This window comes from Oncorhynchus masou, chromosome 29, assembly GCF_036934945.1.
Source record: "Oncorhynchus masou masou isolate Uvic2021 chromosome 29, UVic_Omas_1.1, whole genome shotgun sequence".
In the NCBI taxonomy this organism is placed as follows: Eukaryota; Metazoa; Chordata; class Actinopteri; order Salmoniformes; family Salmonidae; genus Oncorhynchus; species Oncorhynchus masou.
In genome coordinates, this window is record NC_088240.1 from 82,774,244 (window position 1) to 82,846,332 (window position 72,089).

At 44.5% G+C, this 72,089-nt stretch overlaps 1 protein-coding gene, 1 long non-coding RNA gene and 1 pseudogene across 2 annotated transcripts in view; 2 read left to right on the plus strand and 1 right to left on the minus strand.

The window, feature by feature from the left end:
• The first annotated feature begins 11,031 nt into the window (after nucleotides 1–11,031).
• LOC135519785 (GTP-binding protein GEM-like) lies at nucleotides 11,032–14,834 on the plus strand (annotated as a pseudogene).
• Nucleotides 14,835–18,145: 3,311 nt separating this feature from the next.
• Nucleotides 18,146–58,089, plus strand: LOC135520783 (cadherin-17-like). Its single transcript, XM_064946567.1, has 19 exons — nucleotides 18,146–18,230; nucleotides 28,063–28,135; nucleotides 28,672–28,761; nucleotides 28,876–29,013; nucleotides 45,103–45,238; nucleotides 45,331–45,489; nucleotides 45,824–45,976; nucleotides 47,465–47,664; nucleotides 48,946–49,077; nucleotides 49,230–49,380; nucleotides 51,619–51,819; nucleotides 51,921–51,997; nucleotides 52,289–52,477; nucleotides 52,944–53,188; nucleotides 53,278–53,414; nucleotides 53,523–53,747; nucleotides 53,849–53,959; nucleotides 54,055–54,171; nucleotides 54,431–58,089. The coding sequence occupies exons 2-19, from the start codon at nucleotides 28,085–28,087 to the stop codon at nucleotides 54,514–54,516; spliced, it is 2,598 nt and encodes an 865-aa protein (XP_064802639.1). The 5' UTR covers nucleotides 18,146–18,230; nucleotides 28,063–28,084; the 3' UTR covers nucleotides 54,517–58,089.
• Nucleotides 58,090–62,971: 4,882 nt separating this feature from the next.
• Nucleotides 62,972–72,089, minus strand: part of LOC135520784 (uncharacterized) — an 11,542-nt gene continuing 2,424 nt past the window's right edge. The window contains exon 3 of the long non-coding RNA XR_010452442.1: nucleotides 62,972–66,835. This is a non-coding gene — a long non-coding RNA (uncharacterized LOC135520784). The remainder of the gene's footprint in view (nucleotides 66,836–72,089) is intronic.

Consider the following 72,089-nt stretch of genomic DNA (forward strand, 5'->3'; position numbering starts at 1 on the left):
AGATGGAGAACCTCAGTACTGTAGTTACTGCCGGTAGAGATGGAGAACCTCAGTACTGTAGTTACTACTGGTAGAGATGGAGACCCTCAGTATTGTAGTTACTACTGGTAGAAATGGAGCCTCAGTACTGTAGTTACTACTGGTAGTGATGGAGAACCTCAGTAGTGTAGTTACTACTGGTAGAGATGGAGAACCTCTGTACTTTAGTTACTAGAACCTCAGTACTTTAGTTACTACTGGTAGAAATGGAGAACCTCAGTACTTTAGTTACTAGAACCTCAGTACTTTAGTTCCTACTGGTAGAGATGGAGAACCTCAGTACTTTAGTTCCTACTGGTAGAGATGGAGAACCTCAGTACTGTAGTTACTACTGGTGGAGATGGAGAACCTCAGTACTGTAGTTACTACTGGTAGAGATGGAGAACCTCAGTCCTTTAGTTACTACTGGTAGAGATGGAGATCCTCAGTAATGTAGTTACTAGAACCTCAGTCCTTTAGTTACTACTGGTAGAGATGGAGAGCCTCAGTACTGTAGTTTCTACTGGTAGTGATGGAGCCTCAGTACCTTAGTTACTACTGGTAGAAATGGAGCCTCAGTATTGTAGTTACTACTGGTAGAGATGGAGAACCTCAGTACTGTAGTTACTGCCGGTAGAGATGGAGAACCTCAGTACTGTAGTTACTACCGGTAGAGATGGAGAACCTCAGTACTGTAGTTACTGCCGGTAGAGATGGAGAACCTCAGTACTGTAGTTACTACTGGTAGAGATGGAGACCCTCAGTATTGTAGTTACTATTGGTAGAGATGGAGAACCCCAGTACTGTAGTTACTACTGGTAGAGATGGAGAACCTCAGTGCTGTAGTTACTACTAGTAGAGATGGAGAGCCTCAGTACTGTAGTTACTAGAACCTCAGTACTGTAGTTACTACTGGTTGAGATGGAGCCTCAGTACTGTAGTTACTACTAGTAGAGTTGGAGAACCTCACTACTTTAGTTTCTCGAACCTCAGTACTGTAGTTACTACCGGTAGAGATGGAGAGCCTCAGTACTGTAGTTACTACCAGTAGAGATGGAGAGCCTCAGTACTGTAGTTACTACTGGTAGAGATGGAGAGCCTCTGTACTGTAGTTACTACTGGTAGAGATGGAGAGCCTCAGTACTGTCGTTACTACTGGTAGAGATGGAGAACCTCAGTACTGGAGTTACTACTGGTAGAGATGGAGAGCCTCAGTACTGTAGTTACTACTGGTAGAAATGGAGCCTCAGTACTGTAGTTACTACTGGTAGTGATGGAGAACCTCAGTACTGTAGTTACTACTGGTAGAGATGGAGAACCTCAGTAGTGTAGTTACTACTGGTAGAGATGGATAACCTCTGTACTTTAGTTACTAGAACCTCAGTACTTTAGTTACTACTGGTAGAAATGGACAACCTCAGTACTTTAGTTACTAGAACCTCAGTACTTTAGTTCCTACTGGTAGAGATGTAGAACCTCAGTACTTTAGTTCCTACTGGTAGAGATGGAGAACCTCAGTACTGTAGTTACTACTGGTGGAGATGGAGAACCTCAGTACTGTAGTTACTACTGGTAGAGATGGAGAACCTCAGTCCTTTAGTTACTACTGGTAGAGATGGAGATCCTCAGTATTGTAGTTACTAGAACCACAGTACTGTAGTTACTACCGGTAGAGATGGAGAACCTCAGTCCTTTAGTTACTACTGGTAGAGATGGAGAGCCTCAGTACTGTAGTTTCTACTGGTAGTGATGGAGCCTCAGTACCTTAGTTACTACTGGTAGAAATGGAGCCTCAGTATTGTAGTTACTACTGGTAGAGATGGAGAACCTCAGTACTTTAGTTACTACTGGTAGAAATGGAGAACCTCAGTACTTTAGTTACTAGAACCTCAGTACTTTAGTTCCTACTGGTAGAGATGGAGAACCTCAGTACTTTAGTTCCTACTGGTAGATATGGAGAACCTCAGTACTGTAGTTACTACTGGTGGAGATGGAGAACCTCAGTACTGTAGTTACTACTGGTAGAGATGGAGAACCTCAGTCCTTTAGTTACTACTGGTAGAGATGGAGATCCTCAGTAATGTAGTTACTAGAACCTCAGTCCTTTAGTTACTACTGGTAGAGATGGAGAGCCTCAGTACTGTAGTTTCTACTGGTAGTGATGGAGCCTCAGTACCTTAGTTACTACTGGTAGAAATGGAGCCTCAGTATTGTAGTTACTACTGGTAGAGATGGAGAACCTCAGTACTGTAGTTACTGCCGGTAGAGATGGAGAACCTCAGTACTGTAGTTACTACCGGTAGAGATGGAGAACCTCAGTACTGTAGTTACTGCCGGTAGAGATGGAGAACCTCAGTACTGTAGTTACTACTGGTAGAGATGGAGACCCTCAGTATTGTAGTTACTATTGGTAGAGATGGAGAACCCCAGTACTGTAGTTACTACTGGTAGAGATGGAGAACCTCAGTGCTGTAGTTACTACTAGTAGAGATGGAGAGCCTCAGTACTGTAGTTACTAGAACCTCAGTACTGTAGTTACTACTGGTTGAGATGGAGCCTCAGTACTGTAGTTACTACTAGTAGAGTTGGAGAACCTCACTACTTTAGTTTCTCGAACCTCAGTACTGTAGTTACTACCGGTAGAGATGGAGAGCCTCAGTACTGTAGTTACTACCAGTAGAGATGGAGAGCCTCAGTACTGTAGTTACTACTGGTAGAGATGGAGAGCCTCTGTACTGTAGTTACTACTGGTAGAGATGGAGAGCCTCAGTACTGTCGTTACTACTGGTAGAGATGGAGAACCTCAGTACTGGAGTTACTACTGGTAGAGATGGAGAACCTCTGTACTGTAGTTCCTACTGGTAGAGATGGAGAACCTCTGTACTGTAGTTACTACTGGTAGAGATGGAGAACCTCTGTACTGTAGTTCCTACTGGTAGAGATGGAGAACCTCAGTACTGGAGTTACTACTGGTAGAGATGGAGAGCCTCAGTACTGTCGTTACTACTGGTAGAGATGGAGAACCTCAGTACTGGAGTTACTACTGGTAGAAATGGAGCCTCAGTACTGTAGTTACTACTGGTAGTGATGGAGAACCTCAGTACTGTAGTTACTACTGGTAGAGATGGAGAACCTCAGTAGTGTAGTTACTACTGGTAGAGATGGATAACCTCTGTACTTTAGTTACTAGAACCTCAGTACTTTAGTTACTACTGGTAGAAATGGAGAACCTCAGTACTTTAGTTACTAGAACCTCAGTACTTTAGTTCCTACTGGTAGAGATGTAGAACCTCAGTACTTTAGTTCCTACTGGTAGAGATGGAGAACCTCAGTACTGTAGTTACTACTGGTGGAGATGGAGAACCTCAGTACTGTAGTTACTACTGGTAGAGATGGAGAACCTCAGTCCTTTAGTTACTACTGGTAGAGATGGAGATCCTCAGTATTGTAGTTACTAGAACCACAGTACTGTAGTTACTACCGGTAGAGATGGAGAACCTCAGTCCTTTAGTTACTACTGGTAGAGATGGAGAGCCTCAGTACTGTAGTTTCTACTGGTAGTGATGGAGCCTCAGTACCTTAGTTACTACTGGTAGAAATGGAGCCTCAGTATTGTAGTTACTACTGGTAGAGATGGAGAACCTCAGTACTTTAGTTACTACTGGTAGAAATGGAGAACCTCAGTACTTTAGTTACTAGAACCTCAGTACTTTAGTTCCTACTGGTAGAGATGGAGAACCTCAGTACTTTAGTTCCTACTGGTAGATATGGAGAACCTCAGTACTGTAGTTACTACTGGTGGAGATGGAGAACCTCAGTACTGTAGTTACTACTGGTAGAGATGGAGAACCTCAGTCCTTTAGTTACTACTGGTAGAGATGGAGATCCTCAGTAATGTAGTTACTAGAACCTCAGTCCTTTAGTTACTACTGGTAGAGATGGAGAGCCTCAGTACTGTAGTTTCTACTGGTAGTGATGGAGCCTCAGTACCTTAGTTACTACTGGTAGAAATGGAGCCTCAGTATTGTAGTTACTACTGGTAGAGATGGAGAACCTCAGTACTGTAGTTACTGCCGGTAGAGATGGAGAACCTCAGTACTGTAGTTACTACCGGTAGAGATGGAGAACCTCAGTACTGTAGTTACTGCCGGTAGAGATGGAGAACCTCAGTACTGTAGTTACTACTGGTAGAGATGGAGACCCTCAGTATTGTAGTTACTATTGGTAGAGATGGAGAACCCCAGTACTGTAGTTACTACTGGTAGAGATGGAGAACCTCAGTGCTGTAGTTACTACTAGTAGAGATGGAGAGCCTCAGTACTGTAGTTACTAGAACCTCAGTACTGTAGTTACTACTGGTTGAGATGGAGCCTCAGTACTGTAGTTACTACTAGTAGAGTTGGAGAACCTCACTACTTTAGTTTCTCGAACCTCAGTACTGTAGTTACTACCGGTAGAGATGGAGAGCCTCAGTACTGTAGTTACTACCAGTAGAGATGGAGAGCCTCAGTACTGTAGTTACTACTGGTAGAGATGGAGAGCCTCTGTACTGTAGTTACTACTGGTAGAGATGGAGAGCCTCAGTACTGTCGTTACTACTGGTAGAGATGGAGAACCTCAGTACTGGAGTTACTACTGGTAGAGATGGAGAGCCTCAGTACTGTAGTTACTACTGGTAGTGATGGAGAACCTCAGTACTGTAGTTACTACTGGTAGAGATGGAGAACCTCAGTAGTGTAGTTACTACTGGTAGAGATGGATAACCTCTGTACTTTAGTTACTAGAACCTCAGTACTTTAGTTACTACCGGTAGAAATGGAGAACCTCAGTACTTTAGTTACTAGAACCTCAGTACTTTAGTTCCTACTGGTAGAGATGTAGAACCTCAGTACTTTAGTTCCTACTGGTAGAGATGGAGAACCTCAGTACTGTAGTTACTACTGGTGGAGATGGAGAACCTCAGTACTGTAGTTACTACTGGTAGAGATGGAGAACCTCAGTCCTTTAGTTACTACTGGTAGAGATGGAGATCCTCAGTATTGTAGTTACTAGAACCACAGTACTGTAGTTACTACCGGTAGAGATGGAGAACCTCAGTCCTTTAGTTACTACTGGTAGAGATGGAGAGCCTCAGTACTGTAGTTTCTACTGGTAGTGATGGAGCCTCAGTACCTTAGTTACTACTGGTAGAAATGGAGCCTCAGTATTGTAGTTACTACTGGTAGAGATGGAGAACCTCAGTACTGTAGTTACTACTGGTAGAGATGGAGAACCTCAGTACTGTAGTTACTAGAAACTCAGTACTGTAGTTCCTACTGGTAGAGATGGAGAACCTCAGTACTGTAGTTACTACTGGTAGAGATGGAGAACCTCAGTACTGTAGTTACTACTGGTAGAGATGGAGAACCTCAGTACTTTAGTTACTACTGGTAGAGATGGAGAACCTCAGTACTGTAGTTACTACTGGTAGAGATGGAGAACCTCAGTACTGTAGTTACTACTGGTAGAGATGGAGAACCTCTGTACTGTAGTTCCTACTGGTAGAGATGGAGAACCTCAGTACTGTAGTTACTACTGGTAGAGATGGAGAACCTCAGTACTGTAGTTCCTACTGGTAGAGATGGAGAACCTCAGTACTGTAGTTACTACTAGTAGAGATGGAGAACCTCAGTACTTTAGTTACTACTGGTAGAGATGGAGAACCTCAGTACTGTAGTTACTACTGGTAGAGATGGAGAACCTCAGTACTGTAGTTACTACTAGTAGAGATGGAGAACCTCAGTACTTTAGTTACTCCTGGTAGAGATGGAGAACCTCAGTACTGTAGTTACTACTGGTAGAGATGGAGAGCCTCCTTACTTTAGTTACTACTGGTAGAGATTGAGAACCTCTTATCTCCCGCTGCTAGAGGTCTGTACATTTGAATTGTGGGTCCTTTGGTGTGTGTGTGTAGTCAGTTGTATTTTATTTAGGACAGTCTCAGGCTGGGTGATTGGCTCGTGTTTTTCTGCATGTGTTTGTCCTTTGTCTGCTGGAGCACCAAGCAGCTTATGGATCAGGGTGTGTCCACTGTCCTGGTTTCAGATGATTTAGTCTGTGTTTGTGTATGTGTGGCACTGTGGGTTTATTTGTATGGCAGATTGAATGGAGTCTGTCTGACATGCCCTGTCCTCAACAGAAACACGATTATTATAATTATTACACAACACAAGTGATCAGGCCCACACCCTGTGTTTGTCAGCTAGGCTGGTTGTGTAATAACACGGTCTGAATGGCATTCAGCTCTCCCTTTTAGTGTAGTGATATTGGGGAAACTGCTGGAGTAGGCCTTGAACCAGTAACCCTTGAACCAGTAACCAGTAACCCTGCACTTAGTAGGCAAGTGCTCTACCTCCTTTGCCATACATGAGGAAGTAGGTGTGACCCACTTAGTATTATTGAACCGCGTTCATCCCCGAGCCTCAAGACCATTAGCCTACAGAGCTAAAGCTTAAATATATTGGCACCTTAACACAATTTATAATTTCTTCTAAAATCAGTTGAAATTTAAAAATGTTCGGTGTTCACACGTGTAATTGTTTGATTAACAATTTCACAGGACCTAAACAATTATAATAATCAAAACTGAAATTGAGATCTTTCACTTCAAAGTAAAAAATAAAATAAAACGTGTATTATTACAAATTCTCATTACTTTGGTTCGAGGCAAGTGATACTCCGCAAGTGTAGTTTATCTCACCTGTGGTAAGTTACAGGTGTGTACTGGATAAAAATAGCCATTCAAGCAGTTTTGAAAGAGAAAACAAAACATTCTGCCCCATTGCACTCCATTGTAAAGTACAAGGTTGCCAATATATTTGACCGTATTTGTATATGCATGAGATTCAAGTCTTCATGGCACAGACAAGATGACTCATCATACAAACGCAGTTTCCCAAACCACTTCCTCTACATCTGCGTCCATACAGAGAGAAGAGACAGTTAAAGTACTACCTAGAGTTCTTTGCGAAATGGCATCACCATAGCAACCATCTCTATGTAACTCATGATTGCATTCAGCCTCGCACTCCCGCTTAGAGTATGTCATGGTGCCATGAGACACATCTCACCTCAGACACAGTGCATTGTGGGTTCTATAGACCATGTTGTTTTTCACGTGTCCAGCAGACAAGAGAGTCAAACAGTCACTGTCTATCCAGACAGTGATCTTTGTTGAGAGGACATGACACACACTAATGGAAAGTTGTTAGAAACGCTCCTGTGTGTCTAACACGCACACACAAGGACACACACACACACTCACAGACAAGTAGACTGTGTGTGAGTCCAGGGTAATTGTTGAAGGAGGTATGAGTAAAGATGTGGTATTAACCTTATAGGTCACTGCAATAGTGTATTAGTGCACATCCATTCACTAGGCTTTAATCCAGGGCCCACAGACTCACCGTTTTACTGTCGTGTCTATTCATCAAAAGTATATTAATAGCAAACAACAAGCATTAGCAGCAGATGATAAATGGGCATGTTTGGGACTGGAATGGCTGCTCTGACTCTGACTGACTGGACCGGCTGCTCTGACTCTGACTGGACCGGCTGCTCTGACTCTGACTGGACTGGACTGGCTGCTCTGACTCTGACTGACTGGACTGGCTGCTCTGACTCTGATTGGACCGGCTGCTCTGACTCTGACTGGACTGGACTGGCTGCTCTGACTCTGACTGGATCGGCTGCTCTGACTCTGACTGACTGGACCGGCTGCTCTGACTGACTGGCTGCTCTGACTCTGACTGGACTGGCTGCTCTGACTCTGACTGACTGGACTGGCTGCTCTGACTCTGATTGGACCGGCTGCTCTGACTCTGACTGGACTGGACTGGCTGCTCTGACTCTGACTGGACCGGCTGCTCTGACTCTGACTGACTGGACTGGCTGCTCTGACTCTGACTGGATCGGCTGCTCTGACTCTGACTGACTGGACTGGCTGCTCTGACTCTGATTGGACCGGCTGCTCTGACTCTGACTGGACTGGACTGGCTGCTCTGACTCTGACTGGATCGGCTGCTCTGACTCTGACTGACTGGACCGGCTGCTCTGACTCTGACTGACTGGACTGGCTGCTCTGACTCTGACTGACTGGACCGGCTGCTCTGACTCTGACTGACTGGACTGGCTGCTCTGACTCTGACTGACTGGACTGGCTGCTCTGACTCTGACTGGACCGGCTGCTTTGACTCTGACTGGACCGGCTGCTCTGACTCTGACTGGACTGGCTGCTCTGACTCTGACTGACTGGACTGGCTGCTCTGACTCTGACTGGACCGGCTGCTTTGACTCTGACTGGACCGGCTGCTCTGACTCTGACTGGACTGGCTGCTCTGACTCTGACTGACTGGACTGGCTGCTCTGACTCTGACTGGACCGGCTGCTCTGACTGACTGGACTGGCTGCTCTGACTCTGACTCTGACTGACTGGACTGGACTGGCTGCTCTGACCCTGACTGACTGGAGTGGCTGCTCTGACTCTGACTGGACTGGCTGCTCTGACTCTGACTGGCTGCTCTGAGACTGGCTGCTCTGACTCTGACTGGAATTACGTTTACTATGTTATGTCTAGTCTATGAGACCAGGCTGTTGTGATATGTCTCTGCTCAGCCTCTACAGTATAAAAAACATTGGCAGGGATACAGTAGCCTACACATGTGGAAACACACATCTCCACTTATCCACTGCTGCCTCTGTGTGTGGGGGGGGGGGGGGGGGGGCAGACCCCTCAACACCACTGGTCCCGAGCCATGAGAACGCACAAGGGTGAGGGAGGAGACACAGACTTGACGTCAAGGAAACCCTTTCTCGCGCTGAACCCTTCTTTATATAAATCTCGCCGCGGAAGAAATCCCATTATAACTTTAGAGAGAGACCAATTTAAGGGATTACACGCGCTCACAGTGTTCAGAGACCTCAACAACCAAACATACTCTTTCTTTCCCATCTCGAGGATTTAACTGTCTACCTGCACTAATGCGTGACTTCCACTGATTTACATTTACATTACATTTACATTTAAGTCATTTAGCAGACGCTCTTATCCAGAGCGACTTACAAATTGGTGAATTCACCTTCTGACATCCAGTGGAACAGCCACTTTACAATAGTGCATCTAAATCATTTAAGGGGGGTGAGAAGGATTACTTTATCCTATCCTAGGTATTCCTTGAAGAGGTGGGGTTTCAGGTGTCTCCGGAAGGTGGTGATTGACTCCGCTGTCCTGGCGTCGTGAGGGAGTTTGTTCCACCATTGGGGGGCCAGAGCAGCGAACAGTTTTGACTGGGCTGAGCGGGAACTGTACTTCCTCAGTGGTAGGGAGGTGAGCAGAACAGAGGTGGATGAACGCAGTGCCCTTGTTTGGGTGTAGGGCCTGATCAGAGCCTGGAGGTACTGCGGTGCCGTTCCCCTCACAGCTCCGTAGGCAAGCACCATGGTCTTGTAGCGGATGCGAGCTTCAACCGGAAGCCAGTGGAGAGAGCGGAGGAGCGGGGTGACGTGAGAGAACTTGGGAAGGTTGAACACCAGACGGGCTGCGGCGTTCTGGATGAGTTGTAGGGGTTTAATGGCACAGGCAGGGAGCCCAGCCAACAGCGAGTTGCAGTAATCCAGACGGGAGATGACAAGTGCCTGGATTAGGACCTGCGCCGCTTCCTGTGTGAGGCAGGGTCGTACTCTGCGGATGTTGTAGAGCATGAACCTACAGGAACGGGCCACCGCCATGATGTTAGTTGAGAACGACAGGGTGTTGTCCAGGATCACGCCAAGGTTCTTAGCGCTCTGGGAGGAGGACACAATGGAGTTGTCAACCGTGATGGCGAGATCATGGAACGGGCAGTCCTTCCCCGGGAGGAAGAGCAGCTCTGTCTTGCCGAGGTTCAGCTTGAGGTGGTGATCCGTCATCCACACTGATATGTCTGCCAGACATGCAGAGATGCAATTCGCCACCTGGTCATCAGAAGGGGGAAAGGAGAAGATTAATTGTGTGTCGTCTGCATAGCAATGATAGGAGAGACCATGTGAGGTTATGACAGAGCCAAGTGACTTGGTGTATAGCGAGAATAGGAGAGGGCCTAGAACAGAGCCCTGGGGGACACCAGTGGTGAGAGCGCGTGGCGAGGAGACAGATTCTCGCCACGCCACCTGGTAGGAGCGACCTGTCAGGTAGGACGCAATCCAAGCGTGGGCCGCGCCGGAGATGCCCAACTCGGAGAGGGTGGAGAGGAGGATCTGATGGTTCACAGTATCGAAGGCAGCCAATAGGTCTAGAAGGATGAGAGCAGAGGAGAGAGAGTTAGCTTTAGCAGTGCGGAGCGCCTCCGTGATACAGAGAAGAGCAGTCTCAGTTGAATGACTAGTCTTGAAACCTGACTGATTTGGATCAAGAAGGTCATTCTGAGAGAGATAGCGGGAGAGCTGGCCAAGGACGGCACGTTCAAGAGTTTTGGAGAGAAAAGAAAGAAGGGATACTGGTCTGTAGTTGTTGACATCGGAGGGGTCGAGTGTAGGTTTTTTCAGAAGGGGTGCAACTCTGGCTCTCTTGAAGACGGAAGGGACGTAGCCAGCGGTCAGGGATGAGTTGATGAGCGAGGTGAGGTAAGGGAGAAGGTCTCCGGAAATGGTCTGGAGAAGAGAGGAGGGGATAGGGTCAAGCGGGCAGGTTGTTGGGCGGCCGGCCGTCACAAGAAGCGAGATTTCATCTGGAGAGAGATGTGGGACAACTTCTGACATTTGCTCGTAGCTCTTGATGAACTCTTATTCCTGAGTTTGGACATTCGGTTGAATCCAGTCTTCATCCATTTCACTCAATTGTGGACTTGTAGGATTTATTTTACTTTCTGAGAATACTTTGGAGATTCTCATCTGTTCCATTATTTGTTTTATAGTCCAGTCCCGGGGTGTTTCTTCAGCGCACCTTCATTTTTAAAGGGCGAGTTTTATTAGTTAGATTTCTTTTCTTTTCTTATCATCATGCTGTTGAGTATGCGACGACACAGTCGGCTGCTGCAGCACCAACTCCGCCGTTGGAGCATCAGTGATACCGGGAGCCACCTATCAGACAGCCTCGCGTCTCCAGCGTGCATGTCCCGCTCCAAATCCTGTACGAACTCCGCCGGGGAATCGGATGGGAGCCGCGACAGCTGGGCCTCTTTAGACTCCACAGACTCCGTCATCTCCACTGGGTCTACGGGGAATACTGGCGGCAGCTCGAGACCGTTTCGCGTGGTGCTGCTGGGCGCCAGGGATCGGTAAATCCGCGATTACCAGCATCTTCGCTGGAGCGGCGGACAGCATGGAGAGTGACGAGTGCGAGCTCTATGGAGGTAAATGAATTACAATGCGCTTGTTAATAAGGAAAATATGCTTTTTAGGGTAGGTCAATAGTATGACTTTGTGATGGATGTATTTAATGCTGTTGTGCGTAATGGGCACATAGGGAAACATCCACTTGGCCTCCTTTTTACGCATCCCTCGTACATAAATATAAAAGTAAGATGCTTGAACTATTCTACTTGTATGAATATAGATGTTGTTTGTGAATGTGGTTCTTAACACAGTGTTTGGTTTGTTCTTCAGATGAGGTGTGTGAGCAGACCATCACAGTGGATGGAGAGAAAGCCACAGTCACTCTAGTGGACAACTGGGACTCAAGAGGTAAGAGAGAAACTTCTAGTGGTTACTTGATGAAACTCTAGTCTGTAGGCCTAGTCACAACTCTGTCTTGCTGTGTGTGTGTTTTAGCCATACTCTAACAGTCATTAACCTCTCTAGGGTAGGGGGCAGCATTTGGAATTTTGGATGAAGATATGATATGCATATAACTGGTAGATTTGAATAGAAAACACTCTAACGTTTCGAAAACTGTTAAAAACTGTTAAAATAGTGTCTGTGAGTATAACAGAACTGATTTGGCAGGCGGAAACCAGTAGTTTTCTATTCAATGCCATTACAGTATCCATTGACTTCGGACTCAATTTGCAGTTCCTATGTCTTCAACAGTCTTTAGAAATTGTTTCAGGCTTGTATTCTTATAAATGAGAGAGTAAGACCAGTCTGAATGAGTGGACCCTACCGTGTCGCAGAGCTTTTTCATGTGCAATCCCGAGAGAGTGCATTTCTTGTTTACCTTTTAGATTGACAACGTTATTGTCAGTTTGAAATATTATAGATAATTTGGGCTAAAAACAACCTGAGGGTTGAATATAAACATTGTTTGACATGTTTCTATGAACTTTACGGATACAATTTGGGTTTTTTGTCTGCCTGTTTTGACTACGTTTGAGCCTGTGGATTACTGAAGAAAACGCGGGAACAAAACGGAGGTATTGAACAAAATGAACATTTATTGAGTAAATGAATGTCTTCTGAGTGCCACCATATGAAGATCATCAAAGGTAAGGGATTAATTGTATCTCTATTTTTGAGTTTTGTAACGCTTCTGCTTGGCTGGTTACTGTTTGTAATAATTTGTCAACTGGGCTATGTTCTGGGCTAGGTATGTTCTGGGCTAGGTATGCTTTCGCTGAAAAGCATTTTATAAATCTGACACTGTGGTTGGATTAACAATAAGTTAATCTTTAAACCTATGTAAAATATGTTTTGTTTTCAGAATTTTTATAATGAGCATTTCTGTATTTGAATTTGGTGCTCTGCAACCTCACTGGATGTTGGCCAGATGGGACGCTAGTGTCCCACATACCCTAGAGAGGTTTTTAAAACTTGTTTTTCAACCACTCCACAAATTTCTTGTTAACAAACTATAATTTTGGCAAGTCGGTTAGGACATCTACTTTGTGCATGACACAAGTAATTTTTCCAACAATTGTTTACAGACATTATTTCACGTATAATTCACCGTATCACAATTTCAGTGGGTCAGAAGGTTACATACACTAAGTTGACTGTGCCTTTAAACAGCTTGGAACATTATGTCATGGCTTTAGATGCTTCTGACAGGCTAATTGACATCATTTGAGTCAATTGGAGGTGTACAGTACCTGTGGATGTATTCAAGGCCTACCTTCAAACTCAGTGCCTCTTTGCTTGACATCATGGGAAAATCAAAAGAAATCAGCCAAGACCTCCACAAGTCTGGCTCATACTTGGGAGCAATTTCCAAATGCCTGAAGGTACCACGTTCATCTGTACAAACAATAGTATGCAAGTATAAACACCATGGGCCCACGCAGCCGGAATACTTCTCAGAAAGGAGACGCGTTCTGTCTCCTAGAGATGAACGTACTTGGGTGTGAAAAGTGCAAATCAATCCCAGAACAACAGCAAATGACCTTGTGAAGATGCTGGAGGAAACAGGTACAAACGTTTCTATATCCACAGTAAAACAAGTCCTATATCAACATAATGTGAAAGGCTGCTCAGCAAGGAAGAAGCCACTGTTGCTGCAAAAAAACTAAAAAGCCAGACTACGGTTTGCAACTGCACATGGGGACAAAGATTGTACTTTTTGGAGAAATGTCCTCTGGTCTGATGAAACAAAAATATAACTATTTTGCCATAATAACCATCGTTATGTTTAAATGAAAAGGGGGGAGGCTTGCACGCAGAAGAACACCATCCCAACAGTGAAGCACGGGGTGGCAGCATCATGTTGTGGAGGTGCTTTGCTGCAGGAGGGACTGGTGCACTTCACAAAATAGATGGCATCATGAGGGAGGAAAATTATGTGGACATATTGAAGCAACATTCCAGACATCAGTTAAAGTTAAAGTTTGGTCGCAAATGGGTCTTCCAAATGGACAATAACCCCAAGCATACTTCCAAAGATGTGGAAAAATGGCTTAAGGACAACAAAGTCAAGGTAGTGGAGTGGCCATCACAAAGCTCTGACTTCAATCCTATAGAAAATGTGTGGGCAGAACTGAAAAAGCGTTTGCAAGCAAGGAGGCCTACAAACCTGACTAAGTTACACCAGCTCTGTCAGGTGGAATGGGCCACAAATTCACCCAACTTATTGTGGGAAGCTTGTGGAAGGCTACCCAAAACGTTTGACCCAAGTTAAACAATTTAAAGGCAATGCTAACAAATACTAATTGAGTGTATGTGAACTTCTGACCCACTGGGAATGTGATGAAAGAAATAAAAGCTGAAATAAATCATTCTCTCTACTATTATTATGACATTTCACATTCTTAAAATAAAAGGATTAAATGTCAGGAATTGTGACGTCCGGGTTGGATGCGCGCTGTGTTAAGAAGCAGTGCGGCTTGGTTGGGTTGTGTATCGGAGGACACATGACTTTCAACCTTCGTCTCTCCCGAGCCCGTAAGGGAGTTGTAGCGATGAGACAAGATAGTGGCTACTAACAATTGGATACCACAAAATTGGGGAGAAAAAAGGGGTAAAATTCAACAACAAAAAATGTAAAATGTAAATGCTAACTTCCGACTTCAACTGTATGTTACAGAGGGCTATGGATGAGCTATGGTGTTTGATAGTGTGTTTATGTGTTTCTCAGCAGCGATCTGACTGTGTGTGACTGTTTTTCTCACCATTTTTCTCATAAATTCATCGAGACGTCAGCAGCAATGCAACACAACGTCTGGCCAGTCTTCCATGGCATTGTACAGCAGCTACGACTACGCAGAGACACCAAGGAGAACAACGACCGCCGCAGACACACACACTCACACACACGCCGCGACAGCATACCCAAGAAGGCCAAACGCTTCCTGGACAAGATGGTGGCCAAGAACAATGCCAACGTCGCATTCCGTCTGAAGTCCAAATCCTGCCATGACCTTTCAGTGCTCTAAGACCCAGGACACACACACAACCACACCCCTACTGCAGTCTACATTAGATTGACCCCTCAAAACTGTCTCCCCATTCACCAGCCTCCGTGACGGTCTGGAGAATCAACCAATGGACATGAGGGTTCTGACGATCTCAGCCGACAGAGAGATTGAAAAAGGAAAAGAGAGAGAGGTGCTAGATAATTAGTGCTCTCTAATCCTTTTAGGGTCATGAGAGAGATGTTAATTCCTGTCCTTTTTTCATCCTTCACTGAGACTCTCTTTTCTCTCTCTATCATCCCTCGTTCTCTCTCCCAAGCGCTTTACCGAGGTTACCCAGACAATTTGAAGCCTGATAACAAGGTGTTTGTATGTCCGTGGTTTTGTACATAGTCCTATCTGTCCGATTGAGATAACTGACAATCTACACTGCTCATCTTGTGTATGTTTTGCTGTGTGTGGATATTTTCTGTTGGTTTTGTTTAGCAGTGGAATAAAATCCACATTTTTTTTAAAATGTCATAATGTTCACTTGTCTTTGTCTTGCTAGACCTCAATAACATCACACACACAAACATGCTATTGGAACATGACTCAGCAGGTGACACAGAGCAGTTATCCTCCCCTCAGAGGTAATGTGTGTTTGTGTGTGTGTGTGTGTGTGTGTGTGTGTGTGTGTGTGTGTGTGTGTGTGTGTGTGTGTGTGTGTGTGTGTGTGTGTGTGTGTGTGTGTGTGTGTGTGAGTGTGTGTGTGTGTGTGTGTGTGTGTTCCCACCAGGATGATTGGCACTGACCCCCAAGAGATGTGGGATTGGGGCCAGGGCAGTAGCGTGTGTGAGAGAGGGATAATTAGGCTACCTTCAGCCAGAGTGGGAATGAGAGAGCCATGTCTGGATTAATGACTGACTGGAGAGGGCTGCCTTTAGAAACACTAATTCAATTCATGAAGGGAAACTGGACACACAGACATGTCTTGTACAGTGGCATCTCAGATTATGTGAAGTGAGTTAGTTGTCAAGGTAACATGCTGGAGGAGGAGTCAAGAACCAGGAAGGCGTTAGATAGAAGCCTGATTAAATTGTATTTGTCTGTCTGTGTGTGTGTCAGGGGCATAGGCATGGGTGGGCTGGGGTGGACACAGGCCCATTCATTGGGGAGACAGGCCCTGCCAGGTCCACCCAATTAGATTGAGCAACAAAAAAAAAAAATGCAGGCCTATCCACAAACACATTTTTGGCTATTCCCCTGGTGTATCTGTATGTGTGCATGTGTGTGTATTTGTGTTCCTTATCTCAGAGGCAAGGTAGATTAGGTTGATGTCCTAATCTTGTTTCAGTACTTAAACACTGATTGATCAAAGTAGACAATTATCGATTATGGATCACCTACTGAACGAGTCAGCAGGGAGATGAATACCTTCATCCTCATTATCATCATCATCATTGAAGGGTTTGCAGGATGGCAGCACGATTACAGACCAACCTTTCATGGAGGAACAGAGAACTACAGAGATTGTAATTAACGCCTATCGTCGGAAGGAGTGGACCAAAGCGCAGCTTGAAAAGTGTCCATGATTCTTTTATTATCAAAAACCACTCAAACAAAGTAACAAAATGAAAGTGAACAGTTCTGTCAGGTAACAGAGACTAAACAGAAAATAACTACCCACTAAACACAGGTGGGAAAAGGGCTGCCTAAGTATGATTCCCAATCAGAGACAACGATAGACAGCTGCCTCTGATTGAGAACCACACGCGGCAAAAAACAAAGAAATAGACAACATAGAATGCCCACCCCAAATCACACCCTGACCTAACCAAATATAGAAACAAAACGTCTCTCTAAGGTCAGGGCGTGACAGAGATATGGGTTTGTGGTTATACATTTTCGTAATTCTCAACTAACCACATGGTACCTTTAGATTAGATTAGACCAATGGTTTTGAACTTTTTTATTTATTTTTAATTTTACCTTTATTTAACTAGGCAAGTCAGTTAAGTACAAATTCTTATTTACAATGACGGCCTACCCCGGCCAAACCCAGACAACGCAGGGCCAATTATGCGCCGCCCTATGGGACTCCCAATCACGGCCGGAGGTGATGCAGCATGGAGTCTTTTGAATCTTTCTTATGATGCTAAGTGCACAACACCAAGTCAGCAACTGTAAATACGACAAGATCACCTGGCAGCTCTGACTATTTGGGACACAGTTCCTTATTCCACCAATCAGCACACTGTATCAGTTCATTATTACAGGGACCTGTAAGAGGTGTGTGTCTGTGTGAGAAGCAGTCATATCTGTGTCTCAGCTAAGCTCCTCTAAACAGCTTACGACTAGACATTCTCAGACAGGAAGCAGTCATATCTGTGTCTCAGCTAAGCTCCTCTAAACAGCTTACGACTAGACATTCTCAGACAGGAAGCAGTCATATCTGTGTCTCAGCTAAGCTCCTCTAAACAGCTTACGACTAGACATTCTCAGACAGGAAGCAGTCATATCTGTGTCTCAGCTAAGCTCCTCTAAACAGCTTACGACTAGACATTCTCAGACAGGAAGCAGTCATATCTGTGTCTCAGCTAAGCTCCTCTAAACAGCTTACTACTAGACATTCTCAGACAGGAAGCAGTCATATCCGTGTCTCAGCTAAGCTCCTCTAAACAGCTTACTACTAGACATTCTCAAACAGGAAGCAGTCATATCTGTGTCTCAGCTAAGCTCCTCTAAACAGCTTACTACTAGACATTCTCAGACAGGAAGCAGTCATATCTGTGTCTCAGCTAAGCTCCTCTAAACAGCTTACTACTAGACATTCTCAGACAGGAAGCAGTCATATCTGTGTCTCAGCTAAGCTCCTCTAAACAGCTTACTACTAGACATTCTCAGACAGGAAGCAGTTCATAAAGTTAAAGGTTAAAGTCCGCTTTGAGTGAGAAACTTTTCCAGTCCTTTGTAATCCCCACCTCCACCCTTACAGATTGTTCAGTCTGCCGGCTGGTTTTGACTGTGCGGTGATGAGTCCAGTAGCCAGTTGTATGGTTCTACAGAGATGAGCCTTTGGCTTGTAGTAACAGTAAGAACTCTAATAGGGGCTTAAGCACTGAATATTCATACATACATTACAACCTACAGTACTTTGGTTCCTGTGTCCTGTTCATGGTTGCCATTCTGTGACGATCATGTTATATTATACTGTAATAATGTTATATTAATTTATTACATCCCTTAGTTACACTCACTTCTCCTGTCCCCCTGTTTCTCTATTGGCTCGGCCTGTTGTAGGGGCGGGGAGATTAGACAATGATTAGGTTCAATAAAGTATTGCTTGTTAATGCTGAGTTAACGTTTGACCAGGCTGGATGGGGCAGGAGTGATCACACTACAGTCGAAGGAGTGAAACGGGAACTCTTAAGCAAGGTATGTCTCTCCCTCTTCCTCTCTGACTCTTTCTCTCCCTATCTCTCTTTCTCTCTCTGTCTTTTTCTGTGTCATCAATGTTGAGTTGAAGCCTGTATCTACGTTGGTTACTTCTGTTTTCTATATGCGTGTTTAATATTGAGCATTTTCCATTAGGGGATTTCTTTTGGGGTGTGTGTTGTGATCTTGACTTGACTTTGCCAGGGCCTGTGTGTATATATGGCATCTTGAAGTCAGTGTTATTGAGCACCACTGTCCTGGGGCCACTGTGGCCTCTGGGCTCTGGTTTCTGGGTCAGACACAGGGGCCTGGGTTTGATCAGTCTGGTCTAGTCTGGTCTGGTCTTGGGGGCAGAAAGACACTAAAGGTCACTCAGTGTCGGCCTTCTAGAGTCAGGCAAACATCAGGCCTCCCACAAAGTTTGAAGAAATGCATTCTACAGGTTGAGATTCATCAGTTTTTATAAGGGAGACATGTCCCAACATGTCAGAGTAGTGTGTTTCCTTTAGTCCTCCATTTGGTGCTTGTCTGGAGGTGCCAGTTTGCTGTGTTCTGATCCCCATGTGTTGAGCATGATTAGTTATGGCGATTCTGGCGTGTGTCAGTCAGCCATTCAGTCAGTCAGCCAGCAGGGACAGAACTCCTGGTGACACAGAGAGTGCAGAGAGCCAGCGGGAGAGAGATGTAACAGGTGACTAACGGAAAACAATTTGTGTTTTAGGAGAAGGTTGTAGAAAAGGTTGTAGCAGTAGGTAGATAGTGAGACAGGTAATGGAAGTTCTATGTAGGCACCGCAGGCGGCTGGTAGAACCTTAGTTGGGGAGGACAGGCTCATAGTAATGGCTGGCCTGGAATAAATGGAATGGTGTCGAACACATCAAACACATGGTTTCTATGTGTTTGATACCATTCACTCCATTCCAGCCATTATTATGAGTCATCCTCCCCTCAGCAGCCATCAGAGGTAGCGGAAATGAAATGGAGTGTGGAGCATATCGTGCTGTGAGCGAAGCAAAGGTCATCTGCAGCGGCAAGCCTCAAAGTCACATTCACACTCTTAATGTCCCCCTATCACCTCTCTCTGCCCTCTGCAAGACTGGTCATACACATGGTCATACACATGTACTGGACACAATATAGACTCACACGTACTGGACACACTATAGACTCACATGTACTGGACACACTGTAGACTCACACGTATTGGACACAATATAGACTCACACGTACTGGACACACTATAGACTCACACGTACTGGACACACTATAGACTCACATGTACTGGACACACTGTAGACTCACATGTACTGGACACACTATAGACTCATACATCCTGGACACATTATAGACTTACATGTAGTGGACACACTACAGACTCACATGTACTGGACACAATATAGACTCACATCTACTGGACACACTATAGACTCACACGTACAGGACACACTATAGACTCACATGTACTGGACACACTATAGACTCACACGTGCTGGACACACTATAGACTCACACGTGCTGGACACACTATAGACTCACTTGTACTGGACACACTATAGACTCACACGTGCTGGACACACTATAGACTCACTTGTACTGGACACACTATAGACTCACATCTACTGGACACACTATAGACTCACATGTACTGGACACACTATAGACTCACACGTACAGGACACACTATAGACTCACATGTACTGGACACACTATAGACTCACATGTACTGGACACAATATAGACTCACACGTACTGGACACACTATAGACTCACATGTACTGGACACACTATAGACTCACATGTACTGGACACACTATAGACTCACATGTACTGGACACACTATAGACTCACACATACTGGACACACTATAGACTCACATGTACTGGACACACTATAGACTCACATGTACTGGACACAATATAGACTCACACGTACTGGACACACTATAGACTCACATGTACTGGACACACTATAGACTCACATGTACTGGACACACTACAGACTCACATGTACTGGACACACTATAGACTCACACATACTGGACACACTATAGACTCACATGTACTGGACACACTATAGACTCACATGTGCTGGACACATTATAGACCCACACGTACTGGACACACTACAGACTCACATGTACTGGACACACTATAGACTCACATGTACTGGACACACTATAGACTCACATGTACTGGACACACTATAGACTCACATGTACTGGACACACTACAGACTCACATGTACTGGACACACTATAGACTCACATGTACTGGACACACTATAGACTGACATGTACTGGACAGACTGTAGACTCACATGTACTGGACACACTATAGACTGACATGTACTGGACACACTACAGACTGACATGTACTGGACACTATAGACTGACATGCACAGGACACACTATAGACTGACATGTACTGGACACACTATAGACTCACATGTACTGGACACACTACAGACTCACATGTACTGGACCCACTATAGACTGACATGCACTGGACACACTATAGACTGACATGTACTGGACACACTATAGACTCACATGTACTGGACACACTACAGACTGACATGTACTGGACACTATAGACTGACATGCACTGGACCCACTATAGACTGACATGTACTGGACACACTATAGACTCACATGTACTGGACCCACTATAGACTGACATGCACTGGACACACTATAGACTCACATGTACTGGACACACTATAGACTCACATGTACTGGACACACTACAGACTCACATGTACTGGACACACTATAGACTGACATGTACTGGACACACTATAGACTCACATGTACTGGACACACTACAGACTCACATGTACTGGACCCACTATAGACTGACATGTACTGGACACACTATAGACTGACATGTACTGGACACATTATAGACTCACATGTAGTGGACACAATATAGACTCACATGTACTGGACACACTATAGACTCACATGTACTGGACAGACTGTAGACTCACATGTACTGGACACACTATAGACTGACATGTAAAACACACTGACACAGATAGAGAATCAGGTAAAACACACTGACACCAATAGAGAAACGGGTAAAACTGTCACGTATACTCCCACTCCGGGCTCTAGGTCTTCAGGCTGCTGATTATCCCACACACCTGTCACCATCGTCTCACACACCAGCGCATCATGACACTCACCTGGACTCCATCACCTCCTTGATTATCTTCCCTATATCTGTCACTCCTCTTGATTCTTTCCTCAGGTGTTATTGACTCTGTTTCATGCCGGTGCGTTGTTTGTGTTTCGTGTTTATTGTTTTGTTTATTTAATAAAACATTCACTCCCTGTACTTGCTTCCCAACTCTCAGCGCACATCGTTACAAAAACACACTGACACAGACAGAGAAACAGGTAAAACACACTGACACAGACAGAGAAACAGGTAAAACACACTGACACAGACAGAGAAACAGGTAAAACACACTGACACAGACAGAGAAACAGGTAAAACACACTGACACAGACAGAGAAACAGGTAAAACACACTGACACAGACAGAGAAACAGGTAAAACACACTGACACAGACAGAGAAACAGGTAAAACACACGGTACAGATGCACATCCTGTTGAGGTGTAATATATCTACTCTGTTGTCGTTGTACATAACAGAATGTCCTGTAGCCTGTCATGGAGACGTGTACATAACAGAATGTCCTGTAGCCTGTCATGGAGACGTGTACATAACAGAATGTCCTGTAGCCTGTCATGGAGACGTGTACATAACAGAATGTCCTGTAGCCTGTCATGAGGATGTGTACATAACAGAATGTCCTGTAGCCTGTCATGAGGACGTGTACATAACACAATGTCCTGTAGCCTGTCATGGAGACGTATACATAACAGAATGTCCTGTAGCCTGTCATGAGGATGTGTACATAACAGAATGTCCTGTAGCCTGTCATGAGGACGTGTACATAACACAATGTCCTGTAGCCTGTCATGGAGACGTGTACATAACAGAATGTCCTGTAGCCTGTCATGGAGACGTGTACATAACAGAATGTCCTGTAGCCTGTCATGGAGATGTGTACATAACAGAATGTCCTGTAGCCTGTCATGGAGACGTGTACATAACAGAATGTCCTGTAGCCTGTCATGGAGACGTGTACATAACAGAATGTCCTGTAGCCTGTCATGAGGATGTGTACATAACAGAATGTCCTGTAGCCTGTCATGGAGACGTGTACATAACAGAATGTCCTGTAGCCTGTCATGGAGACGTGTACATAACAGAATGTCCTGTAGCCTGTCATGGAGACGTGTACATAACAGAATGTCCTGTAGCCTGTCATGGAGACGTGTACATAACAGAATGTCCTGTAGCCTGTCATGGAGACGTGTACATAACAGAATGTCCTGTAGCCTGTCATGAGGATGTGTACATAACAGAATGTCCTGTAGCCTGTCATGGAGACGTGTACATAACAGAATGTCCTGTAGCCTGTCATGGAGACGTGTACATAACAGAATGTCCTGTAGCCTGTCATGAGGATGTGTACATAACAGAATGTCCTGTAGCCTGTCATGAGGATGTGTACATAACAGAATGTCCTGTAGCCTGTCATGGAGACGTGTACATAACAGAATGTCCTGTAGCCTGTCATGGAGACGTGTACATAACAGAATGTCCTGTAGCCTGTCATGGAGACGTGTACATAACAGAATGTCCTGTAGCCTGTCATGAGGACATGTACATAACAGAATGTCCTGTAGCCTGTCATGGAGACGTGTACATAACAGAATGTCCTGTAGCCTGTCATGGAGACGTGTACATAACAGAATGTCCTGTAGCCTGTCATGGAGATGTGTACATAACAGAATGCCCTGTAGCCTGTCATGGAGACGTGTACATAACAGAATGTCCTGTAGCCTGTCATAAGGACGTGTACATAACAGAATGTCCTGTAGCCTGTCATGGAGACGTGTACATAACAGAATGTCCTGTAGCCTGTCTTGGAAACGTGTACATAACAGAATGTCCTGCAGCCTGTCATGGAGACGTGTACATAACAGAATGTCCTGTAGCCTGTCTTGGAAACGTGTACATAACAGAATGTCCTGCAGCCTGTCATGGAGACGTGTACATAACAGAATGTCCTGTAGCCTGTCATGAGGATGTGTACATAACAGAATGTCCTGTAGCCTGTCATGGAGACGTGTACATAACAGAATGTCCTGTAGCCTGTCATGGAGACGTGTACATAACAGAATGTCCTGTAGCCTGTCATGAGGATGTGTACATAACAGAATGTCCTGTAGCCTGTCATGGAGACGTGTACATAACAGAATGTCCTGTAGCCTGTCATGGAGACGTGTACATAACAGAATGTCCTGTAGCCTGTCATGAGGACGTGTACATAACAGAATGTCCTGTAGCCTGTCATGGAGACGTGTACATAACAGAATGTCCTGTAGCCTGTCATGGAGACGTGTACATAACAGAATGTCCTGTAGCCTGTCTTGGAAACGTGTACATAACAGAATGTCCTGCAGCCTGTCATGGAGACGTGTACATAACAGAATGTCCTGTAGCCTGTCATGGAGACGTGTACATAACAGAATGTCCTGTAGCCTGTCTTGGAAACGTGTACATAACAGAATGTCCTGCAGCCTGTCATGGAGACGTGTACATAACAGAATGTCCTGTAGCCTGTCATGGAGACGTGTACATAACAGAATGTCCTGTAGCCTGTCATGAGGACGTGTACATAACAGAATGTCCTGTAGCCTGTCATGGAGACGTGTACATAACAGAATGTCCTGTAGCCTGTCATGGAGACGTGTACATAACAGAATGTCCTGTAGCCTGTCTTGGAAACGTGTACATAACAGAATGTCCTGCAGCCTGTCATGGAGACGTGTACATAACAGAATGTCCTGTAGCCTGTCTTGGAAACGTGTACATAACAGAATGTCCTGCAGCCTGTCATGGAGACGTGTACATAACAGAATGTCCTGTAGCCTGTCATGGAGACGTGTACATAACAGAATGTCCTGTAGCCTGTCATGAGGACGTGTACATAACAGAATGTCCTGTAGCCTGTCATGGAGACGTGTACATAACAGAATGTCCTGTAGCCTGTCATGGAGACGTGTACATAACAGAATGTCCTGTAGCCTGTCTTGGAAACGTGTACATAACAGAATGTCCTGCAGCCTGTCATGGAGACGTGTACATAACAGAATGTCCTGTAGCCTGTCATGGAGACGTGTACATAACAGAATGTCCTGTAGCCTGTCTTGGAAACGTGTACATAACAGAATGTCCTGTAGCCTGTCATGGAGACGTGTACATAACAGAATGTCCTGTACATCAAAAGGCTGACATTTTGATTGTGTGGGTTATGGAGTATATTTACATGTTAGTCATTTAGCAGATGCTATTATTCAGAGTGACTTACAATAAGTGTGTTCATCTTAAGACACTGTAGCTCGGTGAGACAACAACACATCACAATGGTATCAGGTACATTTTCCCTCAACAAAGTATTTATCAGCAAAGTCCGTGCTTGTGGAGAAAGAGAAGTACCTTTTTTGGGGTGGGGTTTCAGATGTTTTCGAAAGATGGACAAGGACTCTTCGGAAAGCATTCAGACCCCTTGACTTTTTCCACATTTTGTTACATTACAGCCTTATTCTAAAATGGATTAACTACATGTTTTTCCTCATCAATCAACATTACAATCCTTATTTACATAAGTATTCAGGCCCTTTGCTATGAGACTCGAAATTGAGCTCAGGCGCATCCTGTTTCCATTGATCATCCTTGATGTCACGTTCTGACCTTAGTTAATTTATTATGTCTTTGTGTTAGTTTGGCCAGGGCGAGAGTTGGGGTGGGTAGTCTATGTTCTTTTTTCTATGTTGTGTTTATGTGTTTGGCCTGGTATGGTTCTCAATCAGAGGCAGGTGTCGTTCGTTGTCTCTGATTGAGAATCATACTTAGGCAGCCTGTTTTCCCCATTTTAGTTGTGGGTGATTGTTTTCTGTCTCTGTGTCTTCACCAGACAGAACTGTTTCGTTTTTCGTTTCTGTCTTTCACTTTGTTATTTTATATTTTCGTGTTCAGTGTCTTTTCATTAAAAATGACAAACACCTACCATGCTGCACATTGGTCCGATCTGTCATACTCCTCGTCAGAGGAAGACAAATTTTGTTACACTTGAGATGTTTCTACAACTTGATTTGAGTACACCTGTAGTATATTTAATTGATTTGACATGATTTGGAAAGGCACACACCTGTCTATAAAAGTTCCCACAATTGACAGTGCATGTCAGAGCCAAAACCAAGCCATGAGGTCGAAAGAATTGTCTGTAGAGCTCAGAGACAGGATTGTGTCAAGGCACAAATCTGGGGAAAGTTACCAAAACATTTCTGCAGTGTTGAAGGTCCCCAAGAACACATTGGCATCCATCATTCTTAAATGGAAGAAGTTTGGAACCACCAAGACTCTTCCTAGAGCTAGCCGCCCGGCCAAACTGAGCAATCGGGGTAGAAGGGCCTTGGTCAGGGAGGAGACCAAGGATCCAATGGTCACTCTGACAGAGCTCTAGAGTTCCTATGTGGAGATGGGAGAAACTTCCAGAAGGACAACCATCTTTGCAGCACTCTACCAATCAGGCCTTTATGGTAGAGTGGCCAGACGGAAGCCATTCCTCAGTAAAAGGCACGACAGCCCGCTTGGAGTTTGCCAAAAGGCACGTAAAGACTCTCAGACCATGAGAAACAGATTCTCTGGTCTGATGAAACCAAGATTGTGGTCCTGTGGTCCTGTGTGGCTCAGTCGGTAGAGCATGGCGCTTGCAACGCCAAGCGTCGTGGGTTCGATTCCCGCTGGGACCACCCATATGTAAAAGTAGTGGCCCCAGCCGACTTGTAAGTCGCTTTGGACAAAAGCGTCTGCTAAATGGGATATATAAGATTGAACTCTTTGGCCTGAATGCCAAGCTTCACGTCTGGAGGAAACCTGGCACCATCCCTACGGTCAAGCATGGTGGTGACAGCATCATGCTGTGGGGATGTTTTCAGAGACAGGGACTGTGCGACTAGTCAAGATCGAGGCAAAGATGAACGGAGCAAAGTACAGAGAGATCCTTGATGAAAACCTGCTCCAGAGTGCTCAGGACCTCAGACTGTGGAGAAAGTTCAGCTTCCACAGGACAATGACCCTAAGAACACAGTCAAGACAACGCAGGAGTGGCTTCGGGACAAGTCTCTGAATGTACTTGAGTGGCCCAGCCAGAGCCTGGACTTGAACTCGATCGAAGATCTCTGGAGAGACCTGAAAATAGCTGTACAGTAACGCTCACCGTCCAACCTGACAGAGCTTGAGAGGATCTGCAGAGATGAATGGGAGAAACTCCCCAAATACAGGTGTACCAAGCTTGTAGCATCATACCCAAGAAGACTCTAGGCGGTAATCACTGCCAGAGGTGCTTCAACAAAGTACTGAGTGAAGTGTCTTAATACTTAATACTTATGTCAATGTGATTTGTAAGGTCAACAGGTGTGTGGGTGTGTGTTGTGAATCCTCATGAGTGTTAATAGTGAAGGAGTGTCAGTAGAGATAAGAATTGGCTCTCAGTAGATGTATTCTGTTCCTCATATCTGTCTCTGTCTCTCTATGACTGTGCTGCTGTTGGGGCAAGGAGGAGCTCACAGACGGACACTATTTCAATCTACAGTAATACACCACCTTTAGGGTGGTCTTACTCTCTCTGTTCACCTGCCCTAAACTGTTATATCAGGCTCTGAGGTCACTGTCAGGTCATGGGGGAGTCCGACACCTGAGTGACCTTTCACTAACGAATGAGTCATGTCTGTAGGGGGAGGGGGGTGGTGGTCATCCAGTCATATTCAAAGGGAATACTTCCTCTAGATAGCCTAGCTACCTGTCCACTCTGCTCCTAGAGCTTAAAACTCCCATGTATGGTCAGTCATGGCTGCCGCTTGCTCAGATTTTCTGTTTCTAACCAGGAGGCGGGGCTTTCTGGTTGAGTGGGAGGAGTCCTACACATGAAGGCCATTGACTTCCCCATCAGCTCAAAGTCTGTCTGATAGCGAGAGAGATAGTGTGGTCCTGGCAGGGGACAGTTGGACTACAGTACACTCCCTTAGTGGATCCCTGTTAGTGATACTAAGATAGAGCCTGTTTGCCCTTGACTCTAGTCCTTCAGGTGAATTAGTAACAGACTCTACTACCAGGGAATGTGCTGAAAAACTAACCACTTCTCACCACTGGTGGACCCCTACACACACACACACACACACACACACACACACACACACACACACACACACACACACACACACACACACACACACACACACACACACACACACACACACACACACACACACACACACACACACACACACACACACACACACACACACACACACACCTGGGTGCAGGTTTTGGTTGTTGACATAGCACTACACAGCTGATTCAAATAACCAACTCATCATCAAGCTTTGATGATGTTTCCCAAAACTCTCATCTTCACATGACAATGTTACACTAACACAAACAAAGGACCAGCCCTATTCAGGAACCAAATCCTAGAGGATGGGTTGATGCACTGTAGTCAGAGTGCCAGGGAGGAAAAACAAAACGTGCACCCAGGGGGGGCCGGGGGGGGGGGGGGCCATGGACGAGTTTGGGAAGCCCTGACCAACACAACCTCTCATTGACAAAGGGTTTATTACAGTCTACCTCTGTGTTTTCTAATCCTCCTCCACCCCATCCTCTCCCTCTCCTCTTCCTCCTCTCCTCTCAGAGTCTCATCCCTGAAGCCCATTATGGCACATCCCACAATGCACCTGCTGCTGCTCAGCCTCCTCATCGCCACCGTGAGTTTGAGTTGTATACTGTATTACTCTACATACATGAACTCTTACGTTGATATTTGACTGTCACTGTTTGAGGAGTGAGACTTCTCTGGGTTCTGTTCCGGTTTGTTTCTGCAAGGTGAGCTTTGGCTCTGGTTGGCTTGGAAACGAGCCACAGGGCGTTGTGCCGCCCTCTGTGACTTATTAGCGTTACTGAAAGATTGAATGAAGGACAGACGCACAGGCTCACGCAGGCCAGACAGTCTCCTTCAGTGGAAATCTGTAGAGTCGGTCAATGAGTAACTGTCCTTCTGCAAGGACAGAGAGAACGTCTAGCCCATGCTGTAGTGTTTTGTCCTTGAGAACACCAAGGGTTTTACATTTTCATTACAGCCTGGCACACCGGATTCAACTCATCAAGGTGTTCATTTATAGTTGAGTGATTGAATCAGGAGTGCAAGTACCGGGCTGGTGCAAAAATGTACAACTCTGGAGCTTTTCAACGACTGGAGTCCAGGAACACTGGTCTACTGTATATTCATCACGTGTTGTGATAGGCTGCTGGGAAAGGCTTGGAGAAGGGACCACTGGAGAACAAGGTTCTAGACGTACCAGAGGGGACACCTGTACCCTACGCCCTCTACCGGGTAACACACACACACACACACACACACACACACACACACACACACACACACCTGTCCCCTTAATTTCTGGTCTATATATATTATATATATAATATATTCTCTCTCCGTCTGCAGTTCCAAGCGTCCCAGCCCGAGGTTGATGGGTTCAGATTGACAGGAGAGACTGAAGGAAAGATCAGCATCTCAGAGGACGGCTGGCTCTACCTGGAACAGACCCTGGACTGGGCCCACACACAGACACATACTCTGGAGGTGACACACACACACACACACACACACACACACACACACACACACACACACACACACACACACACACACACACACACACACACACACACACACACACACACACACACACACACACACACACACTGTAGAAGTTAACACACGCTGTAGAAGTTAACACACGCACACACACTGTAGAAGATAACACACACATACACTGTAGAAGTTAACACACACACTGTAGAATTTAACACACACTGTAGAAGATAACACACTAGAAATTAACACACACTGTAGAAGATAACGCACTAGAAGTTAACACACACACTGTAGAAGATTACACACACACACACACTGTAGAAGTTAACACACACTGTAGAAGTTAACACACACATACACTGTAGAAGTTAACACACACACTGTAGAATTTAACACACACTGTAGAAGATAACACACACACACACACTGTAGAAGTTCACACACACACTGTAGAACACACACACACACACACACACACACACACACACACACACACACACACACACACACACACACACACACTGTAGAGTTAACAGACACACACTGTAGAAGTTAACACACACAGACACACACTGTAGAGGTTCACACACACACACACGCATACACACACACACACGCACACACACACACACACATACACTGTAGAAGATAACACACACACACACACTATAGAAGTTAACACACACTGTAGAAGTTAACACACACTGTAGAAGATAACACACACACACACATTGTAGAAGTTAACACACACTGTAGAAGATAACACACACTGTAGAAGTTAACACACACTGTAGAGGTTAACACACACACTGTAGAAGTTAACACACGCAGACACACTGTAGAAGATAACACTCAGACACACACTGTAGAAGATAACACTCAGACTCACACTGTAGAAGTTAACGCACTAGAAGTTAACACACACACTGTAGAAGATTACACACATACAGACACACACTGTAGAAGTTAACACACACTGTAGAAGATAACACACACACACACACTGTAGAAGTTAACACACACATACACTGTAGAAGTTCACACACACACTGTAGAACACACACACACACACACACACACACACACACACACTGTAGAGTTAACAGACACACACTGTAGAAGTTAACACACAAAGACACACACTGTAGAGGTTCACACACACACACACGCATACACACACACACACACACACACACACACACACACACACACACACACACACACACACATACACTGTAGAAGATAACACACACACACACACTATAGAAGTTAACACACACTGTAGAAGTTAACACACACTGTAGAAGATAACACACACACACACATTGTAGAAGTTAACACACACTGTAGAAGATAACACACACTGTAGAAGTTAACACACACTGTAGAGGTTAACACACACACTGTAGAAGTTAACACACGCAGACACACTGTAGAAGATAACACTCAGACACACACTGTAGAAGATAACACTCAGACTCACACTGTAGAAGTTAACAAACACACACACACTGTAGAAGTTAACACTCACAGACACACTGTAGAAGTTAACACATACAGACACACACTGTAGAAGTTGACACACACTGTAGAAGTTGACACACACAGACACACACTCTAGAAGTTAACACACACACACACACACACAATAGAAGTTAACACTCACAGACACACACTGTAGAAGTTAACACACACAGACACACACTGTAGAAGTTCACACACACACTGTAGAACACACACACACACACACACACACACACACACACACACACACACACACACACACTATAGAGTTAACAGACACACACTGTAGAAGTTAACACACACAGACACACACTGTAGAGGTTCACACACACACACACGCATACACACACACACGCACACACACACACACATACACTGTAGAAGATAACACACACACACACACTATAGAAGTTAACACACACTGTAGAAGTTAACACACACTGTAGAAGATAACACACACACACACATTGTAGAAGTTAACACACACTGTAGAAGATAACACACACTGTAGAAGTTAACACACACTGTAGAGGTTAACACACACACTGTAGAAGTTAACACACGCAGACACACTGTAGAAGATAACACTCAGACACACACTGTAGAAGATAACACTCAGACTCACACTGTAGAAGTTAACGCACTAGAAGTTAACACACACACTGTAGAAGATTACACACATACAGACACACACTGTAGAAGTTAACACACACTGTAGAAGATAACACACACACACACACTGTAGAAGTTAACACACACATACACTGTAGAAGTTAACACACACACTGTAGAATTTAACACACACTGTAGAAGATAACACACACACACACACACACACACACACACACACACACACACACACACACACACACACACACACACACACTGTAGAGTTAACAGACACACACTGTAGAAGTTAACACACAAAGACACACACTGTAGAGGTTCACACACACACACACGCATACACACACACACACACACACATACACTGTAGAAGATAACACACACACACACACTATAGAAGTTAACACACACTGTAGAAGTTAACACACACTGTAGAAGATAACACACACACACACATTGTAGAAGTTAACACACACTGTAGAAGATAACACACACTGTAGAAGTTAACACACACTGTAGAGGTTAACACACACACTGTAGAAGTTAACACACGCAGACACACTGTAGAAGATAACACTCAGACACACACTGTAGAAGATAACACTCAGACTCACACTGTAGAAGTTAACAAACACACACACACTGTAGAAGTTAACACTCACAGACACACTGTAGAAGTTAACACATACAGACACACACTGTAGAAGTTGACACACACTGTAGAAGTTGACACACACAGACACACACTCTAGAAGTTAACACACACACACACACACACACTGTAGAAGTTAACACACACAGACACACACTGTAGAAGTTCACACACACACTGTAGAAGTTCACACACACACACACACACACACACACACACACACACACACACACTGTAGAAGTTAACACACACGTACTGTAGAAGTTAATACACAGACACACACACTGTAGAAGTTAACACACACAATGTTAAAAACTTCTTCAGGATTGGTGGGTCCCCTGCGGGACTGTTGAGCTAACGTAGGCTAATGCGATTAGCATGAGGTTGTAAGTAAGAAGAACATTTCCCAGGACATAGACATATCTGATATTGGCAGAAAGCTCACATTTTGCACTGTCCAAATTACAGTAGCTATTACAGTGAAACCATGCTATTGTTTGAGAGTGCACAGAAAAACAATTGTTCATTGGATCAGTCTAAAACTTTGCACATACACTTCTGTCATCTAGTGGCCAAAATCTAAATTGCAGTTGGAATAAAACACGATGGTCTTTCTCTTGCATTTCAAAGGTGATGGTACAAAAAAAATACAAAAGAACAGTTGTTTTTTTCTTTGTATTATATTTTACCGGATCTATTGTGTTATATTCTCTTACATTCCTTTCACATTTCCACAAACTTCAAAGTGTTTCCTTTCAAATGGAATCAAGAATATGCATATCCTTGCTTCAGGGCCTGAGTTACAGGCAGTTAGATTTGGCTGTCATTTTAGGCAAAAATTTAAAAAATGGGTCCGATCCTGAAGAGGTTTTAAACACACACAGACAAACACTATAGTATTTAACACACACAGACAAACACTATAGTAGTTAACATACACAGACAAACACTATAGTAGTTAACATACACAGACCACACAATGTAGTGGTGTTACAGGAATTAAATTCCTCTGTTTTAATACCCAATTAAAATCAAACACTCTGTCAATTCATAAGGATTTGTATGACCCTTATTTGTATAAAATTGATAGAGCCCAGTCTTAAAGTCAAACAGCAGCCTTTATTCACGAGAGTACTGCTCCTTACACATTTTACCACAGGTTATAAACTGAAAATGACATCATTAGTTTTAGTACCAGCCCGTGTCATCTCCGCTCTAGTACAAAGGCTGTATGGTTCTCACATTGTCTCTCCCTATTAAGATGATATATGACTGAGCCTAGGCCAGCTGGTGTAGATAAGCCTTCTAGCCAGTCTGGCTATAAGTTCATTCATTTCTATCAAGGAACAGACAGTCATTGTTCTAATTCTTGATTCTATTTGCACATATTATATTCAGTACTAAGATTAAAAATAAAATTCATGCATATACAGTAACATAATAGTATTCTGATTAGTACATATACAGTAACTGATTAGTCAGTCCTGATTGAAATGTATACATAATGTTATGAACTTGAGTGAAGACCCAAAAGCGGTTTTAACAGAAAACAGAGTTTTTTAATGAAAAAAACAGGAATGGCATAAATCCTCTTCCAACGCTGTCAGCGGAACAAAAGAACGTTAGTATAGTGCAGGATGCACCTGCCAGGCAGACTCCGACAGGACAGGACAAGGTGGAAGCAAACGAGACGACAGCTTGCTTCTGGCATCAAAAAACACAAACAAGAATCAGACACTGAAAGTAGCAGGAACAGAGAGAGAAATAGAGACCTAATCAGAGGGGGAAGAGAGAACAGGTGGGGAAGAGTGAAAGAGCTAGTTAGGGCAGATGTAGAACAGCTGAGGAATGAGAGACAGAGAAGGTAACCTAAAAAGACCAGCAGAGAGAGACAGAGTGAAGAGAAAGGACAGGAACAGACATAACAAGACATGACAGTACCCCCCCCCACTCACCGAGCGCCTCCTGGCGCACTCGAGGAGGAAACCTGGCGGCAACGGAGGAAATCATCGATCAGCGAACGGTCCAGCACGTCCCGAGAGGGAACCCAACTCCTCTCCTCAGGACCGTACCCCTCCCAATCCACTAGGTACTGATGACCACGGCCCCGAGGGCGCATGTCCAAAATCTTACGAACCCTGTAGATGGGTGCGCCCTCGACAAGGATGGGGGGGGAGGGACGAGCGGGGCGCGAAGAACGGGCTTAACACAGGAGACATGGAAGACCGGGTGAACGCGACGAAGATAGCGCGGGAGAAGAAGTCGCACTGCGACAGGATTAACGACCTGAGAAATACGGAACGGACCAATGAACCGCGGGGCCAACTTGCGAGAAGCTGTCTTAAGGGGAAGGTTCTGAGTGGAGAGCCATACTCTCTGACCGCAACAATATCTAGGACTCTTGGTCCTACGCTTATTAGCGGCCCTCACAGTCTGCGCCCTATTACGGCAAAGTGCCGACCTGACCCCCTTCCAGGTGCGCTCACAACGCTGGACAAAAGCCTGAGCGGAGGGGACGCAGGACTCGGCGAGCTGAGATGAGAACAGCGGAGGCTGGTACCCGAGGCTACTCTGAAAAGGAGATAGACCGGTAGCAGACGAGGGAAGCGAGTTGTGGGCGTACTCTGCCCAGGGGAGCTGTTCTGACCAAGACGCAGGGTTACGAAAAGAAAGACTGCGTAAAATGCGACCAACAGTCTGATTGGCCCGTTCGGCTTGACCGTTAGACTGGGGATGAAAGCCGGACGAGAGACTGACGGAAGCCCCAATCAAACGGCAAAACTCCCTCCAAAATTGAGACGTGAACTGCGGGCCTCTGTCGGAAACGACGTCAGACGGAAGGCCATGAATTCGGAAAACATTCTCAATAATGATCTGAGCCGTCTCCTTAGCAGAAGGGAGCTTATCGAGAGGAATGAAATGAGCCGCCTTAGAGAATCTATCGACAACCGTAAGAATAACTGTCTTCCCCGCTGATGAAGGCAGTCCGGTGATAAAATCTAAAGCGATGTGAGACCACGGTCGAGAGGGAATGGGAAGCGGTCTGAGGCGGCCGGCAGGAGGAGAGTTCCCAGATTTAGTCTGCGCGCAGACCGAACAAGCGGCGACAAATCGACGCGCGTCACGTTCCCGAGTGGGCCACCAGAAACGCTGGCGAATGGAAGCGAGCGTACCCCGAACGCCGGGGTGGCCGGCTAACTTGGCAGAGTGGGCCCACTGAAGAACGGCCGGACGAGAAGGAACGGGAACGAACAGAAGGTTCCTAGGACAAGCTCGCGGCGACGGAGTGTGAGCGAGTGCTTGCTTTACCTGCCTCTCAATTCCCCAGACAGTCAACCCGACAACACGCCCCTCAGGGAGAATCCCATCGGGGTCGGTGGAGACCTCAGAAGAACTGAAGAGACGAGATAAAGCATCAGGTTTGGTGTTTTTGAGCCCGGACGATAAGAAATAACAAACTCGAAACGAGCGAAAAACAGAGCCCAACGAGCCTGACGCGCATTAAGTCGTTTGGCTGAACGGATGTACTCAAGGTTCCTATGGTCAGTCCAAACGACAAAAGGAACGGTCGCCCCCTCCAACCACTGTCGCCATTCGCCTAGGGCTAAGCGGATGGCGAGCAGTTCGCGATTACCAACATCATAGTTACGTTCTGACGGCGATAAGCGATGAGAGAAAAACGCGCAAGGATGGACCTTGCCGTCAGAGAGAGCGCTGAGAAAGAATGGCTCCCACGCCCACCTCTGACGCGTCAACCTCAACAACAAACTGTCTAGAGATGTCAGGTGTAACAAGAATAGGTGCGGATGTAAAACGATTCTTAAGAAGATCAAAAGCTCCCTGGGCGGAAACGGACCACTTAAAGCACGTCTTAACAGAAGTAAGGGCTGTGAGAGGAGCTGCCACCTGACCGAAATTACGGATGAAACGACGATAGAAATTAGCGAAGCCCAGAAAGCGCTGCAGCTCGACGCGTGACTTAGGAACGGGCCAATCAATGACAGCCTGGACCTTAGCGGGATCCATCTTAATGCCCTCAGCGGAAATAACGGAACCGAGAAAAGGGACAGAGGCGGCATGAAAAGTGCACTTCTCAGCCTTCACATAAAGACAGTTCTCCAAAAGGCGCTGGAGGACGCGTCGCACGTGCTGAACATGAATCGAGAGAGACGGTGAAAAAATCAGGATATCGTCCATGTAAACGAAAACAAAAATGTTCAGCATGTCTCTCAGGACGTCGTTAACTAGTGCCTGAAAGACAGCTGGAGCGTTAACGAGGCCGAAAGGAAGAACCCGGTATTCAAAGTGCCCTAACGGAGTGTTAAACGCCGTCTTCCACTCGTCCCCCTCCCTGATGCGCACGAGATGGTAGGCGTTACGAAGGTCCAATTTGGTGAAAAACCTGGCTCCCTGCAGGATCTCGAAGGCTGAAGACATAAGAGGAAGCGGATAACGGTTCTTAACTGTTATGTCATTCAGCCCTCGATAATCCACGCATGGGCGCAGGGACCCGTCCTTCTTCTGAACAAAAAAAAACCCCGCTCCGGCGGGAGAGGAGGAGGAGACTATAGTACCGGCGTCGAGCGAAACCGACAAATAATCCTCGAGAGCCTTACGTTCGGGAGCCGACAGAGAGTATAATCTACCCCGGGGGGGAGTAGTTCCCGGAAGGAGATCAATACTACAGTCATACGACCGGTGTGGAGGGAGAGAAGTGGCCTTGGAACGACTGAACACCGTGCGCAGATCGTGATACTCCTCCGGCACCCCTGTCAAATCGCCAGGCTCCTCCTGTGAAGAAGAGACAGAGGAAACAGGAGGGATAGCAGACATTAAACAGGTTACATGACAAGAAACATTCCAGGATAGGATAGTATTACTAGACCAATTAATAGAAGGGTTATGGCGCACTAGCCAGGGATGACCCAAAACAACAGGTGTAAAAGGTGAACGAAAAATTAAAAAAGAAATGGTTTCGCTATGATTACCAGAGACAGTGAGGGTTAAAGGCAGCGTCTCACGCTGAATCTTGGGGAGAGAACTACCATCTAAAGCGAACAAGGCCGTGGGCTCCCCTAACTGTCTGAGAGGAATGTCATGTTCCCGAGCCCAGGTCTCGTCCATAAAACAGCCCTCCGCCCCAGAGTCTATCAAGGCACTGCAGGAAGCAGATGAACCGGGCCAGCGGAGATGGACCGGAAAGGTAGTGCGTGATCCAGAAGGAGAGGCCTGAGTAGATGCGCTCACCAGTAGCCCTCCTCTTACTGATGAGCTCTGGCTTTTACTGGACATGAGGTGACAAAATGACCAGCGGAGCCGCAGTAGAGACAGAGGCGATTGGTGATTCTCCGTTCCGTCTCCTTGGCCGAGATGCGGATACCCCCCAGCTGCATAGGCTCAGCATCCGAGCCGGCGGAGGAGGGTGGCAGTGATGCGGAGAGGGGAGCAACGGAGAACGCGAGCTCCTTTCCACGAGCTCGGCGACGAAGATCAAACCGTCGCTCTATGCGAATAGCGAGAGCTATTAAGGAGTCCAGACTGGAAGGAACCTCCCGGGAGAGGATCTCATCCTTAACCTCGACGAGGAGACCCTCCAGAAAACGAGCGAGCAAAGCCGGCTCGTTCCAGTCACTAGAGGCAGCGAGAGTGCGAAACTCAATAGAATAATCCGTTATGGATCGATTCCCCTGACATAGGGAAGACAGGGCCCTGGAAGCCTCCTCGCCAAAAACAGAACGGTCAAAAACCCGTATCATCTCCTCCTTAAAGTCCTGATACTGGTTAATACACTCAGCCCTCGCCTCCCAGACTGCCGTGCCCCACTCACGCGCCCGTCCGGTAAGGAGAGAAATGACGTAGGCGATGCGGGCTGCGCTCCTGGAGTAAGTGTTGGGCTGGAGAGAGAACACCACATCACACTGAGTGAGGAATGAGCGGCACTCAGTGGGCTCCCCAGAGTAACACGGCGGGTTGTTGATCCTGGGCTCCGGAGACTCGGAAACCCTGGAAGTGGGCGGTGGATCGAGGTGGAGTTGGTGAACCTGTCTTGTGAGGTCGGAGACTTGGACGGCCAGGGTCTCAACGGCATGTTGAGCAGCAGACAATTCCTCCTCGTGTCTGCCTAGCATCGCTCCCTGGATCTCGACGGCGGAGTGAAAAGGGTCCGGAGCCGCTGGGTCCATTCTTGGTCTGATTCTTCTGTTATGAACTTGAGTGAAGACCCAAAAGCGGTTTTAACAGAAAACAGAGTTCTTTAATGAAAAAAACAGGAATGGCATAAATCCTCTTCCAACGCTGTCAGCGGAACAAAAGAACGTTAGTATAGTGCAGGATGCACCTGCCAGGCAGACTCCGACAGGACAGGACAAGGTGGAAGCAAACGAGACGACAGCTTGCTTCTGGCATCAAAAAACACAAACAAGAATCAGACACTGAAAGTAGCAGGAACAGAGAGAGAAATAGAGACCTAATCAGAGGGGGAAGAGAGAACAGGTGGGGAAGAGTGAAAGAGCTAGTTAGGGCAGATGTAGAACAGCTGAGGAATGAGAGACAGAGAAGGTAACCTAAAAAGACCAGCAGAGAGAGACAGAGTGAAGAGAAAGGACAGGAACAGACATAACAAGACATGACACATAATTAGTCATCATTGATAAAAATTCCCTTAACAAGTAGTTAACATACACAGACAAACACTATAGTAGTTAACATACACAGACAAACACTATAGTAGTTAACATACACAGACCACACAATGTAGTAGTTAACATACACAGACCACACACTATAGTAGTTAACATACACAGACCACACACTATAGTAGTTAACATACACAGACCACACACTGTAGTAGTTAACATGCACAGACCACACACTATAGTAGTTAACATACACAGACCACACACTATAGTAGTTAACATATACAGACCACACACTATAGTAGTTAACATACACAGACCACACACTATAGTAGTTAACATATACAGACCACACACTATAGTAGTTAACATACACAGACCACACACTATAGTAGTTAACATGCACAGACCACACACTATAGTAGTTAACATGCACAGACCACACACTATAGTAGTTAACATACACAGACCACACACTGTAGTAGTTAACATACACAGACCACACACTATAGTAGTTAACATACACAGACCACACACTATAGTAGTTAACATGCACAGACCACACACTATAGTAGTTAACATACACAGACCACACACTATAGTAGTTAACATACACAGACCACACACTGTAGTAGTTAACATACACAGACCACACACTATAGTAGTTAACATACACAGACCACACACTATAGTAGTTAACATACACAGACCACACACTATAGTAGTTAACATACACAGACCACACACTATAGTAGTTAACATACACAGACCACACACTATAGTAGTTAACATACACAGACCACACAATGTAGTAGTTAACATACACAGACCACACAATGTAGTAGTTAACATACACAGACCACACACTATAGTAGTTAACATATACAGACCACACACTATAGTAGTTAACATATACAGACCACACAATTTAGTAGTTATTAACATACACAGACCACACAATGTAGTAGTTAACATACACAGACCACACACTATAGTAGTTAACATACACAGACCACACACTATAGTAGTTAACATATACAGACCACACACTATAGTAGTTAACATACACAGACCACACACTATAGTAGTTAACATACACAGACCACACACTGTAGTAGTTAACATGCACAGACCACACACTATAGTAGTTAACATACACAGACCACACACTATAGTAGTTAACATATACAGACCACACACTATAGTAGTTAACATACACAGACCACACACTATAGTAGTTAACATATACAGACCACACACTATAGTAGTTAACATACACAGACCACACACTGTAGTAGTTAACATACACAGACCACACACTATAGTAGTTAACATACACAGACCACACACTATAGTAGTTAACATGCACAGACCACACACTATAGTAGTTAACATACACAGACCACACACTATAGTAGTTAACATACACAGACCACACACTGTAGTAGTTAACATACACAGACCACACACTATAGTAGTTAACATACACAGACCACACACTATAGTAGTTAACATACACAGACCACACACTATAGTAGTTAACATACACAGACCACACACTATAGTAGTTAACATACACAGACCACACACTATAGTAGTTAACATACACAGACCACACAATGTAGTAGTTAACATACACAGACCACACAATGTAGTAGTTAACATACACAGACCACACACTATAGTAGTTAACATATACAGACCACACACTATAGTAGTTAACATATACAGACCACACAATTTAGTAGTTATTAACATACACAGACCACACAATGTAGTAGTTAACATACACAGACCACACACTATAGTAGTTAACATACACAGACCACACACTATAGTAGTTAACATATACAGACCACACACTATAGTAGTTAACATACACAGACCACACACTATAGTAGTTAACATATACAGACCACACACTATAGTAGTTAACATACACAGACCACACACTATAGTAGTTAACATGCACAGACCACACACTATAGTAGTTAACATACACAGACCACACACTGTAGTAGTTAACATACACAGACCACACACTATAGTAGTTAACATACACAGACCACACACTATAGTAGTTAACATACACAGATCACACACTATAGTAGTTAACATACACAGACCACACACTATAGTAGTTAACATACACAGACCACACACTATAGTAGTTAACATACACAGACCACACACTGTAGTAGTTAACATACACAGACCACACACTATAGTAGTTAACATACACAGACCACACACTATAGTAGTTAACATACACAGACCACACACTATAGTAGTTAACATACACAGACCACACACTATAGTAGTTAACATACACAGACCACACACTATAGTAGTTAACATACACAGACCACACACTATAGTAGTTAACATACACAGACCACACAATGTAGTAGTTAACATACACAGACCACACAATGTAGTAGTTAACATACACAGACCACACACTATAGTAGTTAACATATACAGACCACACACTATAGTAGTTAACATATACAGACCACACAATTTAGTAGTTATTAACATACACAGACCACACAATGTAGTAGTTAACATACACAGACCACACACTATAGTAGTTAACATACACAGACCACACACTATAGTAGTTAACATATACAGACCACACACTATAGTAGTTAACATACACAGACCACACACTATAGTAGTTAACATATACAGACCACACACTATAGTAGTTAACATACACAGACCACACACTATAGTAGTTAACATGCACAGACCACACACTATAGTAGTTAACATACACAGACCACACACTGTAGTAGTTAACATACACAGACCACACACTATAGTAGTTAACATACACAGACCACACACTATAGTAGTTAACATACACAGACCACACACTATAGTAGTTAACATACACAGATCACACACTATAGTAGTTAACATACACAGACCACACACTATAGTAGTTAACATACACAGACCACACACTATAGTAGTTAACATACACAGACCACACAATGTAGTAGTTAACATACACAGACCACACAATGTAGTAGTTAACATACACAGACCACACACTATAGTAGTTAACATATACAGACCACACACTATAGTAGTTAACATATACAGACCACACAATTTAGTAGTTATTAACATACACAGACCACACAATGTAGTAGTTAACATACACAGACCACACACTATAGTAGTTAACATATACAGACCACACAATGTAGTAGTTAACATACACAGAACATAAAATGTAGTAATTAACATACACAGACCACACACTATAGTAGTTAACAAATACAGACCACACACTATAGTAGTTAACATATACAGACCACACAATGTAGTAGTTAACATACACAGAACATAAAATGTAGTAATTAACATACACAGACCACACACTATAGTAGTTAGCATATACAGACCACACACTATAGTAGTTAACATATACAGACCACACAATGTAGTAGTTAACATACACAGAACATACAATGTAGTAGTTAACATACACAGACCACACACTATAGTAGTTAACATACACAGACCACACACTATAGTAGTTAACATATACAGACCACACAATGTAGTAGTTATTAACATACACAGACCACACAATGTAGTAGTTAACATGCACAGACCACACACTATAGTAGTTAACATACACAGAACATAAAATGTAGTAATTAACATACACAGACCACACTATAGTAGTTAACATACACAGACCACACACTATAGTAGTTAACATATACAGACCACACAATGTAGTAGTTATTAACATACACAGACCACACAATGTAGTAGTTAACATACACAGACCACACACTATAGTAGTTAACATACACAGACCACACACTATAGTAGTTAACATACACAGACCACACAATGTAGTAGTTAACATACACAGACCACACACTATAGTAGTTAACATACACAGACCACACACTATAGTAGTTAACATACACAGACCACACAATGTAGTAGTTAACATACACAGAACATACAATGTAGTAGTTAACATACACAGACCACACAGTGTAGTAGTTAACATACACAGACCACACAGTATAGTAGTTAACATACACAGACCACACACTATAGTAGTTAACATACACAGACCACACAATGTAGAAGTTAACATACACAAACCACACAATGTAGTAGTTAACATACACAGAACATACAATGTAGTAGTTAACATACACAGACCACACAATGTAGTAGTTAACATACACAGACCACACACTATAGTAGTTAACATATACAGACCACACACTATAGTAGTTAACATATACAGACCACACAATGTAGTAGTTAACATACACAGACCACACACTACAGTAGTTAACATACACAGACCACACACTATAGTAGTTAACATATACAGACCACACAATGTAGTAATTAACATACACAGACCACACACTATAGTAGTTAACACACACAGACAAACAATATAGTTGTTAACATACAGGTGATACAAGTTAGTATTTGATGTCCATCCATGTCATGGATGTGGACAGACAGGTGGAAACTGCCCACTAGGGGCAACAGTGAGTGCTGTTACCTTCAAGTAGGTTTGGGCATTGTGGACGGGGATAGTGGATGGGCGTAAGCATCTGCCTCTGATTCAAATCAAATCAAAGTGTATTTGTCACACGTGCCGAATACAACAGGTGACCTTACAGTGAAATGCTTACTTACAGGCTCTAACCAATAGTGCAAAAAAAAGTTGTGGGTGTATAGGTAAGTAAAGAAATAAAACAACAGTAAAAAGACATTTGAAAATAAGAGTAGCAAGGCTGTATACAGACACCGGTTAGTCAGGCTGATTGAGGTAGTATGTACATGTAGGTATCGTTAAAGTGACTACACATATATGATGAACAGAGAGTAGCAGTAGCGTAAAAGAAGGGTTGGTGGGTGGTGGGACACAATGCAGTTCTCTTCTCCTCTTAGCCAATGTGTGGGAGCACTGGTTGGTCGGGCCAATTGAGGTAGTATGTACATGAATGTATAGTTAAAGTGACTATGCATGTATGATAAACAGAGTAGCAGCAGAGTAAAAGAGGGGTTGGGGGGGCACACAATGCAAATAGTCCGGGTGACCATTTTGGTTACCTGTTCAGGAGTCTTATGGCTTGGGGGTAAAAACTGTTGAGAAGCCTTTTTGTCCTTGACTTGGCACTCCGGTACTGCTTGCCATACGGTAGTAGAGAGAACAGTCTGTGGCTGGGGTCTTTGACAAATGTTAGGGCCTTCCTCTGACACCGCCTGGTGTAGAGGTCCTGGATGGCAGGCACCTTAGCCCCAGTGATGTACTGGGCCGTACGCACTACCCTCTGTAGTGCCTTGCGGTCGGACGCCGAGCAAATACCGTACCAGGCAGTGATGCAACCGGTCAGGATGCTCTCGATGTTGCAGCTGTAGAACCTTTTGAGGATCTCAGGACCCATGCCAAATAATTTTAGTTTCCCGAGCCACTGGTGGAATAGGCTTTGTCGTGCCCTCTTCACAACTGTCTTGGTGTGTTTGGACCATTCTAGTTTGTTGTTGATGTGGACACCAAGGAATTTGAAGCTCTCAACCTGCTCCACTACAGCCCCGTCGATGAGAATGGGGACGAGCTCGGTGGTCCTTTTCCTGTAGTCCATAATCATCTCCTTAGTCTTGGTTACGTTGAGGGATAGGTTGTTATTCTGGAACCACCCGGCCAGGTCTCTGACCTCCTCCCTATAGGCTTTTTTGTCTATGTCGGTGATCAGGCCTACCACTGTTGTGTTGTCTGCAAACTTAATGATGGTGTTGGAGTTGTGCCTGGCCATGCAGTCGTGGGTTAACAGGGAGTACAGGAGGGGACTGAGCACGCATCCCTGGGGAGCTTCAGTGTTGAGGATCAGCGTGGCAGATGTGTTGCTACCTACCCTTACCACCTCTGGGCGGCCCGTCAGGAAGTCCAGGATCCAGTTGCAGAGGGAGGTGTTTAGTCCCAGGTTCCTTAGCTTAGTGATGAGCTTTGAGTGTACTATGGTGTTGAACGCTGAGCAGTAGTCAATGAATAGCATTCTCATATAGGTGTTCCTTTTGTCCAGGTAGGAAAGGGCAGTGTGGAGTGCAATAGAGATTGCATTATCATTCCAAAGGTTGCATGTTCAAATCCAGCAATAGAAAGTTGTTTCAGATTTTTCTTAAATTAAGCCTATCCCAAACCTTAACCCTTACCTTAACCATTCTGAGTTAATGTCTAACCTTAACCCTTACCTTAACCATTCTGAGTTAATGTCTAACCTTAACCCTTACCTTAACCATTCAGAGTTAATGTCTAACCTTAACCCTTACCTTAACCATTCAGAGTTAATGTCTAACCTTAAGAATTTTGAGTTAATGCCTAAGCTTAACAATTCTGCCTTAATACCTAAACTTAACCTTAAACACATCCAAATGTGACATTTGGAACAACTTGGATGAACGTCTAATTCTGACGTGAGACTGTGAGAGCTGGTAGGACACACAGACATACACACACTGTCGATTCACAGATCTGACAAGTACCTGCATGCACACACATACACAATGTCATTTAGTTTAGACCCACACACACATCCCAGCTTCATGTTGTTGTTGTTGTTGTTGTTGTAGCTGGAGGCCTTAGTGGGTTCAGAACCAGTAGAAGGTCCAGTCATCATCACCATCAACGTGTTGGATGTCAACAACCACGCCCCGTCCTTCAACCAGACTGACTACATCGGCATCGTCAAGGAACGTACCCCCGCAGGTCTGTCTGCCTGTCACTCTGTCTGTCACTCTGTCTGACTGACTGTTTGTCTGTCTGTGTGTGTGTTCATTATGCGTGTGTGTGTGTTGTAGGTGTTCCATTTGCGCGTGTGTTTGCTACTGACCTGGACGACCCAGAGTCTCCCAACGCCCATCTGAGTTACACCCTGGTCTCCCAGATCCCCAACAGAGACAACACCCTGTTCTTCGAGATCAACAGCAACACAGGAGAGATTTCTACTACTGCCGAGGGTAACACACACACACACACTCCCGGAGATCCTCAAAGTGCACACACATAGATCATCCCAGATGTTGTGGTCTCTAATCTCATCCTGTATGAGTGCTAATCTGTGAGTTCTGCATCCTTTAATCTCACCCCAGCCCAGATCACCACAACTCAACTCTCATGCTCCAGATTAACACATCAGATTAACACATGCTTGGTGTCAGATTGACCACGTGATTATGTTACTGATTACAGCTGTGTGTGTGTGTGTGTGTGTGTGTGTGTGTGTGTGTGTGTGTGTGTGTGTGTGTGTGTGTGTGTGTGTGTGTGTGTGTGTGTGTGTGTGTGTTCCTGCAGGAGAGCGTCTGCTGAAGGCCAGAGAAAGTGTTATTCATTCCAGAGGAGGGAACTTCAGTGATTCTCTGAAGAAGAGGTTTGATGACTACTGCACCCCCACAGGGGACATCCCTTATGAACTCAACCCCTTCTACAGCTGTGTGCAGAGAGCAGGTCTGTGTGTACTTCACTATATTTACTTGTAGTTTAAGATGAAACTATAAAATCACTATTGTCAGGTAAACCTGACCAAGATGGTCCAAATAGATAGATGATTGAGCCCATAGCAGACCACAAGGGGGGCAGATAAAGAGAAAAAGGGGAGGGCATTTCAGAGAGGATGCAAATAGAGCAGAGCACATGCAGACACTTGGAAACATGTCAGGCAGAGAGAGAGGTGGGGGATAAAGAGAGAGATAGGGATAGAGAGAGTGAGGCATAGAGAGCGAGGGATAGAGAGCGAGGGATATAGAGATAGGGATAGAGAGCGAGGGATAGAGAGCGAGGGATAGAGATAGTGAGGCATAGAGAGTGAGGGATAGAGAGAGCGAGGGATAGAGAGCGAGGGATAGAGAGAGTGAGGCATAGAGAGTGAGGGATAGAGAGAGCGAGGGATAGAGAGTGAGGGATAGAGAGTGAGGGATAGAGACAGGGATAGAGAGTGAGGGATAGAGACAGGCATAGAGAGTGAGGGATAGAGAGTGAGGGATAGAGAGTGAGGGATAGAGACAGGGATAGAGAGTGAGGGATAGAGACAGGCATAGAGAGTGAGGGATAGAGACAGGGATAGAGAGTGAGGGATAGAGACAGGGATAGAGAGTGAGGGATAGAGACAGGCATAGAGAGTGAGGGATAGAGAGTGAGGGATAGAGACAGGGATAGAGAGTGAGGGATAGAGACAGGGATAGAGAGTGAGGGATAGAGACAGGCATAGAGAGTGAGGGATAGAGACAGGGATAGAGAGCGAGGGATAGAGAGAGTGAGGGATAGAGAGAGCGAGGGATAGAGAAAGGGATAGAGACAGGCATAGAGAGTGAGGGATAGAGACAGGCATAGAGAGCGAGGGATAGAGAGAGCGAGGGATAGAGAGAGCGAGGGATAGAGAGAGTGAGGGATAGAGAGAGCGAGGGATAGAGAGAGCGAGGGATAGAGAGAGCGAGGGATAGAGAGAGTGAGGGATAGAGACAGGCATAGAGAGTGAGGGATAAAGACAGGCATAGAGAGCGAGGGATAGAGAGAGCGAGGGATAGAGAGAGCGAGGGATAGAGAGAGTGAGGGATAGATAGATTAATTCAAGTGATTAAGGCTGATTAAGAGGTTAATGGTGTGATTAAGAGGCTGCTGAACAGAACCTCCTCTACATAATGTTGTTGAGTTCAGCTGTGGCCACTTGCCAGAGCAGCCTGACCTCTCACCTCTGACCCCTGTGTTGTCACACAGAGAGCCCCGAGGTCATGCTCAGATATTCCTGTATAGTACACTACTACTAGTACACTACTTTTGTCCAGGGCCCTACGTTTGGCCAGTTCATCCATAGACATACAGGGCGACAGTCAAACACAGTGTGCTATTTGGGAAATAAGGAATCATTTGGGCCTGTCTTCTTCGGTGGTGCCTGTGTATTGACTGTGAATGGTCCTGTTTCTTCCTCTGTGGTTGTAGAGTCTCGGAGGCTGAACCCTCTGGAGGACCCAGACTTCACACTGATTGTTCGTGTGGAGGACATGGGCGGGGAGTCGGTGAGCGCTCTCAACGGTAACGCGAGGGTTAAAATTGTCGTGCAGGAGAACCTGTGGGTCAATCCTGGACCGATCAACCTCAGAGAACAGTTGAAAAGGATATACCCCATGCCCATCGGCAAGGTACGGCAAGGGTGGAAATCACACTCACACAATCATTATAGGTGCCACAGTACTAAAGAAATGGTTTAGAAAACACTAAGGACCTTAGGAGACTGTTAAGAAAACACAAATGACCTAATTAGGCTGTTTAGAAAACACTAAGGACCTAAAGGAGACTGTTAAGAAAACACTAAGGACCTAAAGGAGACTGTTAAGAAAACACAAAGGACCTAATTAGGCTGTTTAGAAAACACTAAGGACCTAAAGGAGACTGTTAAGAAAACACTAAGGACCTAAAGGAGACTGTTAAGAAAACACTAAGGACATAAAGAGACTGTTTAGAAAACAGTAAGAACCTAAAGAGACTGTTTAGAAAACACTAAGGACCTAAAGGAGACTGTTTAGAAAACACTAGGAACCTAAAGAGACTGTTTAGAAAACAATAAGGACCTAAAGGAGACTGTTTAGAAAACACTAGGAACCTAAAGAGACTGTTTAGAAAACAGTAACAACCTAAAGAGACTGTTTAGAAAACAGTAAGAACCTAAAGAGACTGTTTAGAAAACACTAAGGACCTAAAGGAGACTGTTTAGAAAACACTAGGAACCTAAAGAGACTGTTTAGAAAACACTAAGGACATAAAGAGACTGTTTAGAAAACAGTAAGAACCTAAAGAGACTGTTTAGAAAACACTAAGGACCTAAAGGAGACTGTTTAGAAAACACTAGGAACCTAAAGAGACTGTTTAGAAAACACTAGGAACCTAAAGAGACTGTTTAGAAAACACTAAGGACATAAAGAGACTGTTTAGAAAACAGTAAGAACCTAAAGAGACTGTTTAGAAAACAGTAAGAACCTAAAGAGACTCTCTAGAAAACACTAAGGACATAAAGAGACTGTTTAGAAAACAGTAAGAACCTAAAGAGACTGTTTAGAAAACACTAAGGACCTAAAGGAGACTGTTTAGAAAACACTAGGAACCTAAAGAGACTGTTTAGAAAACACTAGGAACCTAAAGAGACTGTTTAGAAAACACTAGGAACCTAAAGAGACTGTTTAGAAAACACTAAGGACATAAAGAGACTCTCTAGAAAACACACAATCAGCATGCATACCTTACATTTGATCTCCTATTGACATCACTGCATGATTAAAGGAAAATGTTACATATAAAGCAGTTAAGATACAGGACGTATCTATAGCTGTCTGTCTGTCTGTCTGTCTGTCTGTTTGACTGACTGTCTGACACTCTGTCTGACACTGTCTGTCTGTCTGTCTGTCTCCCTCCCTCCCTCCCTGCAGGTCCAGTCTAATGATCCCAGTGCCTTCTACAGGCTGGTACAGAAAGAACGGGAGCTGACGTTCCCCTTCAATGTCACGGAGGAAGGAGACATTCTGCTGACTGAGGAGCTGGACAGAGAGGACAAGGCCATGGTAACCAGCGAGTCCTCCTCATCACAATCACTATCTAACACTCTGGTCCCAAGCAGCATTATTTAATGGAGTACTGTCCAACACTGGATAGTTCACATATAAATAAATGTGAACTAAAAACAAAAAAATACATGTGTGTGTGTGTGTTCCAGTACATCCTGGTGGTGTTTGCTGAGGATAGCTATGGTAACCAGGTAGACCCTCCCCTGGAAGTGCAGGTGGTGGTGGACGATGTGAATGATAACGCTCCAATCTGTGAGGAGGAACTCAGTGTGTTTGAAGTGCAGGAGAACGAACCCACAGGTAACTAACTACTGGATGTGTGTGATAGGTTGGAGATGTGTGATTCACTACACAGCCAGAAGTATATGGACACCCCTTTAAATTAGTGGATTCGGCTATTTAAGCCATAGCAGCAAATGGGGCACCAACTCGATATTAATGCCCATGATTTTGGAATGAGATGTTTGACGAGCAGGTGTCCACAGACTTACTTTTACATTTCATTGACCCTGATGTGCATTCCATAAATGTGTGAAGAGTCTCGTATCTTGTGACTTTGATGTTAGGACTGTGTTGAGGCTGGTGTTAGGACTGTGTTGAGGCTGGTGTTAGGACTGTGTTGAGGCTGGTGTTAGGACTGTGTTGTGACTGATGTCAGGACTGTGTTGTGACTGATGTCAGGACTGTGTTGTGACTGATGTCAGGACTGTGTTGAGGCTGGTGTTAGGACTGTGTTGTGACTGATGTCAGGACTGTGTTGAGGCTGGTGTTAGGACTGTGTTGAGGCTGGTGTTAGGACTGTGTTGAGGCTGGTGTTAGGACTGTGTTGAGACTGGTGTCAGGACTGTGTTGAGACTGGTGTCAGGACTGTGTTGAGGCTGGTGTCAGGACTGTGTTGTGGCTGATGTCAGGACTGTGTTGTGACTGATGTCAGGACTGTGTTGTGACTGATGTCAGGACTGTGTTGTGACTGATGTCAGGACTGTGTTGTGACTGATGTCAGGACTGTGTTGTGACTGATGTCAGGACTGTGTTGTGACTGATGTCAGGACTGTGTTGTGACTGATGTCAGGACTGTGTTGTGACTGATGTCAGGACTGTGTTGTGACTGATGTCAGGACTGTGTTGTGACTGATGTCAGGACTGTGTTGTGACTGATGTCAGGACTGTGTTGTGACTGATGTCAGGACTGTGTTGTGACTGATGTCAGGACTGTGTTGTGACTGATGTCAGGACTGTGTTGTGACTGATGTCAGGACTGTGTTGTGACTGATGTCAGGACTGTGTTGTGACTGATGTCAGGACTGTGTTGTGACTGATGTCAGGACTGTGTTGTGACTGATGTCAGGACTGTGTTGTGACTGATGTCAGGACTGTGTTGTGACTGGTGTTAGGACTGTGTTGAGACTGGTGTCAGGACTGTGTTGAGACTGGTGTTAGGACTGTGTTGAGACTGGTTGTTACGAATCCCTTTTGGCCCGACAGTCTAGGGGGGATGGTAATGAGACTCGTAACATAACTCATGCAAATTATTATTGTGACAAAGGAAAAGTGTGAACGAAATAAGCACGACAACTGAAATCGACCGTCAAACTCTAGGTTTATTTATAAACACACGGTAATGGGGGGAGCAGAAAAAGGGGCTGAGCTGGACCCAAGGAAAGAAACAATAAGTATTCAAAAACACCCCTAAGCTAGACTAGCCTACTTTAACAACAGCTAACTAACTAACCAAAAATACAGTGGGTGGTCCGCCCAGTTCTAACTAGTGTATTTAACAAAGTTCACCTACGGGTAGTGTATGCCCATGGGCGACTTGTCTTGGTTTCCCCCTTTTCCACCAGCAATCAAACACAAACACCATAACCAAAAACAATACTCACAGGTGATGACAAAGTGCTATGAGGTGCTTAAACAAAAGAGAGGTTACGACACAAAGCGAGAGTGAAACAGAGACCTACAGACATGGCATTTTACAGAGAGATTGAGCTGAGCTGAGCTCCAGAACAAACAAATGATGGGGTTTTTAAAACATGGGAAAGGAACTGTGATAGGTCAGGAAATATGAGGAGGTGTGTCTTCTGATTGATGATTGATTGTTGACTGATTGGAGAGTGATGATTTTCACCTGTGAGGGGAGAAGGAGAGAAAAGAAACACACACACAGGATACACACACACACAGGATAACTGTATCCGTAACACTGGTGTTAGGACTGTGTTGAGGCTGGTGTTAGGACTGTGTTGAGACTGGTGTTAGGACTGTGTTGAGGCTGGTGTTAGGACTGTGTTGAAGCTGGTGTTAGGACTGTGTTGAGGCTGATGTTAGGACTGTGTTGAGACTGGTGTTAGGACTGTGTTGAGGCTGGTGTTAGGACTGTGTTGAGGCTGGTGTTAGGACTGTGTTGAGGCTGGTGTTAGGACTGTGTTGAGGCTGGTGTTAGGACTGTGTTGTTATATTAAAGGTATGTGTGTTCAGAGCTGAAACATTCTAATAGTAACTCATATAACTTGTATGATTGGTTCCTCTGGGTTCCAGGCAGCACAGTCGGACATCTGATGGTGCATGATGCTGATGATGACAACACACCCAACGCACTGCTCTCCTATTCGTTGGTGACCCAAACCCCTTCCTCAGTCTTTACCATCGATGGCATCAGCGGCCGCATCCAGGCCAAGCAGATGCTCCAACGCAGAGATGCAACAGAGTACCACCTCACTGTCAGAGTAAACGACCCAGGTACATGCACACACACACTTGACCTTTGTCTAAAAGTTTGAACAGCACAGACACGTGTTTGCTTCAAGGGGCCCTCACATACTGTTGTGTGTCTTCGTCAGTTTTCAGCACAGAATGTAAGGTCCTCATCAAGGTTATCGACATCAACAATGAGCTGCCCATCTTCGAGATGAATGACGTGAGACATACCTGAGACACACACCTGAGTTTCATAGATGCTTTAGTTGGTATGGGTTGTTGACCTGTGACCTTTAATTCTCTCTCTCTCTCTCTCCCCTCTCTCTCTCCCTCCCTCTCTCTCTCTCTGTCCCTCTCTCTGTCTCTCTCTCTCTCTCTCTCTCTCTCTCCCCTGTCTCTCTCTGTCTCTCTGTTTCTCTCTCTGTCTCTCTCTCTTTCTCTCTCGCTCCCTCTCTGTCTCTCTCTCTGTCTCTCTGTGTCTCTCTCTCTGTCTCTATCTGTCTCTCTGTAGTATGGTAGTCACAACCTGTCTGAAGACACAGCTCTAGGCCACACCCTCCTGACAGTGAAAGCCACAGATGCTGACGACCCTGGAACAGGAAGCTCCCACATCGAGTTCCACATAACCGCTGGCAACGAAGATGGAGTTTTCGCCATGGAGACAGACGACAATGGGGAGGGCAGGCTTGTTGTTGCTAAGGTAACTTCATAATGGAAGACACATACGAAAGGTCAGATTTTGATAGGTGATGATAAAGATGATAAGCTGATCCTAGATCTATGGTTGTATTGATTATTAAAAGAAACGTCCACCAGCAGGCTGAAACAAACCCACAAAAACGCTTCCATTTTGCTCCAGAATGCTCACAGACCTCTCTCTCCCTTCCTCCCCATCTGCCTCCCTCCCCCTTCCCCTCCCCCTCTCTTTCCCTTCCTCCACCCTCCCTTCCTCTCCCCACTCTCCCTTCCTTCCTCTCCCCTCTCTCTCACTTCCTCCCCCTCTCTCCCTTCCTCCCCCTCTCGCTGCCTTCATCCCCCCTCTCTCCCTTCCTTCTCCCCCCTCCCTTCATCCCCCTCTCTCTCCCTTCCTCCCCCCTCGATCTCCCTTCGCCCCCCTTCTCTCTTCCTCCCTCCCCTCTCTCCCTCCTTCCCCCCTCTTTCTCCAGCCTCTGAACTATGAGACTGCTTCCTCCTATAAGCTACAGATTGATGCTCGTAACCCAGAGCCGCTGGTGAGCGGTCTCGAGTACGGCGCTGAGTCGTCCGCCGTGGTCTCGGTGGCGATCAGTGACGTTGATGAGGCTCCAGTGTTTGACATGGACATTCTGGATGTCACGGTGCCAGAGGACACCAAGGAGGGAGCTACGCTGCTCAAAATAGACGCCACGGACCCAGAGGGAAAAGAGATACTGTAATCACATTATGAGAGGGACTGATGTTGTGTGTGTGTTATGGCTCTGATAGTGTATATTTTGTGCTCTAACTGTGTGTGTATTATAGGTTCAAGATGGAGGGAGACACTAAGGGTTGGTTGGAGATTGATCCTGCTACTGGAGAGATAAAGATAAAGAATAAAGCTGTGCTGGACAGAGAGACGGTGGAGGCCTTCCACTTTACTGTTGTCGCCTTTGAGAAAGGTGACGAACACACATATGTATATTTCGGATACTTTTTTGACCCACTCACTGCCAGTTTGAGTCCAGGTTAGAGAATATCCATAATGAATAATATCTCTCCACCCCCAGCCAATCCAGAGCTGTCCTCAGAGCGCCAGGTGTCTGTGAGGCTGCTGGATGTGAATGACAATGTCCCCAAGCTGACAGAGAACCAGGCCTTCATCTGTGTGAAGAAGCCCCAGCCTATAGTCCTGTCGGCCCTGGACGCGGACGCAGACCCCTTCGGAGCACCTTTCACATTCAGTCTGGCCCAGGGCAAGAAGTCCCCCAACTGGGACCTAAGCGCTGTGGACGGTACACATTTGTTAGACAAGACTACATCTCCTAGAGATCCTGTCTATTAATGTGATCCCGTGCTGATGTGGGATTGTGTCTCTTCACTTGGTTTCCTGTAGGGACGTCTGCTAAACTGACCCTGAAGAAATCTCCCAGTGAGGACAAAACCTTCCTAATCCCCATCAACATCAAAGACAACGCTGGCATGGGCATCACACAGAAGTTTGAGGGTGAGTGGTTGCAGCCAGCTGTGTATGATAGCACCCATCACACACAAGACTATGTAGCTGTGAGTGGGTGTCTGATGTGTGTGTTCTCCCTACAGTGCGAGTGTGTAACTGCACAGAGTTGGGATACTGTTTCACCGAGCCGGGCGTTCATGCAGGGGTGTTAGGAATGCCCACCACCATCGGAATCCTGGCTGGAACTGTCGGGTTCATCGGTGAGTAACAGGTGTTCACTGCTGTTGTTGCTATGCACTGCACTTTAAGGGAAGAGGGCGGAGTGGTACAATCAAGGAACTAAGACCTAACTGTAGCATAAAACGTTGTATTGTTGTTGATAGTTTTTGTTTTTCTTTTTGACTAATCTCTCATGGACAGACTAATCGAGTATCTAACGCAATTATGCAGGATTTTAGTTCTGGGATTCCGATAATATGTTTTGACTGTTATTGACGGGTGATGTCACTTCCTCCCTAGCCCTGGTCCTGATCATCGCTTTCCATCGTATAAAGAAGGACAACCAGAAGAAAGCCTTGCTGGGAGAAACGGACGCCATTCTCTAGAAACACATGAGATAGCATGTGTTTGTTTAATTGTTATATTTCTGAAGAACAGATCTACTTTGATTGGTTGTATGCACGTTATAAATACTACCTGGTTTCGTCATAATCATGCGCTCATGCAGCTTAATAACTTATTATAGTGAATTTTGTCTGTATTTAGAATTTTGACTGTCCATTCTCAGCTAGTGTGTCATGACTGGCTGTGCACTGTGTGTGATGGTTCAAACACTCCATTTCAAGCTGCTTGCTGTAATTGTGTAGACTGTTGCTCAGAGACTTTAGTTCACCGTTTGCCTCTGACTGTTGTTTGTGGTTGATACTGTCTTTATACTGATACTCCATGATGTTTTTTGATGAGGCCTGATATTAGTGAAGATGCTAGCTAGCTGAGGGTTAAATTAGGACGGTTCCACCACTTTAGAATGGGAGAAAGACTGCCTACAGTAAAGAGTAGAAACAACCATGGAAAAACAACCGATGTTGGAGACAGTTCCAACACCTAAACATCCCTCAGTTTAACACTTAATGTTCACTGTTTGACAAGCCCAGTGTAAATGAGTGCCTGGTGAATGTCGGAGTGTGTACCAAGGTTATTATAGTTTTGTGATTTTCTATTCAATTTTATTTCTATTCATTTTTCAATTAAAAAATAAATTCAGTTTAGTTTCCATTCGGTTTTAGACTTGATTTACTAGTTTTTATTCTGTTTCAGTACGATAAAAAACATATTTTGTTTTTATATTATTCAGTTGTAGTTTCAGTTTCAGTTGTAGTTTCAGTTTTGGTTTCAGTTTTCGTTGTAGTTTCAGTGTCCGTTGTAGTTATAGTTTCAGTTGTATTTTTTGTGTGAAGGGACAGAAAGTAGCCTCAAGTGTCCTTATGCTAGGGGCCATGTATGTGTTGTAGGACTATAGCAGGGTACTCCAGTACTATTTGAGATGGTCCGCTCACACACATTTCCTAGGTGGCAAAAGTCCTGATGGATATTTTCATTTATCGGCGTAGTAACAAAACCCCACATCACAATCCATTCCACACCAAACTGTTCAAACCGATCACACCCTTCTTGTTGGTAGAGAGAATCATTTGTCGTTTTAAAGCTCATTGTCGGCTATTCTACATATTATCCACGTCTTATACGTGTTCACATGATACCGGGAGTCGAATCCTCAGCCAATCACAAAATTAAAACAATAGCTATCTCCCCGTCTTTATCCTGAAATTCTTTGTGGGTGCTGTACAGATGAACTTTGAGGTTGTGGGATGCAGGGTGGTAGTGGGATGCAGCGTGGTAGTGGGATGCAGGGTGGGATGCAGCAGTGGGATGCAGGGTGGTATGCCGCCAGCCAGCATACCACCCTGCATCCCACTGCTGCCAGCCAGCATACCACCCTGCATCCCACGGCTGCCAGCAAGCAGCATACCACCCTGCATCCCACTGCTGCCAGCCAGCATACCACCCTGCATCCCACTGCTGCCAGCCAGCATACCACCCTGCATCCCACTGCTGCCAGCCAGCAGCATACCACCCTGCATCCCACTGCTGCCAGCCAGCATACCACCCTGCATCCCACTGCTGCCAGCAGCATACCACCCTGCATCCCACTGCTGCCAGCCAGCATACCACCCTGCATCCCACGGCTGCCAGCAAGCAGCATACCACCCTGCATCCCACTGCTGCCAGCCAGCATTCCACCCTGCATCCCACTGCTGCCAGCCAGCAGCATACCACCCTGCATCCCACTGCTGCCAGCCAGCATACCACCCTGCATCCCACGGCTGCCAGCAAGCAGCATACCACCCTGCATCCCACTGCTGCCAGCCAGCATACCACCCTGCATCCCACTGCTGCCAGCCAGCAGCATACCACCCTGCATCCCACTGCTGCCAGCCAGCATACCACCCTGCATCCCACTGCTGCCAGCCAGCAGCATACCACCCTGCATCCCACTGCTGCCAGCCAGCAGCATACCACCCTGCATTCCACTGCTGCCAGCCAGCAGCATACCACCCTGCATCCCACTGCTGCCAGCCAGCAGCATACCACCCTGCATTCCACTGCTGCCAGCCAGCATACCACCCTGCATCCCACTGCTGCCAGCCAACAGCATACCACCCTGCATCCCACTGCTGCCAGCCAGCAGCATACCACCCTGCATCCCACTGCTGCCAGCCAGCAGCATACCACCCTGCATCCCACTGCTGCCAGCCAGCAGCATACCACCCTGCATCCCACGGCTGCCAGCCAGCAGCATACCACCCTGCATCCCACTGCTGCCAGCCAGCATACCACCCTGCATCCCACTGCTGCCAGCCAGCATACCACCCTGCATCCCACTGCTGCCAGCCAGCATACCACCCTGCATCCCACTGCTGCCAGCCAGCATACCAACCTGCATCCCACTGCTGCATACCACCCTGCATCCCACTGCTGCATACCACCCTGCATCCCACTGCTGCATACCACCCTGCATCCCACTGCTGCATACCACCCTGCATCCCACTGCTGCATACCACCCTGCATCCCACTGCTGCATACCACCCTGCATCCCACTGCTGCGTACCACCCTGCATCCCACTGCCAGCATACCACCCTGCATCCCACTGCTGCATACCACCCTGCATCCCACTGCTGCGTACCACCCTGCATACCACTGCTGCATACCACCCTGCATCCCACTGCTGCATACCACCCTGCATACCACTGCTGCATCCCACACCCTGCATACTACCCTGCACCCTGATCCCCAGGGTAGTGAAGGGATATTGCCCTGTGTAGAGTGCTGTCTTTTGGATGGGATGTTAATAAACATATGTCCTGACTCTCTGTGGTCATTAAAAGCCCATTACTTATCATAAGAGTAAGGGTGTTAACCCTGATGTCATGACAAAATTCCCAACCTGGTCCCATTCCCATCATGACCACCTAATCACCCCCCCCCCCTCTACAATGTAAAGCCATTGGAGTACCTCAGTTGGTAGAAAAGTGATATATAAATCCAATAAAGGATTATTAGCTTCTGACACAACAATACATTTGCTTTTGTCCTTTCCAGCAATGTACTCCAAATAATCCCATACAGGGCTTTGTGTTTTGCAACCAACCACTGCTGGTGTTGTGTTTGCTGCTGCCATTGTTCTCGCTCATGCTTCCTGCTCGCCCTCAGATTTCTTCCGTTAGCTAGCGATGCAGCAATGCACCAGCTAGGCCTATTTGAAACATCGCCATCTACTGGCAGCATTTACCCTCCAGATTCAGAAGTTCGAAAACCCCATTAGAGAAAAAAGCTTCAAAACCACATTAGATTTTTATCCAAAGTTTAGAAGGAAAAAAACAACAACTGAACACAATTCATGATGGTTTTAATTATATTTTAGTTTGTTTTGCAGTCAAAGATAATAGTTCCAGTATAGTTTTCATTTTTCAGTTTACTCAATTGTTTTTCCAATTTTTGTTTTTATTTAATTTTCATTTCAGTTTTCGTTTACTATTATAACCTTGGTGTGTGCAACACAGTAATGGAGAGAGGAGTTGGGAAAATGTCTGTCTGAATAAAGGCTATCTGGACCTACTGCTTTTGAGTAAAATGGTGTGCTTTGGTCTGAGAGAGGAATGTAATATTATGTGCATGTGTGTTTGCTTTGGTCTGAGAGAGGAATGTAATATTATGTGCATGTGTGTTTGCTTTGGTCTGAGAGAGGAATGTAATACTATGTGCATGTGTGTTTGCTTTGGTCTGAGACAGGATTGTAATATTATGTGTATGTGTGTTTGCTTTGGGCTGAGACAGGAATGTAATATTATGTGCATGTGTGTTTGCTTTGGTCTGAGAGAGGAATGTAATACTATGTGCATGTGTGTTTGCTTTGGGCTGAGACAGGAATGTAATACTATGTGTATGTGTGTTTGCTTTGGGCTGAGACAGGAATGTAATACTATGTGCATGTGTGTTTGCTTTGGTCTGAGAGAGGAATGTAATATTATGTGCATGTGTGTTTGCTTTGGTCTGAGAGAGGAATGTAATACTATGTGCATGTGTGTTTGCTTTGGGCTGAGAGAGGAATGTAATACTATGTGCATGTGTGTGTGCTTTGGGCTGAGAGAGGAATGTAATATTATGTGCATGTGTGTTTGCTTTGGTCTGAGAGAGGAATGTAATACTATGTGCATGTGTGTGTGCTTTGGGCTGAGAGAGGAATGTAATACTATGTGCATGTGTGTTTGCTTTGGTCTGAGAGAGGAATGTAATACTATGTGCATGTGTGTTTGCTTTGGTCTGAGAGAGGAATGTAATACTATGTGCATGTGTGTGTGCTTTGGTCTGAGAGAGGAATGTAGGTGCGTGCTTGTGTATGTTTCTGAAAGGTGAGTGTTACGTTCCCCAGTTTATGTTGAAGTTTGTGTATTTGCATGTGTTTATTTCAGGAAATGGCTTCCTGAAATCCCTCAAGCAGCTGATTGGTCGACTCTATGGCTAATTGGAGAGCTGACCCCGCCCCCTCGTCAAGACTCAGCTGTCTCCAGTTACACATTCATTCTGAAGCTATATAAAAGCCAGTGTTCTGTTCAGGAGGTTAATGGCTGGGAGGTCATTGCAGAGAGATTGAATGTGATAGAGAATCATTGCTGAGAGAGGAGGCTGATGGCTGTGGATAATTTACTATGTCAGTTGTTGGTAGCACTTGGTATGTTCTGTGAGTTTGTTGCTCAGATAGAGCTTATTTGATGTCCTTTGTTTCTTAGTTTGTTTGAGAAATGATTTGTTCTCCTGTTTCATTTGTTCCCAGGGGGGAAGGGGAAGGCACCTAGGGAGTGCTTAGGCAAGAGGCCCGCGGGCATACATATACCCGTAGTATATTCACTGTCTAGGCACACTAGGTAAGACCTGGGCGGACCACCCCCTTGTATTTTGGTTAGGGCACCAGGTGGTGCTAAATTAGGTAAGTAGTGGGTAGGCAGGTAAGATAGGAGAGGGGGGGCTTTGAGATTGACTTTCTTTGCTTTGGTTCCGTCCAGCCCCTTTTCCCCATATTACCGTGTGAAGGAATAAAGTCCTGGTAAACGGTACCACATTCTGCCTGTTGTCATCCTTACTCACGACTACAGTCCATACCTTTTTCACTTCACGGAGAGTTTCGTTGTAGCAGGGTGTTGCGTTCCCTCTTCATAGAGGCGTGCGTAACAGTGAATGATGAGGTAACTGTAATAACCATTAAAACTTCTCTACTCTGGTCATAACTGCAGAGAAGTCCGCCATGTTGATTGTACAGCAGCAGCTTTTTATACCTCTGTGAAAAGGCTTCTGACGAGGAACACTCATTATAGGTGGTATTTAAGTGGTATAACACCTGAGAATGAATACATTAGTTTCTGTAGGTCTTTCTCCTTCTGCCTGTTTTTGTGTCTACCTGTCATTCTGTCCTCAATGCTACTGAGCTGAATGATGATGACTCGTCTCAGGGAGAGAGAGAGAAATAAAGAGAGAAAGAGAGAGGGGGATAGGGAAGAACTGAAGAGTTGTCTTAATGGTACTGGGAGAATGAAAGCAAATTATCTCTGCAAATTATTTCACAGCTATTCTTTCAAAATAATATTTACTTATTGTAAAGACACATACTGATGTAATCAGTTAATGGGGGCACCTGTCAATGATTTTAGAGGTTGAAATAATTCTGATTTAAATGGTTTCTTTGTCCAGATCCTTCTACATAAGATATCACATAAGATATCTAAGATATCCACACAATGTGTGCCTGACTACCTCCGGAGGTGGGCAGGATGATCTGATCACAATCAGATCACAATGTGCCTTTTGACTGTCTAAAAATGTGGGCACAATCAGAATGTGGACAAGATCAGGACAAAAAACGCAAGTTAGAACCATGCAGGTATAAACGGGCCTAGTGTGTGAGTGGAGTTTAGGTTTCAGAGCTCATAAAATGCATCGGGCAACTTTTATTGTTTACCCCTGGGTCCACTCTGCTCTCGTACCCTGGTAACGCATTCCACAACAACAGACCCTAACACACCCGACAGAGAGACGCGAGACAGAAGAGATGAAGTGATAGGATGTTGTTACTGTTACAAAACACAAATGTATACAGGTCAGTGTTTGTGTGTTTGTGTCATCACAGCTTCTCATGACCATCAACTGACCTCTGATCTCTCCGCCCATGCAACACATATCACCAGAACGGCCCTTACAGGGGTGTCCTTTAACTGTGTGGTGCATGTGCATGTGTGTGATTTTGTATGCCAATTTGTGTGTGTTACAAATTCCTATTCAACTTAAAAAATCTAATGTAACACCATCAACACGCTGTTCAGCAAGACACAAAATACTGTTTTGTGAGGAAATGAAGGCCTTTTAACATTGACAATAGTATACATGGTTGTTTTGTATATGTTTCACAAGAGTTTAGTTTTTCAGAACAAAAACACAACACGTAGCTAACAGGGTCCAGACCTGCAAGATGTCCTCATAACAGGAAGAGCCTCCTCCACCCCATCACCATCGCTGTTCCACAGGGAGATTGCAGTGTGTGTGTGCAGAGGGGTGAGCCAGGGGACAAGGACATGACATAACAGGAAGAGCCTCATCCACCCCATCACCATCGCTGTTCCACAGGGAGATTGCAGTGTGTGTGTGCAGAGGGGTGAGCCAGGGGACAAGGATGTGACATAACAGGAAGAGCCTCCTCCACCCCGTCACCATCACTGTTCCACAGAGAGAAAGCAGGATAACGCAGGTCTCATGAGAGAAAGGCTCATGCACACGGAAACAGGATGATGTTTACTATTAGTTACGCACGAAGAAGTGTCATAGCGTGGTGTCTGGGCTGTGTAGACACAAACCTTAAGGTAAACTCTGATCTGTGATCTCCCAGTTGTGCGTTAGTGAGTGATGGTGGAGCGATCTCCTTCAAGTGTTCCCGTAGCAACATCCACTCCTCCACTTCTGACAGGAAGTGGTGATGCGTGAGGAAGTGGTGATGCGTGAGCGTTCCAGAGTGGAGCATCTGTTTCTGTGACTCAGTCCTTCTCACACACTCACACTGCAGGGCCACAATCCAGAATCACATTGGATCCCAACATAAACACATAACACCACAGTCCAATAACACCAACATAAACACGTAACACAGTCCAATAACACCAGCATAAACACGTAACACAGTCCAATAACACCAGCATAAACACGTAACACAGTCCAATAACACCAGCATAAACATGTAACACAATCCAATAACACCATCATAAACATGTAACACCACAGTCCAATAACACCAACATAAACACGTAACACAGTCCAATAACACCAGCATAAACATGTAACAGAGTCCAATAACACCAGCATAAACATGTAACACCACAGTCCAATAACACCAGCATAAACATGTAACACCACAGTCCAATAACACCAACATAAACATGTAACACAGTCCAATAACACCAGCATAAACATGTAACACAGTCCAATAACACCAACATAAACATGTAACACAGTCCAATAACACCAGCATAAACATGTAACACAGTCCAATAACACCAACATAAACACGTAACACAGTCCAATAACACCAGCATAAACATGTAACACCACAGTCCAATAACACCAGCATAAACATGTAACACAGTCCAATAACACTAACATAAACATGTAACACCACAGTCCAATAACACCAGCATAAACATGTAACACCACAGTCCAATAACACCAGCATAAACATGTAACACAGTCCAATAACACCAACATAAACATGTAACACAGTCCAATAACACCAGCATAAACATGTAACACAGTCCAATAACACTAACATAAACATGTAACACCACAGTCCAATAACACCAGCATAAACATGTAACACCACAGTCCAATAACACCAGCATAAACATGTAACACAGTCCAATAACACCAGCATAAACATGTAACACAGTCCAATAACACCAGCATAAACACGTAACACAGTCCAATAACACCAACATAAACATGTAACACCACAGTCCAATAACACCAGCATAAACATGTAACACCACAGTCCAATAACACCAGCATAAACATGTAACACAGTCCAATAACACCAGCATAAACATGTAACACAGTCCAATAACACCAGCATAAACACGTAACACAGTCCAATAACACCAACATAAACATGTAACACCACAGTCCAATAACACCAACATAAACATGTAACACCACAGTCCAATAACACCAACATAAACATGTAACACCACAGTCCAATAACACCAACATAAACATGTAACACAGTCCAATAACACCAGCATAAACATGTAACACCACCGTCCAATAACACCAACATCAACATGTAACACCACAGTCCAATAACACCAGCATAAACATGTAACACCACAGTCCAATAACACCAGCATAAACATGTAACACCACAGTCCAATAACACCAGGTTAAACATGTAACACCACAGTCCAATAACACCAGCATAAACATGTAACACAGTCCAATAACACCAGCATAAACATGTAACACCACAGTCCAATAGCACCAGCATAAACATGTAACTGTTGCAGGAATTAAATTCCTCTGTTTTAATACCCAATTAAAATCAAATACTCTGTCAATTTATAAGAGGTTGCAAGACCCTTATTGGTGTAAAATGGACAGAGACCAGCCTTTGAAATCAACCAGCTGCATTTATTCTCGTGAGTACTGCCCATTACACATTTTACCACAGGTTATAATCTTAAAATGACGTCATTAGTTTCTGTACCAGCTCATGTCATCTCCGCTGTAGTACAATGGCTGTATGGTTCTCACAAGTCTCTCCGTATTTAAGATAATATATGACCGAGCCAAGGCCATGCTTGTGTAGATAAGCCTTCTCGCCAGACTGGCGATATAGTTCATTCATTTCTACCAAGGAACAGACCGTCATTGTTCTAATTCTTGATTATATTTACACACATTATATTCAGTACTAGGATTAAAAAGATAATTCATACATATACAGTAACATAATAGTATTCTGATTAGTACATATACAGTAACATAATAGTATTCTGATTAGTACATATACAGTAACATAATAGTATTCTGATTAGTCAGTCCTGATTGAAATATATACATAATTAGTCATCATTGATTAAAATTCCCTTAACATATCCACCCTTTGATTAAATATAATACATACAATCACACATGTACTTATATTGTAATATTAAAGAGCCTATTTCTATTTTTATTAGAAATATTTCTTGTCATCAAAACATCACCTAAACATAACCCACTACTTGCATTCGCCATGACTGTTTCTTAGGCCTACATCAGAATCATAACTCTTCTTATCAGGATTTTTGTTACAATCTTCATTAAAAAACAGTTTAATATTGAAACAGGATACAACCAAACCTCCCTAAACATCAAAAATGGTCTCATCAAATATAAATTCCCTGCAAATGAAGGATCAAGATTCGTCCACTTGTTCTGTAGACATGCATTCAGCACTCCACGGGTCAGAACCTAGAATCCGCTGGTACCTCACCATCTATTGTCATCAATTTCTCCAGAGTCCTGGAAATAAGGCCTCGTACACAGGGAATTAGACAACAGCCCCATAAAACTAAAACAGTCACACAGGTGAATGTAGCCCATAATACAGTGATCATAATATTTTTCCATTTTCCGAACATACTATCAACCAAATAGTCAGAGAAGTATCCACCCCAGAGTTTTCAGCCAAACCGTGAGCCAGGGTGGTCAAACCAGCTGAGGCTTCGGGCACTGATTCGTCCCGAGCTGTGTTATTTGGGATGTAAGCACAAACATGGTCCCGAAAATCACGCATACTTCTCCCTTTTCAGCCAATAACATATCTAATGCAATTCTATTCTGCCAAGCCATCAGGCTGGTTGCTTCAGTCTGTTCTGCAAAACCTTTAATAGCATCTCTGGTATAATTGTTAAAGCGCTGTTGATTATAATAAATATAATTAATCCAATCCACGTTCTTATTGAGAGTAGACCACCCGGAAATGCTTAACTCTAATCCTGCTAGGATCTGATTTCTTGCTTTGAACTCATGTTGCACCCCCCGTGGAACCCCAATGTTATCAATGTATACTTTGTCATCAAGAGACCCGGATGGAGTAGCTCTTTTCTCCCATTTGGCTAAACTTCATGTCTTGGTGTTGAATGAGTGTGAAAGGCATTCCCAAATGTATAAGGGAGCATAATCCTGTCCAATCTGCCGGTAAAACCTCGCCTTGACATCATTTCCCAAGAGTACTGTACCGGGCCAAACGGTAATAATCTCCTCCGGTCACTGTAAAGGGAGGAACCTGTGGATATAAATAGTGCAAATCAATGCAACTGTCATTATCTGGCATTCCTGCTTTCGTGAACAGCTTTACCATACTGGCCTAACCTCCTCTACCCGGAACCGTACTAGGGTGTCGACCAAAAACTGGTCATATCCATCATACCACAACCCTAGATCCTCCTTCATTACTGTTTAAAGGGTAAGGCATATCTTTATGCAATACATCCCTCTCTCCGGATTACAGTCAAAAACTCTCACCTTCACTATACTCCACCTCCTTCCATACTGGGTGAGTGGATTCATATAGCCCTCTCTCTCCATATGAGCTATGACCTGTGTCCATGATCAATATGGGGACCTGCACCGATATATACCATAATGGCTCAGAGTCCTAGACTGCCATGTAGTTAGGGACCCCATTTGGTCTACATAAAACTCCATTGAGAGATCCTTCCCAACCTCTACTCTAACTTCCTGTCCACCCAGATCTAGGGATCTCTTATGCTTGTTTTGGAACAAAATCCTCATCGTCTAAACCATGGGTCAAATTACCACTCTCCGCATACTCAAGTAGGACGTGCTGTATCAGGAATATGTCCCCCACGATAAGACAGCTCAGACGAACAGCTTCCATGTGAAGCCCCACCCTCTCCCCGAGAACACATCACTAGCAAGAGCCAGACACACCTTCACTTCTATGAACAAAAACAGGGGTGATAGGACAAGAAGGATTTACTTCATTTGAGAGATGGCCCCTGGAATTCTGTTAATTCCACTTCTCCTCTCAAACACTGTTTATTGTTCGACAGTGTCAATGTGTCCTACCCTCCCTCCGTGTGATATGAATCCGGGTAGCTCTTTCAGCTAGCTGTCACCGGGAGTCCTTGGTATGGTCCCCCCAACAAGCCTCAGGGACTGGATTGAGTGACTTCACCTGCAGTTCACCTGTAATGCATAAAATCCTGGACATACAGGCTTGGTTAACAAACAGTTTCTCATATGTTTTATCTGATTATATCTTTAACTTCTATGCCTATTTGTTAGCGAAACATTTTTTATTATTAGTTTATTATCCAATAGGCCACTAACTTACCCATCCCCCTTTTGATACCTGGCTCTGCCCAGGTAACAACCTTATATACCCTAAATAATGACTTAGGTAGGATTAGTAAATTATCCTTATATTCTGACATTATCATGTATGTTAAATTCTCCCTTGGGCATCCATTAATATCAATCCTGTATCAATTCTCTGTCAAGTGTCTTATCTAGTTTAAGAAGTATCTGTGCTATTTATGTATGTTCTTAAATATATATATTTACCGATTTAAACAGTAACCTCTTTCTCTCCTATCTCTCAAATGCCACTAAACATCTCACTGTTTGACTTTATCGAAAATCATTGATTTTAGAAAAAACATGTCTATAAGTGGCAATCTCTAAAGTCCTTACATTTCCTTAATCAATCTATCTTAATCCTTACAAAAATCCTAAATCATCAAGATGTCATATATTCCTGTCAAATTTAATACTATTTAAATAAAAACCTCCTAATAGTCAAACAAAGCCAAAATTAATGCTAAATATATTCAAAATCCTTCCTACACTTACAAGCTCTTTCCTTCAGGGATCCTCAGTATTCTATCTGACAATAACATGAATTTAATATATGTTGCATAGTGTCACGCACTGGTCTTAGTATTTTGTGTTTTCTTTATTATTTTGGTCAGGCCAGGGTGTGACATGGGTTTATTATTGTGGTGTGTTTTGTCTTGGTTTTTTTGTAGGTATTGGGATTGTGAATTAGTAGGGTTATCTAGAAAAGTCTATGGTTGCCTGAAGTGGTTCTCAATCAGAGGCAGGTGTTTATCGTTGTCCCACCACAACAGGACCAAGCGGCGTGGTGACAGGCAGCGGGCAGGAGCAGCAGCGATCACAGGACTTCTGGACATGGGAGGAGATCCTGGATGGTAAAGGACCCTGGGCACAGGCTGGGGAATATCGCCGCCCCCAAAGCAGAGCTGGAGGCAGCGAAAACAGAGAGGCAGCATTACAAGGAGCAGGAGAGGCAGCGATGTCAGGATTTTGGGACATGGGAGGAGAATCTTGACTACACTACTTGGGAAGAGATAGACAGGTGATCGGTCGACCCAGGGAGAGTGCCGGAGCCTGCTTGGGATTCGATGGAGCAGTGCGAGGAAGGTTACAGGAGAATGAGGTTGGCGAGACAAACACAGCGGCGTGGAAGGAAGCCCAGGAGTCAGCACCAAAAAATTATTGGGGGGGAGACCAGCGCCAACTTCCTGTGCTTACCGGGGGGCTAGAGAGACCGGGCAGGCACCATGTCATGCTGTGGAGCGCACGGTGTCTCCAGTGCGGGTGCATAGCGCGGTGCGGTACATACCAGCTCCTCGTATCGGCCGGGCTAGAGTGGGCATCGAGCCAGGTAAGGTTGGGCAGGCTCGGTGCTCAAGAGCTCCAGTGCGCCTGCACGGTCCGGTCTATCCAGTTCCACCTCCACGCTTCAGCCCTCCGGTGGCAGCTCCCCGCACCAGGCTTCCTGTGTGTCCTCGGCCCTGTACCACCAGTGCCAGCACCACGCACCAGGCCTTCAGTGCGCTTTGCCTGTTCAGCGCTGCCAGAGCCTTCCTCCTCTCCAGCGCTGCCGGAGTCTCCCGCCTGTTTAGCGCTGCCAGAGCCTTCCTCCTCTCCAGCGCTGCCGGAGTCTCCCGCCTGTTTAGCGCTGCCAGGGCCTTCCTCCTCTCCAGCGCTGCCGGAGTCTCCCGCCTGTTTAGCGCTGCCAGAGCCTTCCTCCTCTACAGCGCTGCCGGAGTCTCCCGCCTGTTCAGTGCTGCCAGTCTGCATGGAGCAGCCAGAGCTGCCAGTCTGCATGGAGCAGCCAGTCTGCATGGAGCAGCCAGTCTGCATGGAGCAGCCAGAGCTGCCAGTCGGCATGGAGCAGCCAGTCAGCCAGGATCTTCCAGATCTGCCAGTCAGCCAGGATCTTCCAGATCCGCCAGTCAGCCAAAATCTTCCAGATCCGCCAGGATCTGCCAGAACCGCCAGTCAGCCAGGATCTGCCAGAACCACCAGCCAGCCAGGATATGCCAGAGCCAACTACCTGCCTGAGCTTCCCCTCAGTCCCGAGCTTCCCCTCAGTCCCGAGCTGCCCCTCAGTCCAGTGGGGTCCTTGGTGAGGGTTATTAGGCCAAGGTCGGCGGCGAGGGTCGCCAATCTAAGGACGCTATGCAAGTGGACTAAGACTTTGTTGGAGTGGGGTCTACGTCCCGCGCCGGAGCCGCCACCGTGGACAGACGCCCACCTGGACCCTCCCCTATGGGTTTAGGTGTGCCAGGGTGTGACATGGGTTTATTATTGTGGTGTGTTTTGTCTTGGGTTTTTTGTAGGTATTGGGATTGTGAATTAGTAGGGTTATCTAGAGTGTTTCGTGGGTGATTGTTCCTGTCTCTGTGTTACTGTGTTAGTTTGCACCAGTATAGGCTGTTTCGGTTTTCGTGTTACGTTTCTTGTTTTTGTATTGTTCGTGTTTATTCGTTATTAAACATGTATGAAAATTACCACGCTGCATTTTGGTCCGATCCTTGCTACACCTCTTCGTCAGAGGAGGAGATAGAAGAAAACCGTGACACATAGTGTGGAATACCTTATCTACAGTAATTTATCACCCCTAAGAACTGAAACTTATTTTTCTATGTAATTTCCTGCCATATTGGCTTAATACAGTGTCCTGTCCAAACCTCAAAGGACCATGTTATATCTCCCCCTATTTATTCTCAATGATAGATAGGATTCTTTTCTGTTGTAATACCATATCAATAATAGCCAATTCAAAAACTTCACAGCTAATATTGTAAAACAGAATCCTGAAACACTTTCTCATCAGTGATTCAAGCAATAATTCTAACCCCAAACCAGAACTCCATTATAATTCATTTACCTTAAAATTAGTAACCCAAATGACCACAAATTCATTATACAAATGTCTCTCCCCTGAGGCTGATCAGACCCCAGAAGATAGCCATGATAAGGTCAATAGGTCATACCACCCTTGTATAGTCATGTTCCATACTACATTAGACATATTATTAAAGAACCCTTTATCCTTAAAACAAACAAAAAAATCACTTGTGTAATTAAAACTCATAAAATAAAGCTCATAAAGTTCCATATGTGAGCGAGCCTCTTTAAAATACCTTTGCACTAAAACAAATAGTCCTAACAAATGTTTTATGTGTATATATTTGCAAACCTTAATGAATAAACAACTTAAACTTCCAAGTCTTTTTCAATTTGGTCGTTTATTCCCTCAATCTCACCCACTCTCCCCAAGATTATAATCCAGTGAGACACCTAAACATCAATTTTCCCAGAAGAACACAAAACGCCTAACTGGCATTCACTATGCTACTTCGATTCAGAAACTCAAAAGTGAACTATAAACTAAACCTAACGATAATTCCCCTTTACCTCAAATCATTAATCATAAGTTTTAAACAACGTCAATGTATATGTTTACTTAAATGAACATGCTACCCTTAGATACAATTAACCAGATAACATTATTATCCAATGTATTACTTTTTCCCTCTGCCGCAAGTGTTGTACATTTCTCAGTGTAAGAAATCCGTAATTTAATCCTAGATATTTAATAAAAATGTAAATGCTTTCTCCCATGGCTCCTTCAATTTACATATTTTAGATAACTTCCATCCGTCCCGGAATAAGGAATCCTACTTAAACACACCAGAATACAATGTTTAATTAAGTTAAATCAAACCCTAAAATAGACCATAACCAATTAACCAAATAAACAAAACACTTTTATCAGCAAACAATTTTCTCCGTTACCCCCAGTCACAACATAATTTCCGTGGCGACAAAAGTGCCTTGCGAGTGATGTCATCAACAAGCGCTCAGCCTAGAACCGATCCGCAACGACTTTCAATGAACAGTAATTGTTGGCTGTCTGCAGCATCAGTAGTATGGGTTCGGTAAACCTAACCTAATTTATCACATCTGTTGAATCCTGAATTAGAATTTACAATCAACATCTCTCAATCAACATCTCTCATCTCTCAATTCGCTAAATTTATAAGAACATTTCCATGGGCATAAATCGTAATTGTCTCTTCGTTATTATTTAGAATTCATTTTGATTTAAGAAACTGTCTCGTCTTTGACTTAACATTTTAATTACAACTCTATTCCCAATACATTATTCACTTGTCTAATTAAAACTCCTAATATTCCATATGTGAGTGTACCCCTAAGATATCTTGTCTCTGGGAATAGGGAAATCCCCTTAACCCAAACTTTTACTACAACAACGAAACCTAATAATTATGATAATCCCTTCACATCATTGGTTTTAAATCCCTCGATGTTTCATGTAACTCATTCAGTCTATCTCCAAATTGTCGCCCCAAAATATTTTATACACTGCCATACACTCAAACCACTGTGATAAACGTGCACTGTCCCTTTAAGATAAGACATTTACTTGTTCCCCGTAATGAAAACAGATAATGTTTTTAGAATACGTTAACTTCTTGTTCGAATTCACTGACGTTACCTAACCAAAAATCAATACTCGGGAAAACAATCACAACTTTTTACGATTAAACTATTCTTACCTATTTTATAGTCCAAAGTAGTGCACTATATAGGGAATAGGACTCTGGTCTAAAGTAGTGCACTGTATAGCCCAATTGAATGCCTAGCAATTCCGTTGCTGTAGCATCTTTTCAGACTATCCTTACGATATTTAGCTCCTTTAAAAAAATGTAATTGGAACTTTTAGCCATTTTTGAAAAGTAACTCTAAGCTATAATGCACGCATTTTCCCTCTAAATGTCACAACCCATTTTCTCTGTTTAAATTTGAGGAACGGTGTTGTCAACGTAAAACGATGCCGCAAATCAGCCTGCCTCTGTAAAATATATATTCCCTATTCAGATTGAGTTCTGCTTTAAATTCTATCAACAAAGTAAAACCAACCAAACTTCTCAACTTTCTATACCCTAACATTTAAACGTACCATGTTCTGTGCTAAATGTATCGTATGTCAGACGATTCATAAAAAAATATAACATCCTGGTAGCACAAAACTGTATCGTATCTCTCTGTTATTCCCTACATTTAACCAGGTTTAGGTGACTTTCTCTTCTATGATACATTTATTTAAATACGACTCCCATCTCAATACATTATTCTAGCAGATCATTTTGGGCAAAATAGCGTATTACATCGAAATTGTCTCGCCATTATTTTTAATGACTTTTTACAATTCAATCTAAACAACATATTAACGTTCAGTTCATATCTTATACAAACACTAGCGACCGTATTTTTTCAGGCAAAACATCTAAAATCAATTTTAGTCTATCGGTTTCAAAACTGAAATACGGTGTCCCGCTATTGAACTGATTGAGTTTCCCCGCCAATAACTATATTATTATAATTGTCTGTAGTCGCAAACTTCGACACCGAGAATTCTCAGAAAATCGTCCTAATTTAAAACCCTTCCTGACTATATTAGTAATATCAGCTTCTATTCAGGTTCTTTGTCTGAGTCAGATTTTGGACGCCTCCCTTCCACTCTCTTTGTTCTTCTATAATGGTAATCTCCCGTTAGTTCCGGGACCTCTTTGGATTTTGGACGCCTCCCTTCCATTCTCTTTGTTCTCCTATAATTCAAATTCCAGTTCTTGTCCGCATAGCATTCCCTTCCTGTCTCCCCACGCCTAGTTAATATCTTATTTGTACAAGATCACTGTTCTATCCCCCAGCACCTATTTAATATCCCGTCTTAATCCCGGGCAAAAATGCCTCTTATTATTGTCTGTGTATATATTTCTATGACCTATGTAAGTGTATTTATCATTACACAGTTATTTTAGTTGCTCTTCTGTCTGACTATGTGTGTGTCTCTTTAATGATAATCAATGCGTATCAATGTGTATGGGATTCTATATGTATTTCTCCTTTCTGGAAACTTCGTCAATAGATTTGACTTTTGATCGGACCACTTTCAACGTTAATATCTCATATCTCACTACTCTAGACTAAGTTTCCCTCTCCTCTTCTTTAGATATTAATTTCTTTCAGCATTGTACAGGTTACATTTTTCTGTTCGACTAGAATTACCCTGCCTTCTCACCAAGCCTAATTTATCCTCACCGGTTTTAATATATCTGCTACTTCTTCATAGTCAGACTACTTCCCATATACAGATAGACTACTCAGGTTAAAACT

Excerpts from the sequence above, each read along its gene's own strand:
- LOC135520783 (XM_064946567.1), top strand. The coding sequence starts at position 28,085 with ATGGCACATCCCACAATGCACCTGCTGCTGCTCAGCCTCCTCATCGCC. Across the intron at positions 45,490-45,823 it reads GATTTCTACTACTGCCGAGG|GAGAGCGTCTGCTGAAGGCC; the intron begins GTAACACACACA and ends GTGTTCCTGCAG. Across the intron at positions 51,820-51,920 it reads TGTCAGAGTAAACGACCCAG|TTTTCAGCACAGAATGTAAG; the intron begins GTACATGCACAC and ends TGTCTTCGTCAG.